This window comes from Archocentrus centrarchus, chromosome 2 (assembly GCF_007364275.1).
Source record: "Archocentrus centrarchus isolate MPI-CPG fArcCen1 chromosome 2, fArcCen1, whole genome shotgun sequence".
In the NCBI taxonomy this organism is placed as follows: Eukaryota; Metazoa; Chordata; class Actinopteri; order Cichliformes; family Cichlidae; genus Archocentrus; species Archocentrus centrarchus.
This window is the reverse complement of record NC_044347.1, coordinates 1-71799: the sequence shown is the minus strand read 5'-3', so window position 1 is coordinate 71799 and position 71799 is coordinate 1. Positions and strand designations below refer to the sequence as shown.

General features: G+C 42.5%; 1 protein-coding gene across 1 annotated transcript; it reads right to left on the bottom strand.

The window, feature by feature from the left end:
- Nucleotides 1-11659: 11659 nt before the first annotated feature.
- Nucleotides 11660-70393, bottom strand: kif19 (kinesin family member 19). The gene is made up of 19 exons (XM_030744882.1): nt 70318-70393; nt 34191-34301; nt 33967-34054; nt 33129-33265; nt 28753-28878; nt 28464-28658; nt 26437-26583; nt 26213-26335; nt 25868-26024; nt 25602-25776; nt 25033-25231; nt 22978-23248; nt 22594-22718; nt 22328-22491; nt 22112-22217; nt 21572-21695; nt 16601-16989; nt 12598-12766; nt 11660-12503 (listed from the first exon to the last, which is right to left on the bottom strand). The coding sequence occupies exons 2-19, from the start codon at nt 34299-34301 to the stop codon at nt 12382-12384; spliced, it is 2928 nt and encodes a 975-aa protein (XP_030600742.1). The 5' UTR covers nt 70318-70393; the 3' UTR covers nt 11660-12381.
- Between the last annotated feature and the right edge of the window lie 1406 nt (nt 70394-71799).

Here is a 71799-nt window from a genome sequence, read left to right as displayed (position 1 = left end):
AAAAGTTCCGAAAAAACAGAACGGAAAAAAAACAGAACGAAAAAAACATAAGAAGGGAGAGTATATAAACCCAAGAAATGGGAACAGACCTTGAGTCCGAGCCTGAAGAAGGCCAAGAGAGGCCGAAACGTCGCGACGGGCTCAAGGAAATCACAATGGCCATATTACAACCCAAGAATGGGCAATTTTTTGACTAGGGGGCACTAGCCACCTGTCCCACGATGGCCCGTGCATATTAGGGGACCCGGCAAGGCTGGGACCCCTAGTTCTATCACAAAACCTAACCAGCCAGTGCCTCGTGGGATGGGTGGTGCCCCCAAACACTTAAAACCAAAAAAAAGGAAGAATAAAGACAAAGAAAAGAGCACAGAAACAGAGAAAAGAAAGGGGAAATGGAGGATAATTTTTCTTTTAAAGAAAAAAACCAAAAAAGGAGCGAATAAAGACAAAGAAAGGAGCACAGAAACAGAGGAAAGAAAGGGAAAATGGGGGACAATTTTTGAGGGGGTCACAAGGTGAAGGGACAGACCTGCCGGTTAGATAACCCTAACCCTAACCACTCTCTCCCTGGGCCCTAACCCTAACCCCAACCCTAACCCTAACCCTAGATTGGGCACATCTAAACTACCCCTACCCCTATCCTACCCCTAATCCAACCCTAACCCTAGATTGGGACATCTCTAAAAAAAACAGGAACATCAAAACCAAAAGTGGGAAATGGAAAAGACAAACAGAAAGTCAAAGAAAAATAGGAAAATACAAACACAAAAGACAAGTAGGGGAGCCCAAGTCGGGCAGACACTGGGGGTGCCATAAAGAAAAAGATAAGAAAGGCCAAGCAACAAAAAAAGTAAAGTAACAAAGGCCAAAATAAAAAACAAAGGAACAGGAAGTTAGTGAGCCAAAAGGGCAGACAAAGGGGGTGCCAGAAAAGAAGAGAATAAGAAAAAGAGAAAAAAAGAGTAAAGAAAAACAACAGAGGAATAGAAAGGGAATACAAGCAAAAGTTTACGAAAAAAACAGAACGGAAAAAAAACAGAACGAAAAAAACATAAGAAGGGAGAGTATATAAACCCAAGAACTGGGAACAGACCTTGAGTCCGAGCCTGAAGAAGGCCAAGAGAGGCCGAAACGTCGCGACGGGCTCAAGGAAATCACAATGGCCATATTACAACCCAAGAATGGGCAATTTTTTGACTAGGGGGCACTAGCCACCTGTCCCACGATGGCCCGTGCATATTAGGGGACCCGGCAAGGCTGGGACCCCTAATTCTATCACAAAACCTAACCCTAACCCTAACCCCCTACCCTAACCCTAACCCTAACCCTAACCCTAACCCTACCCTAACCCTAACCCTAACCCTAACCCCCTAACCCTCTTACCCCTAACCCTGGGCCCTAAGCCCTAACCCTAACCCTGGGCCCTAAGCCCTAACCCTAACCCCCTGACCTTGGTCCCAACCATGGGCCTTTAGCCCTAACCCTAACCTAAATGTTGATCAACAACCTAAAAAAACCGGATACTTACCATGATTCCGATCTATTCAAATACCAAAAAGGAAAACTCAAAAACACAACTCAATTGTGTAACTCCGAACCGAGGATCCTTTGAAAACCGGCAAAACAATGACCCTGCCTGGTCTACAACACCAAAAAACCCCGATTGGATTCGGAACCGGATACTTGAAATCAGAACTGATACCTATCATAAACCCGACTAAACTTAATACCAGATTGGTAAAAACTAAAAGACAGAGATCACATGGACCTAACGAATCCACCAAATAACACCAGATTGGCTAGGAGACACACACCGGGTCTTGATCACGCCCGGCTGGGCCTCCCTTGGGTGAGGGTGTCTAGTGATAATGGCCGAAACGCCCGATGATCCCAGGGTCCACTACTGATGATGTGTCTCCAAATTTCGATTAAGATTATCCTTTAGCTTAACACCACTATCTGGATACATAAAAAACTAACTAGCTAATTAAAACAGACAAAATAGGGAAATAAAACAGATGGACGGAAAGGTGGAAACCCCCTCTAGAATACTGAACTCAGGAAAATAGAATGGGTGACAAACCCTCAATTGAAACCACAGTAACAGATGGAAGTGGAGAAGTCGGGCTGGACATAGCAGTGAATGGGGTTCAACGATGACGTGCGACGGCCCGTGCATGCCGCTGGCTCTCCATTCAACTACCGAGTCGTCGGACCAGGTGGGGAGAGCCTTTGAGATATATTTCACAAACCTAACCTAGCCTGAGCCTTTCGGATAAGCGTGTTCCCCGAAAATCCAGAGTCCCCCCAGACTTACTCCAAACCCAAACCAAATCAAGATTGAGATTGAGAACTGCACCTATTTGGATTTCCGGACACTCCGAGACAAGGTACATGTTGATAACGATGGCCCCTGCTCAGAGTCTGGTCCGGAACCTGTGGTTGTCTCAGGGCCTCCTGGGGACCGGGCAACCGGACTGGACCTGGGCGGGGCTACACTTTAAAACCAGGACCATAAGGGATAACCCCACCACCTGGAATATAAGGGACACAGGAAATTACTCTCTGCAAATAGTGATAGGGACTATTCTTGCTCTCCTTCCCCTCCTTTTAACGGGGTGAGTAGGGGGAGGCAGAGCGACAGCCCGGTCCGGCGGGGGTGGACGTTAACCCATTCGGGTGGCCCCACCTTGGCTCTGCCTCCTTTCTACCTTCCTCCCAACTCCTCTGCACTAATGATAGGGACTATTTTTGCTCTCCTTCCTCTCCTTTCTCCCCCCGGATGACGGGGTGAGTAGAGGGGGGCAGAGCGACAGCCCGGTCCGGCGGGGGTGGACGCTCACCCGTTCAGGTGGCCCCACCCTGGCTCTGCCTCCCCTCTCCCCTCTCTCTTTTTCTCAGCCTAATTCTTACCCCTAACCCTGGGCCCTAAGCCCTAACCCTAACCCTGGGCCCTAAGCCCTAACCCTAACCCCCTGACCTTGGTCCCAACCATGGGCCTTTAGCCCTAACCCTAACCTAAATGTTGATCAACAACCTAAAAAAACCGGATACTTACCAGGATTCCGATCTATTCAAATACCAAAAAGGAAAACTCAAAAACACAACTCAATTGTGTAACTCCGAACCGAGGATCCTTTGAAAACCGGCAAAACAATGACCCTGCCTGGTCTACAAAAACTAAACCCAGATTGGATTCAAGACCGGATACTTGAAATCAGAACTGATACCTATCATAAACCCGACTAAACTTAATACCAGATGGGTAAAAACTAAAAGACAGAGATCACATGGACCTAACGAATCCACCAAATAACACCAGATTGGCTAGGAGACACACACCGGGTCTTGATCACGCCCGGCTGGGCCTCCCTTGGGTGAGGGTGTCTAGTGATAATGGCCGAAACGCCCGATGATCCCAGGGTCCACTACTGACGATGTGCCTCCAAATTTCGATCAAGATTATCCTTTAGCTTAACACCAATATCTGGATACATAAAAAACTAACTAGCTAATTAAAACAGATAAAATAGGGAAATAAAACAGATGGACGGAAAGGTGGAAAACCCCTCTAGAATACTGAACTCAGGAAAATAGAATGGGTGACAAACCCTCAATTGAAACCACAGTAACAGATGGAAGTGGAGAAGTCGGGCTGGACATAGCAGTGACTGGGGTGCAACGTGACGTGCGACGGCCCGTGCATGCCGCTGGCTCTCCATTCAACTACCGAGTCGTCGGACCAGGTGGGGAGAGCCTTTGAGATATATTTCACAAACCTAACCTAGCCTGAGCCTTTCGGATAAGCGTGTTCCCCGAAAATCCAGAGTCCCCCCAGACTTACTCCAAACCCAAACCAAATCAAGATTGAGATTGAGAACTGCACCTATTTGGATTTCCGGACACTCCGAGACAAGGTACATGTTGATAACGATGGCCCCTGCTCAGAGTCTGGTCCGGAACCTGTGGTTGTCTCAGGGCCTCCTGGGGACCGGGCAACCGGACTGGACCTGGGCGGGGCTACACTTTAAAACCAGGACCATAAGGGATAACCCCACCACCTGGAATATAAGGGACACAGGAAACTACTCTCTTCTGCAAATAGTGATAGGGACTATTCTTGCTCTCCTTCCCCTCCTTTTAACGGGGTGAGTAGGGGGAGGCAGAGCGACAGCCCGGTCCGGCGGGGGTGGACGTTAACCCATTCGGGTGGCCCCACCTTGGCTCTGCCTCCTTTCTACCTTCTTCCCAACTCCTCTGCACTAATGATAGGACCTATTCTTGCTCTCCTTCCTCTCCTATCCCCCCGGCTAATGGGGTGAGTAGAGGGAGGCAGAGCGTCAGCCCGGTCCGGCGGGGGTGGACGTACACCAGATCAGGTGGCCCCACCCTGGCTCTGTCTCCCTTCTGCCCTCTCTCTTTTTCTCAGCCTAATTCTTACCCCTAACCCTGGGCCCTAAGCCCTAACCCTAACCCTGGGCCCTAAGCCCTAAGCCCTAACCCCCTGACCTTGGTCCCAACCATGGGCCTTTAGCCCTAACCCTAACCTAAATGTTGATCAACAACCTAAAAAAACCGGATACTTACCATGATTCCGATCTATTCAAATACCAGAAAGGAAAACTCAAAAACACAACTCAATTGTGTAACTCCGAACCGAGGATCCTTTGAAAACCGGCAAAACAATGACCCTGCCTGGTCTACAACACCAAAAAACCCCGATTGGATTCGGAACCGGATACTTGAAATCAGAACTGATACCTATCATAAACCCGACTAAACCTAATACCAGATGGGTAAAAACTAAAAAAGAGAGATCAAATGGACCTAACGAATCAACCAAATAACACCAGATTGGCTAGGAGACACACACCGGGTCTTGATCACGCCCGGCTGGGCCTCCCTTGGGTGAGGGTGTCTAGTGATAATGGCCGAAACGCCCGATGATCCCAGGGTCCACTACTGACGATGTGCCTCCAAATTTCGATCAAGATTATCCTTTAGCTTAACACCAATATCTGGATACATAAAAAACTAACTAGCTAATTAAAACAGATAAAATAGGGAAATAAAACAGATGGACGGAAAGGTGGAAAACCCCTCTAGAATACTGAACTCAGGAAAATAGAATGGGTGACAAACCCTCAATTGAAACCACAGTAACAGATGGAAGTGGAGAAGTCGGGCTGGACATAGCAGTGACTGGGGTGCAACGTGACGTGCGACGGCCCGTGCATGCCGCTGGCTCTCCATTCAACTGCCGAGTCGTCGGACGAGGTGGGGAGAGCCTTTGAGATATATTTTACAAACCTAACCCCTAACCCTAACCCAAGCCATCCGTCTGCTCAACTCTGAGCCCTAACTGGACCATTATTGCACAGTGTAAATATTATAATTTAAAAAGTGTGTATAGTGTATAGTATATAGAGTATAGTGTATAGTGTGAATTACCTTTTTTTTATTTTTATTCTTCTTATTTATATGTGTGTGTATATATGGTTGCAGGTACAAAATACATTTCATTGTGCATTGTACTGTGTATAACTGTGCATGTGACAAATAAACACTATCTTAATCTTAAAAAAAACCCTTATATGGTGAGAAATTATGGAAGAGAGTGCAAAAATATGCACCCAGTAATACCCCAGACCAACTGTAAAGCCACACATGGGAGCATGTCCCATACAGGTAAGTCCAGGAGTAAAAGTAAGTATTGATTATACAGACATGGGGGAAAGAGTGCAAGGGTACCGGTATTTACTGGCGCTAGCTTGGCCAGCTAAGAAGAAAGACAGTAAGACGGTTGTGAAGTGCCTGATAAACCACTACATCCCCCGATATGGCTTTCCTAGAAAGATTAGATCTGATAATGGCACTCATTTCCGTAATCAAGATTTGCAACATGTTGAGCAGGCACTAGGAATTAAATATGCATTTGGGTCAGTGTACCACCCGCAGTCCTAGGGTAAGGTTGAAAGGATGAATCAAAACCTCAAAACTAAATTGGCCAAGGTATGTGCACATACAAATTTGAACTGGGTAGAAGCACTCCTGCTAGCATTAATGGCAGTGAGTAGCTCTATAAACCAAGCCACTGGCTTCACGGCTTATGAGTTATTAACAGGATGACAGTTTCCTGCTCCCAGTGGTGTCCCAAGGTTACCAAGGAATGTTGACAGATATCAGTATCAGCCATATTATGATGAACTTAAAGCTTTGGTGTCAGCTTTTGCGTTGCAGGTGAAGGAGAGAAACCTACCAAGAGACCAAGTAGACTCACACACAGCAGATTGGGTCTTGCTGAAAGTCATAAAGAGGAAGTCGTCGGCTCCAAGGTGGACAGGGCTGTACAAGGTGGTAGAAAGGACGTCACTTGCTGTCCGGCTGGACGGAAAAGGAGACACGTGGTACCACTGGAGCCAGTGTGACCCTGAATTATCATTATGGCCCAGAAAACAAAGCTGGTCAGATTAAATTTCAAAGAAACCAGCTACAGGAATCAGGATAAGATAAGATAGTGTTTATTTGTCACATGCACAGTTATACACAGTACAATGCACAGTGAAATGTATTTTGTACCTGCAACCTTATATACACACACATATAAATAAGAAGAATAAAAATTAAAAAAAAGTAATTCACACTATACACTATACTCTATATACTATACACTATACACACTTTTTAAATTATAATATTTACACTGTGCAATAATGGTCCAGTTAGGGCTCAGAGTTGAGCAGACGGATGGCTTGTGGGTAAAAACTCTTCTTCAACCTTTCAGTCTTAGTCCTCAGGCAGCGGTAACGCCGGCCTGATGGGAGCAGGGAGAAGAGAGAGTGTCCGGGGTGGCTGGGCTGTTTTAGGATCTTCATGGCCCTCAGCCTGCACTGCTTGGTGTAAATGTCCTGCAGGTTGGGGAGGGTGGTTCTGATGGTCCGTTCAGCTGAACGAACCACCCTTTTTAGGGCCATGAAGTCCTGCTTGGTGCAGTTTCCCATCCAGGTGGTGATGCTCCCACGCATGATGCGCTCAATGGTGCAGGTGTAAAAGTTCCTGAGCACCTTGAGTGGGAGCTTGAAGTCTCTCAGCCGCCTGAGGAGGTAGAGACGCTGTCTGGCCTTCTTCACAGTGATGTTTATGTGATGAGTCCAGGACAGGTCCTGTGAGATGGTCACTCCCAGGTATTTGAAGGTGTCCACTCTTTCCACCTCAGCACCACTGATGACAAGTGGATGGTAGTCCCTCTGCTGCTTCCTGCTGAAGTCCATGATCAGTTCCTTTGTTTTGCTGACGTTGAGCAGGAGGTGGTTCTCCTGGCACCAGTTCTCCAGGCGGGAGACCTCTCTCCTGTAGGCTGTCTCCTCATTGTGAGAGATTAGTCCCACAACAGCAGTGTCGTCAGCAAACTTGATGATGACGTTGGACTCTGACGTGGCCTCGCAGTCATGGGTGTACAGTGAGTACAGCAGAGGGCTGAGCACACAGCCTTGGGGGGATCCAGTGTTGAGGGTGAGGGAGGATGAGGTGAGGTGACCCACTCGTACCACCTGTGGTCTGCTGGTCAGGAAGCTGTGAACCCACCTGCACAGGGATGGGCCCAGGCCCAGGTCCAGCAGCTTAGAGACCAGCCTGGAGGGAACTATGGTGTTGAATGCTGAGCTGTAATCTACAAACAGCACTCTCACATAGTTCCCCTTACCAGTGTCTATGTGTGAAAGGGTCTTGTGGAGGAGGAAGGATATGGCGTCATCTGTGGATCTGTCTGGCCGGTATGCAAACTGTAGTGGGTCGAGGGTGGTGGGCAGTGAGGAGGTGATGAATGTCTTGATGAGTCTCTCAAAACACTTCATCACCACAGAGGTGAGTGCTATGGGCCTGAAGTCATTGGGGCTGCTGGGGTGTGGTTTCTTTGGGACAGGGACTATGATGGACTTTTTAAAGCAGGTGGGAATCACACACAGTTTCAGTGAGAGGTTGAATATCAGTGTAAACACGGGTGCCAGCTGGTCAGCGCAGGTCTTAAGGACACGTCCACTAATACCGTCTGGTCCAGCCGCTTTCCTGGTGTTTACACGTCTAAACGCCCTCCTCACGTCGCGCTCCGTCACAGTGAGTGTCTCCGCCCCTCCGGCCGGGAGCGCAGCGGGCTGTCGGCTTCCCGACTCAAAGCGCGCAAAGAAGATGTTGAGTTCATCAGCCAGAGAAGCGTCGGCACTCACCGGGTGTGTGTGTGGTGCTTTGTAGTCCGTGATGGTGCGTAGTCCCTGCCACAGTCCCCTGGGGTCAGACTGTTGTAGTTGCTGTTCCAGTCTGCGGCCGTAGCGATGTTTAGCCTCTTTCACCGCTCTGCGGACGTTGTATGATGCAACCTTGTAGTCCTCCATGTTCCCAGAGGCGAGGCCGGAGTTGTAGGCAACGGTGCGGGACCTCAGGGCGTCGCGGACAGATTTATCCACCCACGGCTTCTGGTTGGGAAAAGTCCTGATGGTCCTCCTAAGTGAAGTGTCTTCAACAACTTTCCCAATAAATCCCACAACAGTTTCCGTAAACTCCTCGATGTCTCCGCCCGCGCTGCTGCGAAACATGTCCCAGTCGGTTGAATCCAACGCACCCTGCAGAGCGGCCTCTGTTTGATCAGACCACCGTGTCACTTCTCTCACAGCAGGGGGTTCCTGCCTGAGCCGTTGTTTGTATTTCGGCATGAGAAAGACAGAGGTGTGGTCAGACTTCCCAAAAGGCGGAAGAGGCTTTGCTTTGTAGCCATCTTTGAATGGAGAATAGCAGTGGTCTAGGGTCCTCTCTCCTCTGGTGGGGCAGTCGATGTGTTGAATCAATTCCGGTATCAGCTTTTTCAAGTTTGCACTGTTAAAGTCCCCGGCTACGATGAGAGCCGCATCACGCTGGTTAGCCTGATAGGTGGAAATAGCCTCATGTAGCTCGGATAGTGCAGTGTTTGTGTCCGCCTGAGGTGGAATATAGACGGCGCTGAAGATGACCGAAGTAAACTCGCGGGGCAGGTAGTGGGGACGGCATTTCAGGGTTAGGAGCTCCAGGTTAGGTGAACATGATTGTTTCAGAAGGACAACATTCCTACTGTCACACCAGTTGTTATTAATCATTAGGCACACACCTCCTCCTCTTGATTTTCCAGACTCACTCGTTCTGTCCGTGCGATGAACACTGAAGAACTCCGACGGCTGTACGGCGTGGTCCGGTATGAGGGGAGTCAGCCATGTCTCCGTGAGACAGATGATGTTGCAGTCCCTTATGTCCCTCTGAAACTGTATCCTGGCCCTGAGTTCGTCCAGCTTGTTATCCAGTGACTGGACATTAGCCAACAGGATGCTCGGCAGTGGCGTTTGGTGCGCTCTGCGCCTCAGCCTCTCTCTTACGCCGGCTCTTTTCCCTCGGGGCCTTGTCCGTGACCTGGTCCGTCCTTTGTTTGAGCTGGCCCACTGGAAACGCAGTATCTCCCGAGGCCAAGTCGGGTCGGGAGAAAAAGGTGTCAGAATACAGCCAGAGTGCTGTATTCTGATATTAAAAAGAGTCTGTCTGTCATACGTGATATGACACAGAGCAGGCGGAATTATAAAGTCCAAAATTAGAGCTAAACCTAATATATACAAACAAAGCGTAGGAGCAGGTACGACGGCTGCTGACCTCACCAGCGCCATCTTGGAATAACAGGACAGCAGGGAGTTAACCCCGTTGTGCTAAGTATTGATAGTATGGCTGGAGGGTTTTTTTTTCCTAGCACACATTCCAGTCCAAAGGTATTGTATCTAACTCTAGGTGTGGATCATTCAAGAGAAACATACTCAGGGCCTTGATAATCCCCTAGATGAATGGATGTTTTGGATGTTTGGTCAATGGAAAGGCCTTATACTGTCTATAATGCTATTGGTCGCCACATTTATTGCCATATTAGTAATTTGTGGCTGTTGCTGCATACCATGTGTCCATTCTTTATGTAATCGGCTCATCATTTCGGCTGTAGAAGAGAAACATCAATCACCTTATATGATGTCCCTGTTAAAACAGGATGGCCAAGAGGATCCTGATCTCATTGAGATGCAGAGGTTTTTGGTATGATCCCTTAATTGGGATCAAAAGGGGGATTGTAGGGAGACAAACTGTTTAGCATTATGTGTATTAGTTGTGTTTGCTAGCAATTACTTGTATGATTTATATTAGTTTATAAATTAGTGGAGGATGGGGCATGTAATCAGAGGACGGGCAGTGAGAAGTTCAGACTAGGTGAGGCAGAGAGATATAGAGGTAAGGCCTGATCCAGTCTCTCAGATATATCTGATTAAAACATGTTTTATGTCATAAACTCTGTTAATTAATGCTTGAATAAATGTTCATATTATGACGTGAGTATTTGCATGACCTGTGTGTTTCTTTTCACCATCAACGAACCTGGGTGGGATCACTGTATTGGAAGTTTTAAACAAAGTAAAGATTTTTAAAGTAGGATTGGAAAACAGATCCCAACACTCTACACAGTTAATTTATCATTTTTCAGTACATCTCCTCCTCTAACCATATAAAAGATGCCTGGTCTTCTGACGTACTCGGTGAAATCTCAGATGAGCTGTGGGACGGGTCTGTCGAAAATCAAAACCTGTTCCATCAATTCTAGACTGAAACTATTTCCTTGTGTCTCTCCAATTTGTGACAAATGTAAATTAGATGATGGGACTCTGGGCCACCTTTTCTGCTCCTGTCCTAAACTTATGGACTTCTGGTGCAAGATATTTGAATTTTACAGTAACGTTTATGGCAGACACTTCATTCCTAACAACCATTTGATTATTCTGGGTTGCTCTAATTTTTCTCTTACACTTCCCATGCCTGTCCAGCAGGCTCTTGTTTGGTTTGGTGGTCGTTAGGGGGTTATTCTGAGGGAATGGAAATCCACCACCCCACCCCTTTCAAAACATGGCTTAATGATATGGTCTCCTGTATTTATCTCGAAGAGATTTGAATCTTCTCTGTCAGACACTCAGCATAAGTTCCTTGATGTGTGGGGTCCTTTCAGTAGGTACATAGAACATAATGGGCCAAAAGGATTACTCTGACCATTCAGAACTGTTTTTATTTTTTTTAATGGTGCACTGTCTGTACCACATTGTTCTTTGAACTGTTGTCCCTTAGGTCTCTGTCTCGCGCTTAATTTCCCACTTTGGACTGACACACATTTTGTATCCTCTTGTCAATATACTCACAGGCTGACACTGTTTTCACAATTTTTTTGTTTTGCTTTTAATGTTTTTTCTTTTTTATCTCCTTCATTTGTTTGATTCTGAGAAATTATAAATAAAGTATTTTTAAAAAATCACCTGCATTTTCCAAGGTGCACATGCAAAGATTAGCTTAACAATGGGGTATAAAAATACCATTACAGAAGAAACCAGCTGTGGCCATCGTGCTGCCTCCATTGGACATATTACACAAGAGATCACAAGACAGTGTTGAGGATTGAAAAAATTGTATTCTCATGATGTTATAGTGTTTTCTGGGAAAGAAAAAAGTTAATAACATGACAATGACAAAACACAGCAAACAGAAGACTTTCTTAAAAAATATTTTATTTAAATTCATTTTGGTACAAATAAAAAAAAAGTACAAAATAAAGAATAGAAAGTTACAATTATGAAAAATGTGAATGAAAAAGTAAAAGGCAACAGTTAAATATTTCACTGAAACCACAACTAGCTAATCTGAAAAACAAAAAAAATCTTTTACTATCTGCACAAACATGACACTTAAAGAGTGTATTGTGGGTAAGAAAAGGCAGACCTGGGGTATACAACTTGAAGTCTGACGAGCACAATAATCAAGATTTCTTTTTTCTCATAAATCAGTGTGTCATGTTGAAATAAACTCACTACTAAAATATTGCTGTTGAAACACTTTAGCTGCAGGCCATGGCTCATTTTACGTTTTAAACATCAGCATTTGTGTAATATTGTCAATTTTAATATATCCATACTTTTCCTTGGACTGTTATTCACATCACTGCTGTGAGGCCCATTAACACCAATCATTCACTGTTCATAACAAGCACTGAACCTTTACACTCATAAGAAACATGAACACACTTGATATGTTCCTGACTTGATTCAGAATGACAGCGAGCTAAAGGAAACACTTGACCCTCAGTGGCCACAGCAACAGGCACAAAGGAGACTTGTGTGAAGATATCCAGCGCCATACTGTCACAATTTTGCGTAATGTCACTCACTGAGGGACTAAGTCTTCATTTTATTGAGGTTACGTGCTCTCAGATCTCTGATAAGGAGGGGGCTCCCCCTCCAGGCTCAGTTGTGTTTGGTGTTAGTGCTGGTGTTGGGAGTCATGGCCAGTGCCAGCTCAGTGTCTGCGTGTGCGTTGGGCACCCATGCCTGTGGTGGTGATGTAGAGGAGGGGCTGGGGCTGCCGTAGCTGGGGCCCTCGCTTCAGGTTATTGGCCGTGCAGGACTCCGCATTTGAGCCTATCAAGAGAGAGAACAGAATGAATAGTGCAATGATCATGAGGGATGAAAGAGGAATACCACCATCTCCACGAGGGCAGTGGCAGTAGTTTACCTGTTTGCAGGCTGCTGTGAGGAGGCCTGACTTTGGCGAGAGGAGGGACCCCTCGGTACTGGGGACGTAGCATGGAGGCCTGGGGCTGACCGTTAATGTGGAGATGAGGGTCTGATATGCTGTCCAGAGGGCGAAACCTCTGAGCTGTGCTCGTCTTGGTTTGAGGGACCTGCAAGTAAGATGGAAAAATAATCAATCAACTGATTTTCCAAACAAAATTCTCACAATATCCACCCATAAGTGACCGCATATATACCAACACAGTACACAGAAAGGAGAATAGGCCTAAGCTGCTGGGGGGTTCCCATGATGCACTGAGTGTTTCTTTTCAATCCCCTCTTTTTACTCTGTTTATAATCATTAGTTATTATTAATCTCTGTCTCTCTCCCCTCAGCCCCCCCTCAGCAGATGACCCCCCCTCCCTGAGCCTGGTTCTGCTGGAGGTTTCTTCCTGTTAAAGGGAGTTTTTCCTTCCCACTGTCACCAAGTGCTGCTCATAGGGGGTCGTTTTGACTGTTGGGTTTTCTCTGTATTATTGTAGGGTCTTTACCCACAATACAAAGCACCTTGAGGCGACTGTTTGTTGTGATTTGGCGCTATATAAATAAAATTTAATTGAATCGACAGAATGGTTTTAAATCATAAGAAACATTAATACTACAAAGAACCCAACCCGAACCAGTTAGTTTAGAAGACTGATCATACCTATCAAAATCAGTAAAGACATTTCAATTGCTTGTCAAAACCTATTCTTTTCTACTCTTTCATACCCATTAGTGACTACTTTGTGTCTACCAACCATAGAAGTCAGCCACCACCCTTATTGTTTCAATACGCTACTCCTCTCAGATATAAAATTTAGCACGTAATCAAACCCCAGGAATGTCCTTTACAGTCTGGGAGTCAATGAAGCATACCTAAGGGGTCAGATTATATTATATAATGCTCAGATTGAAAAACTCAAAATGAATACCTCAAAAAATTTACACAAGATATTCTACAACTTGACCATAATATTCCAAAATGGCTGCAATTAGAGACGTCATCGTGTGAACCTGCTTCATTGCATGCCCTGCTTAGCTCTTCATTTCCACCAAGTGAACCCTTAGCTAGACAACAAACCCAGTGGTTAGACATGCCAAAGTGTGGTCACAATACAGAAGAAAATTTTTGTTAAACAACCCATCATTGACTGCCCCGTGGCAAACAATATCATGTTTAAGCCCTGCCTTGTAGATCCTTCTTTTAACTCCTGGGCCAAGACTGGATTAGTCCTCTTAAAAGATTTGTATATCAAAAAAATTTTGCATTGTTCAACCACTTGAGCAGTGTTCTAGCTAGCGGTTGATCGCCAGGCGCTGTGTCGGGCTGAGGATTTCACAGCTTCACTTTTGGCGCCCCGCGGACTCCGCCCTGGCTAGATCACTGCTTTTATCGCTGCTTGTGCCTCTCACTGCAATTTCCAATTTACCACAGAGCACGGACAGTTCACAATGTACACGTTTGATCTCCCTACGGTCGTGCGCGCGCTTGATTTCCTGGGTTGCAGAAATCTAAATGACAACTGGCATGAATGGGAGGAGAAGTAAGAGGAAAAACAAAGATCAAATGAAAATTTCAGACATGATTTAACACGAGTGGATCATCGCTGACAAGTTTTTCCACGCCTCCATTGTTCTGTGCTGTGAGTATGTATGTTGCTGCGCGCGTGCGTTATGCTCGCTGTGCAGAGAATGTCAGCTGTTATTTTTTCTTTCCTTGAGCTGTAGCCACCAGAACGATCACTATAACCACAGTTTGCTAGCGGGGGCTGCCATTAGCGATCGTTCCTCAGCTTGTTTCTTGTAATGACAAATCCCTGCTGCAGTTAAAAAAACAATGGGAAGAAGACTTAAATTTAAAACTCCCTGAGAACATATGCAGGGTTCATACACCTTTTCCAGGATCAAATTGAAGCACTTATGAAGCACTTTCAAGGTCCACGGTCCTATTTCAAGATTTTCCAGCACATTAACACTGGGATACATATTTATACAAATACATAGTCAAAATGATTTCACATTTTTTAATCACATTAAAAAGATAGTATTGTGCCATAAGTCACTTGACAGGAAATAATGACTACTGATAGTTAATTCTGGAAACTTTATTCTCCAGATTGTGAGTGAATCCGGTTTAAAACAGCTCTTATGTTGCTGCTGCGGTATAACTCGGTCTAGCAGTAACCTGAACTAGCCATCAAAGTGACCAATCACATTAGATTCCATAGGCTCTGCCCAAACGGTCAAAATTCAGTTTTTTCACAGGTGAACAATTCAGCTCTGTGTGCGTAATTTTCCTCACATGACTCTGCAGCAGGGCACGCACGGCAGACGGTTGTGTGCGCGATGCTTCTTTGTGCGCGTGGCTGCTGAGTTCTACGCACGTGAGTTGTTGAATTTACTCGCGAGGAATGAATACCGGCGCTCACAGAATCACGGATTATGTGTTTTCTTACGTGTGACCTTTTGACCGGGGCAGCACGGTGGCGCAGTGGTTAGCACTGCTGCCTCACAGTTAGAATACCATCTGGAAGGCCTGGGTTTGATTCCACCTTGGCTCAGGCCTCTCCCTCTCTCTGTGTGGAGTCTGCATGTTCTCCCCGTGCTTGCGTGGGTTTCCTCCGGGTACTCCGGTTTCCTCCCACATTCCAAAGGCATGCACTTACTGGGGTTAGGTTAATTCACTACTCTAAATTACCCATAGGTGTGAATGAATGTGAGTGTGAAAGGTTTCTCTGTGTTGGCCCTGTGGCAGGTTGGCGACCTGTTCAGGGTGTACCCTGCCTCTCGCCCTATGACAGCTGGGATAGGCTCCAGCCCCCCCACCCCTCCCCCATCCCCATCCCCACCCCTCCCCCATCCCCCCATTGAAATGGTGACTCTGTCTAAGGTGGGAGGGGCAGGGTCACATGCAGATGTGCAGGCCAGGCAGAGAAATTTTCATTTTAGACTTTCTGACTCATTTTTCTCTTATGAGAATAAGCAAACTATTCAGTTTTGTGTTTAATTTAAAACAACAAAAAACATCACAATTTCAAGAAGTTTCAAGCACTACATCCAAAATTCAAGCACTTTTCAAACCTTGAAAACACAACATTAAAATCCAAGTATTTTAAGGGATTTCCAGCACCCGTCCGAACCCTGCATATAGGACTCCGCAATAGAAAAGATACATTTCTCCAATCTGTCTAAAACACAGAGATATAAAATTTAAGATTCCCCACAGATTACACTGGTCCAAAGCAAGACTGGCTACATTTACACCAAACAGACCCCAACTGTGATCACTGCAGATCATCACCATCGACTCTCATATGTTTCGGCTTTGTCCAAAACTAAGCAACTTCTGGCTATTAATCTTCAATTTTTTTTTTGCCTGTTATTAGCATTAGCTATAGAATCTCTTGCCATTAAAGGGTTATTTGGAATGGTACCACTAGAACTTAATCTTAGCTTACGCAGCAAAAATATGATAGCATCTGCCACCCTCTTAGCAAGGAGACTTACAGTCCACACACGGAAAGATAAATTTCCTCCAACGTTTGCTCCATGTGTTAGAGCCCTTATGCATCATATAACTCTGGAAAAAATTTGCTATTCTGTAAGAGGTTGTGCATACAACTTTTACATCACCTGGCAACCGATTCTGAATCATGTGGAAGAAATGGCACCTTTAGACTTCTCTGATTCGTAGAACCTTTCCTTTCTGCTTTCGTTTTTTATGTATGTGTTTGTTATAAATATGGATGGTATTCATACACATTTGCACATTTATCTTGTCCATTATGTCCTTTTGTTTTTGTTGAAACTTTGAAAGAAAAAAAAGAAGCCTGATCATACAGAGACATCAGTGTTATCAGACATCGCTCACAGGACTGGTGACAGGATCAAAAGAACACCAAAGGTTTCTTCAAAATTGTGCTTTGTATTCTTAACATAGAAAACCTAAAAAAATACTCACTGCTTGACCTGTGACCTCGAAAGAGCGTGAGCGTCTTTTTTTGCGGCGACCTTCAAAGTCTGCCTCACGGGGAGTTTGGTTCTTGTGGACCACCTGACGGTTACGTGGGCGTGTCCAGGTCACCTGCAGGCCTGACCCCTCCCCGGTGCTGCTGGACAGGTTGTCGTCTGAAGTGGCATGTCTGAGCTCGGGGCTGGGCTGCCTGCCGCGCCTCATTGGCAAACCTGTAGTGGGAGCTTCGCTTAAAGAAAGGTTGCTCTTCTGCTTCTTGGGGTCCAGGGGAGATGCTGCAGGAGGTATCCGCAAGACATCCACCTCCAGCGCTTTGGAGCGCCGACGGGCTGCTTTTACTGCAATATTCTGGACCCCTCTTAGAATCTGCTGCCGTTCTGTGGAGACAGGGAGATTTTTTCTTTGTTACTTCTTTCACTCTTATTTTTATCTGCCTGCATACCATGGACAGAAAGCTACTTAACACATAAAGAGGAACACTATTTTTAGACACTGCTAACCATTCATTAGTGCTGAATTACTTATATAAACAACGTGTCTGTGTAGATTCTCAGTCATCCAGGTCATAGTAGTCTCTGGAGCTTGAAAAAGGCGACTGGACTTCTTTTTGTTTCTTGAAGATGTTTCACCTCTCATCCGAAAGGCTTCTTCAGTTCTCAACCAAATGGTGGAGAGACCCAGGTATTTAAACCCCTGTGGGCGTAGTCCCCTGGAGGTGGTTATGACCCTCTATTGATCATGTGCGTGAACACATGTGCCCAGGTGTGAAGGGGGCGTGGGTCATATTTAATCAGTGGTTTCAGTTGAAACCAATTTAGGACTCCGCTCCATTGTTTCCTGTGGCCTATTGAGGTCACTGGAACAAAGGTGTGAATGGGGGTTGAGACGTCTGGGAAGGGAGCTCAGGACAGCACTGTAAGCGGGGGAAAGTTGGTGACGTAATCCACCTCCTCTGTTCAATGATGGTTGTTCACAGTGGACATAGATGGCTTCTTTCACTCCTCTTTCAAACCATCTGTTTTCCCTGTCCAAAATGTGAACATTGGCATCCTCAAAAGAGTGCCCTTTTTCCTTCAGATGCAGATGTACTGCTGAATCTTGTCCTGTCGAGGTGGCTCTTCTATGTTGTGCCATTCGTTTGTGAAGAGGCTGTTTGGTTTCACCAATGTAGAGGTCCGAGCACTCTTCACTGCACTGAACAGCATACACTACATCGCTGATCTTGTGTTTGGCGGGTTTGTCCTTGGGATGAACCAGTTTTTGTCTTAGGGTGTGACTTGGTTTGAAGTATACTGAGATGTCATGCTTGGAGAAAATTCTTCTGAGTTTCTCTGACAAGCCTGACACATATGGGATGACAATGTTGTTCCTCTTGTCCTTCCCATTCTCTGTAGTTTGTGTTTGGCCTTCATTCCTGTGCATCTTAGCTGATTTGATGAAGGCCCAGTTGGGGTAACCGCATGTTTTGAGGGCCTTCTTAATGTGTGTGTGTTCCTTATGCTTCCCTTCTGCCTTAGAGGGAACACTTTCCGCACGGTGTTGTAGGGTCCTGATCACCCCAAGTTTGTGTTCCAGAGGGTGGTGGGAGTCAAAGAGGAGATACTGGTCTGTGTGTGTGGGCTTCCGGTAAACTTCAATGTTGAGGCTTCCATCTTCCTCGATAAGCACCGCACAGTCCAGGAATGGTAACTTGTTATCTCTGGTGTCCTCCCTGGTAAAACGTATGTATTTATCCACTGAGTTAATGTGACGAGTGAAGGCTTCTACTTCTTGGGTTTTGATTTTGACCCAGGTGTCATCTACATATCTGTACCAGTGGCTAGGTGCCATCCCTTTGAAAGAACCAAGAGCTTTACTTTCCACTTCCTCCATGTAAAGGTTGGCTACAATGGGAGACACTGGGGAGCCCATGGCACATCCATGCTTCTGTCTGTAGAATCCATCATTGTATTTAAAATATGTTGTGGTAAGGCAGAGATCTAAAAGTGCACAAATCTGATCTGGGGTGAAGCTGGTTCTGTTCAGTAAGGAATCGTCTTCCTGTAGTCGTCTTCTGACGGTCTCCACTGCCTCAGTTGTAGGAACCACTTTCGTTTCAACTTGAGATGCAGACAGTCCAGACTGGTTCCCAAGAGTTTGCACCTTGGGTCCACAGTAAAAGGACATAGAGCTGACCAAATTCTATGGAGAGCACAGAACCACCTTTTAAGTGAAAGGATAAGACAGGTCCATTTCACCATAGATGCACTCCAGAACAAAATCCACCAGACGCAGCAGAAACTCTCATCACTCTTACCTCACACCATCGCAGAAGAAGTTTCTACATTTGTGGACAAAGCCCAGCTCGCACAACACATCAAAGGCAAGGAAAGACAACTACGTAAATTTCAAACTCTGCAAACCAAGGCATACCATTCATCTGTTAACAAACAGGACGACACGATAAGCAATGGAAACCAAGGAAAGTGGGTGAAGAACCTATCAGACAGGGTCCTCACCAAACCAGAAGAAAATGTGCTAGCCAAAGGACTCAACTTTGCCATAGCCCCACAACAGCTTCCTATAGTAGACCTCATCACAGCAACAGAAACCGCTATAAGAAATAACAAACTTTCTCATCCTGTAGCAGAACAGATCAGGATGAAAGTTTCAGCCGCTCTTTCCAGTGCAAGACTTCCTCCATCCAACCTCACCATTCAGGAGAAGAAGGCCATCACAGCCCTAAGCAAGGATCAAAACATCACCATACTGCCAGCCGACAAGGGGAGGTGCACGGTTGTGCTGAATTCATCGGATTACCACAACAAAATTACTACACTCCTCAGTGACAACAATACTTATGAGGTCTTGAGACGTGATCCCACAAGCAACTACAAGAAAAAAGTTGTTTGCTGCCTGCAACAACTTGAAAAGGAAAAAGCCATTGACCGCCCCACTTACTACCGCCTGTACCCTGGAGAAGCCACTCCATGCATTTATGGACTCCCAAAGATCCACAAAGAAGGAGTCCCACTTCGACCCATTATCAGCAGTATAAACTCGGTCACCTACAACATTTCCAAACACCTCGCCACCATCTTATCACCGCTTGTTGGCATCACACCCCACCACATTGAAAACTCTACAGATTTTACTAACAAGGTCCAGAATCTTGTACTGGATCCAGATGAAACCATGGTGTCCTTTGATGTGGTTTCACTTTTCACTTGCATACCTACAACTGAGGCAGTGGAGACCGTCAGAAGACGACTACAGGAAGACGATTCCTTACTGAACAGAACCAGCTTCACCCCAGATCAGATTTGTGCACTTTTAGATCTCTGCCTTACCACAACATATTTTAAATACAATGATGGATTCTACAGACAGAAGCATGGATGTGCCATGGGCTCCCCAGTGTCTCCCATTGTAGCCAACCTTTACATGGAGGAAGTGGAAAGTAAAGCTCTTGGTTCTTTCAAAGGGATGGCACCTAGCCACTGGTACAGATATGTAGATGACACCTGGGTCAAAATCAAAACCCAAGAAGTAGAAGCCTTCACTCGTCACATTAACTCAGTGGATAAATACATACGTTTTACCAGGGAGGACACCAGAGATAACAAGTTACCATTCCTGGACTGTGCGGTGCTTATCGAGGAAGATGGAAGCCTCAACATTGAAGTTTACCGGAAGCCCACACACACAGACCAGTATCTCCTCTTTGACTCCCACCACCCTCTGGAACACAAACTTGGGGTGATCAGGACCCTACAACACCGTGCGGAAAGTGTTCCCTCTAAGGCAGAAGGGAAGCATAAGGAACACACACACATTAAGAAGGCCCTCAAAACATGCGGTTACCCCAACTGGGCCTTCATCAAATCAGCTAAGATGCACAGGAATGAAGGCCAAACACAAACTACAGAGAATGGGAAGGACAAGAGGAACAACATTGTCATCCCATATGTGTCAGGCTTGTCAGAGAAACTCAGAAGAATTTTCTCCAAGCATGACATCTCAGTATACTTCAAACCAAGTCACACCCTAAGACAAAAACTGGTTCATCCCAAGGACAAACCCGCCAAACACAAGATCAGCGATGTAGTGTATGCTGTTCAGTGCAGTGAAGAGTGCTCGGACCTCTACATTGGTGAAACCAAACAGCCTCTTCACAAACGAATGGCACAACATAGAAGAGCCACCTCGACAGGACAAGATTCAGCAGTACATCTGCATCTGAAGGAAAAAGGGCACTCTTTTGAGGATGCCAATGTTCACATTTTGGACAGGGAAAACAGATGGTTTGAAAGAGGAGTGAAAGAAGCCATCTATGTCCACTGTGAACAACCATCATTGAACAGAGGAGGTGGATTACGTCACCAACTTTCCCCCGCTTACAGTGCTGTCCTGAGCTCCCTTCCCAGACGTCTCAACCCCCATTCACACCTTTGTTCCAGTGACCTCAATAGGCCACAGGAAACAATGGAGCGGAGTCCTAAATTGGTTTCAACTGAAACCACTGATTAAATATGACCCACGCCCCCTTCACACCTGGGCACATGTGTTCACGCACATGATCAATAGAGGGTCATAACCACCTCCAGGGGACTACGCCCACAGGGGTTTAAATACCTGGGTCTCTCCACCATTTGGTTGAGAACTGAAGAAGCCTTTCGGATGAGAGGTGAAACATCTTCAAGAAACAAAAAGAAGTCCAGTCGCCTTTTTCAAGCTCCAGAGACTTATATAAACAACAAATTATCATTCATATATAAAGGATATGTGCAGAATATTTGCTGATTCCTGCTTCAAAAAATACCCAAAGGTCACAGGGCAATCTGAAGGCTTTATCCTGCGCAATGCTCCAATGAGCTTTAAAGAAATCTTACATCATAAATCTTTTTCCTGTATTTAAACTGTTATTAAAAAAAAGTTTAAGTTCCCAAAGGTTCATAGTTCTTCATTTGAATATCGTACCATGCAGTGAGAGGGGGATATCAGCCCCGGCCTCACTGCTCTCAGGGGATGAGTCCAGGTGGCTGCTGACACTGTGGCTAAGATGGCTGTAACTCAGAAAGCTTTCAGGAGCCAGAGGTTGCAGCTGCAGACAGGAGATGCAGAGTGCCATATTACAACCCGACATTAACCGCAGAGTTTACCTTCAGTTGCTTCTGGCTGAGTGCCCGTGAGGATCTGAATAGGCTCTGGTGGACTCTGGTGAACATAATTTCATTTTGTTAATGAGTCACAGCTCTCAGATGCATTTTCACAGGAACAAATGAGTCAGAGGTGACACAACAAAGATGCAATTCTGCTGGTTTGGAAATTTCATCAAGGTAAGCATAGCAGAAAGAGGCTGAACGTAAGAGTCAAAAGTGAACAAGAAAAAGGGACTAGCACAGGGAAGCATTTGAGAGTTAAAGTTAAGAGAAACATGGAACTCTTCTGCATTGTCTCACAGTATGAGGGACTGATACCAAACTGGAAAGAACAAGACTGGATTATAATTGTCCTTACCTCTCTGTTGCCCTTGCCATTGATGTGGATGGGAGGTGGGGTCATTACAGCTGAATTTTTCATTTGCCTGGCATGAGGGCTGCACTTGAAAACTCTGTTATTGTCTCTGAAGCAGAGAACAAGAGAACAAACCTGAGAACCTACATTATGGATGCAGATACAGTGAACGCTCCAGTTCTGAAGCTTTATGGAAAACATGAAAAGGTGTCCTCTTACAGCTCAGGTTCGGGTAGAATGGGAGGCAGAGTGTGTCTACGTATTCTGGTTTGACCTCGCCTGTTATCTGACGACATGTTGCGTATGCTCTCCTGGTCTGAATCTACGTCCTGCACGTTGTCACGACCCTGACCAGGCAAGGCGATCTTAGGCAGAGAGACCTCCTGGAAGTAAGAGCAGTGGAATTAGCTGCACCATTGTTCTTTTAGGCCTGCTAATATTGTAGTATCACTTAGTTTTTTAATGGACTCATCAGCTGCAGTTACCTTGACAGTCTGTCTGATGTTCACCTTTTCTAGGGCAATTGCTCTCTCCAGTTTCCTCTCATCCAGTTCCCTCATGTACATATCATAGAGCTCCTGCAGGTGTGGCGGGATGGGCAGACTGTGGTCTGGAACACAAAATAAAATGAATGTCTTTAAAGCAGAAAATAATTTCACCCAAAACAAAGCAAAAAAAAACCAGACTGGAGCAACTGATTATCTCCTTTATGATTATTCTACTGTCTGATTAATTGTTTGGTGCATCACAGTAAACTCAGTTCATTGATAGTTAATTGTTGCGGTTCTACACCTGACTTCTGTAAAGGTCCAAACAACCCAGTTTGCAGTGCTGTAAGTATTTAAATGAGGTGCTGCTAACAGACTCACCGTCAATGAACTGTCTCTGCTGCTTAATAATCTCGTCACACAGGTGTCTGTGCTGTTCAAAGCGCTGCACCACAAAGTTTTTCTGCCGGATCACATTGTCTTTGAGCAGAGCGCGGGACTGCATCTCTGCATTCTCAATCTCCAGCTCGTGGACCTTGCAGAGAAGGCTTAGGACCTCGCGCTGCTCCTCCGAGCTTACCCGCTGAGGCAGCAGTTCCTCCAAGCGTCGGGCCTGGTCTCGAAGCTCCAGAAACCTACGCTCCAGCAACACCTTTAAGCAAAAGGTACAATTATTGTTGTGTTTGGCAGTCGTTTTAGCTTTAGTCATTTGGATGAAAATGCGTCTTAGTTTTAGTCATTTCTAAATGTGATAGTTTTAGTCAAGTTTTAGTGCGAAAAAAAGAAGAAAGTCTTTACAAATTAATTTCAATAATTAGTGGTAACAGTGGAACCAATTACTCCAAAAATGCAGTAAACAAAATCATTCTCACTTTGGCAACTGGGGCTTCATTTCTCACAATTTGCCTATATATGCCAAAAATAAAACAATGGATGAGGAACACGTGCTTAACTTGACCTTGTCTGCAGGGCAATTAAGTTGCATATCATATATGAAAACAGACACCACACAACACTGGGCTATCTTTATCTAGTGCAAAATATCAGGGTGGTGCGCCTTCAGGGGCTGCTTAAGATTTGTGGTGTTTTTTCCGACAAGTTTAATCCACAGTTCCCGCCGTCTCCCTGGACAATGCATTAAGTTTTCCTTTCAAATGTGTTATATTGAAAATAAGACACGTGATTAAAGCACGTGTCAGACTCAAGGCCCGCGGGCCACATGCAGCCCGCCATATAATTTTATACATCTTTATATGATTTCATATAGTTATTATTAATGACCCGCGGTAAATAGCGCTCCCACCACTTGTACTACAAATCCCACAATGCAGTGCAACAGCTGCCCCGAAGGCAAAGACTCGTTTTCCTGTTGCCGATGACACATTGTTCAGTGATCAGCAAACAAAACATCGGTCAGCACTTTTTACAGTGACATTTAAGCTGCCTGACCCCCAAAAACGACCAAATGAAAAGTGGAAACCTGGGATTTTCCAAACAGATGGGAGGCAGAGGACCTGATCGCTGACATCGGAGGTAAACTGTGTGTCTCTTTTCCTCGCCTGCAATGTGCGGGTAAAAGAGCGGATTGTGGGACAGATATAGGAGAAGATGCAATAGGCAGACATGCATTTTGGATGGCTGACAGAACATCCATTAACCTTCTCGTCTAGTTTCATCTCGTCAACGAAAACTCACAGACGTCTCTTCATGTCATCACAGAGCCATGTTTATCTTATCATCAATGAAAATAACACTGGGTATTGAAGGAAGGAATGTAAATATGCTGCACACTAGACATACCATAAATATAACAATTTAAATAGAACTATATTATCAAGTAGCATATCACAGCATTAATCTTCACAACAGGGTGAAGGTGTTGGAATAACACTGCAGAGGAGACAGAAATAAGACTGCATAGCAGAGAAACAACAAAGTCACATGCCGATGATTTCCTGGAAAAGAATGTGTGTTTTGGTCTGATGTTTTGTGTCTACAGGACCAGATGAGGCCGTTAACAGGCGACAGTGAAGGGCACAGAAGAAGGAACTGATAAGCTGCTACATGTGCAAGGCAACATCTTGCATATTTTAATAACTGTGTAACTGTGTGACTTGTGTGAAGCTGCACCGATTGGCTACATTAGGCAGCTCCGACAATTCTGAACCAGATTAATCTGTAAACTGTTTGAAATGGCTTTATTAAATTTGATAATTGGACTCCTTATTCCATTGTTTTGTGTCATTCCTGTTCGATAAACAAACACACAGAAACCTAAAGGCTTAAGCAGCAACACTGTTATTTACATTTCTTCTGTACAAAGGGCATTTTAACAATCAGATTGTATTTCATACACTAAAAGATTATATATATGTACAGTATAGTCAAGAAAGATTGCTTTCTGTCATTTTTCTAGTTGTAGACAAACATTCCTACCTTCTCTTTCTGAATCCTTTTCTGTTCAGCCATGAGTGCAACCAGATTTTCTCGAGCCATCCCCACCTCCTGGGTCTGCGTGCTGTCTGGAGGGGACTCTGAGGAGTCAGAGTCCTTCTCACTCTCATCCTTATTGACACTTTCCTTCCTCCTCTCTGCACGCCATTTTCTCCTGCGCCGGCTTTGCTCCTGCTCCCAGCTAACAGGTGAAATTTACACGTTTTAACCGACAGAGCCAATAACATATTATCTGGTTTTTGAAGCTACTTTTGAAAGGACACTATTCAGATGGTCTTTTTTTTAAAGAATATTTGTAGTCAACAAAATTCATAATTACATCTGCTTATCAATGAAATTCAATAAAATGTAGCACATAGAAAGTTTGATTACCTGCTGTTCAATCAATACACCTTGTACTCTAATGTAAATGTTATTTGACCAGATTTATACTGATTTACACTTAAACTGATCCATAAGCAGTGACCTTCTCAGGGAAGGTCAAGAGGATTACTACATAAACATTGGAGTATCAAGAAGGGAGCAATAAGACATAAATGCTTGACACCGACTCTGTAATGGTGAGAACGTGTTTGGAGGTGGCAATCTGGATCTCCATGTTGCTGTTTTCCAGCTCCATCAGGCTCTTCCTGATATCCATCTGTTGGCGGAAGGCATCCAGAAGCTGCTCCCTCAACAGGTCCATCTCCCCCCGACTCTGCTGGCTGGAGTGAGCTTGGACCTCTGCTACAAGTGGGAGGAGGGACAGAGATTAGATTCAAAGAGTCGGACAGGTATTCTTCATATATTAAAGGAAGCAGTGAGTGCAAGACTTTACCCTGAACATGGCGAATGTCAGCACGGTCCGAGCTGACCTGGCGACTTGCCTGTTCGGCAATCTTCTTTTTGAGCCGCTCGATCTCACAGCGCAGGTCTGAGATGATGTTGGTGTACTGAGCAATGTGGTATGACACATTAATCATGTTCTTCTTCACCTGAAGCACACAGATGAAAAAGAATACTGAAGAGATGTATTGTGCATGGAAATTATAGGATAAAAGTTGGATTTTCTAATTGCAGCAAGTTGAATTGAAGCTACGGTAATTTATGTTTACTGCCAAATGAACATCTATTAGATACTGAAGCAATATTAAGAAATATTATGAAATAACACTGAACTCACCCGTGTTCGAATGCTTTTGGCACGGTCTGCGTACGTCAGCGTGTTACGAGACTCCTCAAAAGCCACGGAGGCGGGGCTAATATGGGCTATCATGACAGTTCGGCTGTTTCCACCCAACGAGTCCTGTTGTTCAAAGAAAGAGAATGATGAATGCACACAAAACTCACACAAACAGGCAAATCACCAATACAGCCGGTCCCCTAAAAACCTTTAGACAACTGTACCTTCAACAGACGAGTCAACTTGCTGTCTCGATAGTTGACATACTTGTTGCCATTTTTGTCACTCAGGGCGTTAATGCAGTTGCCCAAAGCCAGGAGGGAACGGTTGATGTGGGCCCCTTCTTTCAAACGCTGACCCCTATTTTGAGTCTGATAGATAAAAAATAAAAATAGATGCATGAGAAAACCTTAAATATGCCTTCAATGCAGAAAAAAAAAATTGAACTGATTTTCCCTTGTTACCTTTACTGTTCTGAGGGTGATATCACACTGGTAAGGAACCAATCCAAAAGAACCCAGTCACATCATAGTCACACTGATAATAGTTGATAATAAAACTGAATCGGAACGACATAATTTAAACCTACGAATAAATTAAACTAAATAAAGGCTTTAATAACAAAAATGATATTTAAACTGTTTCCAGGGGCTCCCCAGATCCGAACATAAAGCCTTTCTATTTCTTTAATTTTGTACTTGGCATAGTTCCACTGTTGACCAGCAGATGGCGTAAGCTCCTATCTTTGGTCCATCGGCATCAAACTAAGTCAACCTCATCTTTCACCATACATGTCTCTTCTTTATAGGCAGAGAACTAACAGCTATGAGGTGTTGTAATGTGCTACTCATCAATATTATGCCAGTGAATCATTCAAGCAGTCTCCATGGCAAATAAGTGCTCTCACAGGCTGACCGCATGATTGCATGATGAGCCTGTGGTGACATGAGCATCAATAACGAGCTATTCATATGAAGGATTAAAGCAGCCTCAACCTGAATACCTGCCAACAACAAACTGAACGAATACTTGAGTTTTTCTCACTAACTGCTCACAAACAGAGGGTCAAAGTAATAATGGCTCACAGATTCTCTTCATCGTGTGATGATGCAGCTCTGCTTGTATCGACATACCAGTGTGACAATATTCCTCACAAATTCCATGGGCTTCACTTTTCAATCCATTTTATTCTTAGATTCTATGTAAAGATTGCGTTTCATTTTGATACCTTACACGTCTTAATTTCGTGTTATTGTTCTGTAGAAACATGTTGAACATTTTGGGAGAACGAACTCCCTGGAAGACAGAACAATGTGGCCCAAAATAAATGTATGAAATCATCAAATATTTTCACAGGGGAAAAAGACATGTCATACTGAAAGAAGCATCATTAGTTTAAACTTGCAATATCTCATTTGTTTGGTCCACCTGGAAGCAGCAGAAATGAGTTGTGACACAATTTAGGCAAACGTACGTAGCAATAATAATAATAATAATAATAATAATAATAATAATGATGTTAATAAGTCTTTCATTTTGAAACTTTCCATCGGCTCCCCTCACTCTTCAGCACGCGGTGAAGGACTGGCTACAATTTCCAAGAGCAGCTTTATGAGTGAGCTCGGAAACCGTTTCATTGTTTGAGTCGCAGTTCTTAAAAGTTAAAAGTGATAATAATTAATTTTATTGTGTTGTAATCTACCGTCCACCTGGCTCATGCACCACATTCTTGAAGAAACATAGTGACTTTTTGTTTTCCACAATAAAACCGGAAAGACTCCTTATTATTGGAGAGTTTAACTTTCACGTTGATGATACATCAGGTAAACATGCATCAAAATGTATCAATCTGATGGAATCTTTAATCTGACCCTACACATAACAAAGGACATGTTTTTACTCTTGGTTTAAATATTGATTCATTTTATTCTGAGGATATTTTTTATTTCTGATCATGTTTGTATTCTTTTCAAATTTGTCTCTTAATTTTGATAGTCTATCGTTTTTTTAATCATCTTTCTGTAGATATATTTACTACTGCTTTCAATTATGATGTTTTTACTTCAAATGATGTCAGTATTTTAGTAGACTCTTTTAACCATCAGTGTCTCTATTATAGAGTAGCTCCTTTTAAAGTGAGGAAAGGCTACGTCTAACAATTCCTTCCCTTGGATACACACACACACACACACACACACACACACACACACGAGAGAGAGCGAGAGAGAGAGAGAGAGAGAGAGAGAGACACCTGTGCTGCTCGTTCGGAGCCGGCAAGGTCGATCATGAAGAGGCGTGCAAAGCGGACCTCCTGCAGGACGTCACGACAGCGGCTCTGCTGTTTGACAGCTACTTGCAGCACAGCATGGGAGCGAGACGAGGTCTGATTGGCGGCTGTCGGCTCCTGGGTGCGCTGCTTGTTGCCCTTCATGAGCAGTTCCATGATCTGGAAACACACAGGTGCGAGTTATTTCTGTAGTTTGAGTGTTTTGATTGAAATAAATGGGTCATGCAGTGCTTAGAAAGGTAAACTGACTCACCTCTTGAGCATTGATGGTAGATACCTCTGTGATGCCAGCAACCTGAATAACCCCTTTAGAATCTTCTCTTAGGTCTAAGAAGCCTGAGGATGGGTTCAGGAGATCACGGATCATCTCATTGTAGATCTAATAAGTGGCAGAAAATGTATGTAGAAATATATTTGAATAGACCTGCAATAAATATCAAAAAGCTAGGTCATAGACACACATTGACTGGGCAAATGTTTACCTACATGGAAAAGGCTCCATTCAGCCTCTCGGGCCTCCTACATTGACTCAAACCTGGTACAAAAACATCAATGCTCCATTTTCAGCAACTTGTCATTAAGTAACCTCAACTTGTTGGGTGGCAGACTGTCATCAAATAAGTGTCAGAACTTCTTTTTCATGAAAACAGAATTCAAGTGACTTCTCTGAACTGACAGTAATGCGTAAGCATGAAAGCCCTCCAGCCACATAAAAACCCAGTGCAGGAAGTTACATCCTGGAAACTGACCACTGGACGACAATCTGCCAGCAGGTTGGAAATGTTAAAAATGGTTGTTATTTGTTGAGCAGACCCTCCACACAAACACTGACAAAAGGATGCTCTTACTGCCCCTGACAGCTGGGTGGTTCTCTTATTTTTTCCATCAGCACTGTGATTGCTGGTGATGTGTAAACAAGGCTGAGTGTACAGCAGCTGTGAGAGGCGCTGCTGAGGCATAATGGCACTTTGAGCCAACAGTCATGGTAAACATGCTAGCATTAGTATTAGCACTGTGCACAAGATACAGCACATATTTGTTCACAATACAAACTCTGGGGAAAGTAGTCAGAAGTGCACAGGAGGAATCTGCGGTGATCAACGGGCCAATCAGAATGTGCAGGCAAGGTTACGCCAAAAAATCCCCCCAAAAAACAAACAAACAAACAAAGTGAGGCCATGCCGTGGGTCACTGCATCAAATTCAGAGGGGTTTCCAGTTATGGCTTAAGAACCGATGCGGAAGCATAATTCCGGCTTAAGAGTTTACTTGCAGAGCGTAATGTGACATCATTTTAATAATAATCTTTTTTTTTTTTTTTGCAGATTTCACTGTTTTTGTGATCGTTTGGAGCCAAAATCAAAATCAAAATTTGATTAATTGCACAGTCCTAATACCATAAAAAAAATTATTCCATGTACTTCAATATAAATTTCTTGATTAAAAAGTACTTCCATACCAAACTGTTTCTGCCTGTTTTATCAACAAGTCGGGGCAGAGCTATTGCATTTTTACAATTTTGGTATTGAAAGCAATCCTAAGTATTTGTTCTGGTGACATCCCTAAAACAGCCCTCAGTCTAAGTCATATGTCTGGAGATGTTGTCTAATGCTAACATGGTGCCAAGTAAGCTGAAAAGGCTCACGGAAACATCTTTCATAAAGATACTGATTTTAAAATAGAACTGGCTTCATGCTCTGAGAACCTTTAGATGGACAAAACAGTTATTCAGAGAAAAGCAACTGCCAGAAACCAGGATGCAGAGTTTGCCATCCTTACAGGCTCACTAATGTAGCTAAAAAGGTTTCTCTTTCCATTAAGGTTTCTAAATCTGCCAAAACCCACAAACCAGAATAACCATGAACAAAAAAGGAGGAACACTATGTGCATGTAAATGGTAGAGAACGGCTGAAGGTGTCCTTTTATCAGTACAGGGTATATTTATGTGCTTCTGTGCACACGTGAAAGAGATTGTGATCTGAACAAGAAAAGGAACAGATGTGTGCACACTGCTCAGTAAAGCTATAAAATGGTGTTTAAACTCTTTGTGGTGAGACAGCAGTGGTAACAGATTGCTCCCTGGAAACAGCAAACACATCTCACGCACACACTTATGAGTTTAGGTCAGAGACCAACCAGACTGAGTGACTGGGTGCCTTTATAGAAACATTTTTACTTCCACCCACTGAGAGCGCTACTAAAAGCTAGGCTTCAATAACATTGTCAATCATTGACTCTAATGACAGAGCCTGGAACTGAAAACACAAAATGTAATTTGATGTCAGATGCAAAGCCCAGTACGAGGGGTTACATTTGTATCCAACAAGCACGTCTATTGTGCCATTTTTGTTTTCTGTTAAAGCTTCAATGTTATTTTCATATTTATTAATTTTATTTGTCATCTGGCTCATTCTGTTTGCCCTCCTCTTTTTGTTTTCTTTCTCGCTGAGCTTTTCCTTTTTCTCTCAGTTTCTTTCCTTTTGTGACAGCCTGAACATTTATGAATAAATCTGACTCATTTGCTTTTATATTTGTGCTGCCATCTCTTCCAGATTTGGTTGCAAAACTACTACAGACAAATTGTTCACTTAAAATCATAGAAAAGACCTTCAGTGAGCCAGTCAAAGATTTTTATATCCTTGTACTTAAAAACGCTTACATGACGTGAAAAGTTTAATGAGAGCCCCTGAATGATGCTTCTGGTAAGGTTACATGGATTTCACATTTCAAAAAGAAGAAAAGCCTAAACGACTTCTATAATCTCAGTTCTACCAATTTCCACCAGTCAGCCTTAGTTTCTTCTGTCAGACAGTGAATCAGCCACACAGTACCCAGTGCTATTAGGAACTTTGTTACTGAACACACAGCGTGAGCTGTACCTGCTCATCAGTGATGAGGTGTGCAACCACAGCCAGCAGGCACACCACCTTCCTCAGCCTGTGGTTTTATAGTTCATTTATAATTTACAGTGTCGTGTTGAAGTAATGCATGCATTAGTTTGAGACTTTAAGTGATGGTTTAACAATATAATCACTGTTATTTTCATGTAATGTGTTCAGCAAATCTCACTTCAGTCCATCTTCAAAATCAAATTTAAACTGACCTGAAAAAGTTTAATTAATCTGATTAATCATTTGCATCACTTGACTTCACCTAAATGTTATAAATTAAACCCCACAGCTGATAAGGAGGTAATCAATGGCACAAATACACATTCTGTATGTTCTGTATCGCTATAGGATAAATAATTAGTGTGATGTCATCAGTGTTACCAAAACCGTTGAGTTACTCAGAAACAAACCATCAGATTTTAATAACACTGAATTGATAATCTGATTTTTAATGAAATATCTACATTTTCAGTAAACTATCCATATTGTGTTCCAGTGCCAAATTGTGCTCTCTAATGCAGTTTTTTAATGTTAAAATTTCAATTTTTCATTCAAAAAATATTTTCCAAATAAGTTAGCACAGCTGAAAACCAAAGAACCTGCCATTTGCCTAGTTGAGAGACTGATGCATTAGCATTTGTGGGTTTTATTATAGTTCAAAAATGTCCCAAAAAAGAAAAAAACTAAAACTATTCTTCTAAGAAACGTCCAAGAAATGAAGACTAATTCATTTGGAAGAACTGCCACAAAATTGTGGCTGCAATGGTGTGTATTACTCCTTTCACAGAACAGCACAGACTACCTCGAACTAAAACAGAAAGAGAACTGGGAGTTTCCGGTGCCCGACTGAGCAACACAAGCACATCAAAGTCTCTAGTTTGAGAAACAGATGCTTCATGAGTCCTCAATCAACAGCTTCATGAAGAGATACCCGCAAAACACATTAACAGAGAAGAGGCAACTCGTGGATGCTGGCCTTCTGGGGGAACTGCAAATAAATATCTGAGACTGAAAATGTATGCTGCATATCTGAGACTAAGTAATCTAAGGAAAATACTAAGATGTGACATAAAACACTGAACAGAGGAGGATTTAAAAAACAAAACAAAACATAGAGATAGGTTAATTCAATTGAATCTGTTTGGGGGAAAAAAAGAAGAATTTGTGAACAGCAAAACAAAAAGACCCAAAGCACAATTCTACCTCTGAAAAAGAGTGAAATGCCTGCAGGTTAACTGAACAAACTGAATGCTAAAAACGTCTGCGAGGCCACGGTTTCTGAAAATGGAAGACTGTTTGACAAAAGCAGCTGCAGGTTAATAATAAAATCTAACCTTGCTAATATCCTAATGATAATTTCTATTCAGTTTGCAGCTCATTTGGTGAAGTATGAGTTTTTATGAATGAAATTATCTGGGTGATCCATTGAATGGAAGAAATTAGTTTTGTTGAACAACATTTGAGACACCTCTCAGCCATTTACTGCCTTCAACGACAACACAAAAAGCCAAATTTCCATCAATAAGGTCCATTCGTAGATGCTCTTAGTGGAAATCTAACTGGAGAGCGGTACCGAGATAGGTAGAGCCCAAGCAATATATGTGCAGGGCTAATATCACTGGGGCTGATATATCCTCCAGCATTAGCTATTTGATGATATATCAGAATCAGCTGTGAGAATAATAATAATAATAATAATAATCTAGAGAAAAATTCTTGTATAAAACTAAAAGACTTACTTCCAGATAGGACATAGAGACGCTGTACTGCATGTCATCACTGGTCTCCTCGATGGCACGGAACAGGTCATTCAGAGTTCGAACGTAGATGCCTGGCTCCTTGTCTGTCCCCAACATCGTGTACGTCTTCCCACAACCTGAAAACAAAATACAACCAAACAGACCTCTGTTTTCACTGCATTCAGTGACAGACAAAATTAGCTATAGAGGTGAAGAATTTTAGTCAGGATTTGTGGAAATGAAAAAGAGATTTAAAGTCTAAGTAAATATCAACCCCTATGCCCCCCCCCAAAAAAAACAAAAACAATTTTAGGTGCTAACATTTGTAGCTCCAAGGACATAAAAGTATCATACTCAAGCACATACGCAATTCTAAAGCTAAACTGTTTGCTATAGTGAAGCATGACTGACTACAGTTTTACACATGCATACAGGTGAGCTGCTACAACCTCTGCTTACTTTCCACAAGAGGAGACAAAGAGTAGAGAATGTCAAAAAAGTGAATGAAAGCAGGAGAAAGGTTGGAAACCTGATGCAGCAATGGCTCTGTCCTAGTCTTTGACAGACTGTGACGACTCACTGGACATATGGGATGTAGAGCATGACTCATTTTCTAATCAGACCTTTGCTAAAATCAAAAGTGAAGCAGGTGTTAATAAGATGTCTCCCTTTTCCCAGAAAGATGTTGAATAGCTCTCTGACTCAGGCTGCTAACAGATTAAGGATCAGCAAGGTTACACGTGTAATTGGTGGATGATACACCTCTAAGCACTGAGAGTGAGTATTAAGAAATATACCTCAGTCTTGTACAATGCACACACACTCACACAAAACAAACCTGTGGGTCCATAGGCAAACACAGTGGCATTGTAGCCTGATATAAGGCCCTCAATTAGCCCTTTTGTTGTTGCTCGGTACACCTCCTCCTGTACAGGGTGGAAAAAATAAAGGGTTCAAGTCATATAAACAGCTTTACATTAACATGAATAAAGAACAAAATTTGCTTACATTTTATTTAGTTTGACTTTGATTTTTTAAATTTTACTCTAACTTTTGACAGACCTGACTGGCTGAGAAGTCAAATGCCACATCAAACATGTAAGTCTTCTCCCTCGAGCGATTGGCACGGAGAACGTCGTCTGGGTCCTCCATGGGATCCATCAGAACCACCATCTAATGACGAAGGAGAAAAGGGTAAAGATACAGGGAAACAAGACTGAAGGAAGGAGGCGGAACAGTGTTGACATCAGAGTGGCCATTTAATAATGTGTTTGTGGCATATACAGTATGGTTTACTGTTAATAACTGTGGAAAGCTGAGCTAATGAGCAAATGTGCTCTCAATTCAATGATATAACATTCAGGCTGAAAGTGTGTCAAAGTGGCCAAAAGGTCAGCTGAAAGGCAAAATTCTGCTAGGACTAGATAGATGACTGTTCAATAATCATTACAGTCTGCCATTCAGTTCAATCACAAAATCAGTCACCTCAAGGCACCTTATATTGTAAAGTGAAGACTCTACAATAATATAAAGAAAATCCCAACAATCACTATGAGCAGCACTTGGTGACAGTGGGAAGGAAAAACTCCCTTTTAACAGGAAGAAACCTCCAGCAGAACCAGGCTCAGGGAGGGGGGGTCATCTGCTGAGACCGGCTGGGGGTGAGGGGAGAGAGACAGGACAAAAGACACACTGTGGAAGAGAGCCAGAGATTAATAATAACTAATGATTAAATGCAGAGTGGGGTATAAACAGAGCAAGTGAAAAGTGATGAATAAAGAAGACTCAGTGCATCATGGGAAGCCTAGACCTACTGCAGCATAACTAAGGCCTCATTTATAGGAGAATGATTTCAGTGTTAACTGTGTCGTTTTACCATTTTTGTTTTTGAAAAATAACGCGTACAGATGGAAATGTTTCAAAAATGATCTCCGTTTACATGGAAACGCAAGACGTTTAAGAAGAGGGGCCTAAAAGCTGAAGGTTCTGCCAGCACAGGGTTCTAGCCAGAAAATATTCACAGCCCAGCGATTGGACCACCCCACCCTGTGGGGTGATAAGGGGTGTCACTACTTGGTATCAGACGATCGCTTCCTTGTGCTAATAGTGGTGCCCACTTGCTAACTGTGGTGACAGTGATCAGTTCTGGTAGCAAACCAATGAAATTCTCAGACTGGCACAACAATACCTCGGCCCAGCACAGTGCCACATGATTAACCATTGGCTAGAACCCTGCGGCAGTCTGAGTGAAGTGCTCCATTAGGGTGAATTAGACTGATATGGTACTATGAGGCCTTTAAGTTAACATGAAATTGTTTATTTAAGGCCTTGTATGTGAGGAGGATTTTAAGTTTGATTATGGATTTAAACGGCATTTCGTTGCTCTGGATTTGTACTGAGATGACAATAAAGTTTAATCTGTCTAAAAAAAGGAGCCAATATGGGAGAAATATGTTCTTTCTTTCAAGCCCCTGTCAGTACTTTAGCTGTGCATTTTGGATCCGTTTTCAAGGAGTTTTTAGGAAAACCTGAGAATAATAAACTATAATAGTCCAGCCTAGAAGTAATACATGTTTTTAGCATCAGTCTGAGAAAGGATGTTTCTAATTTTAGAGATATTGCACAAATGCAAAAAAGCGGTCCTACATATTTGTTTAATATGTGCATTGAAGGACATATCCTGGTCAAAAATGACTCCAAGATTTCTCACAGTGTTACTGGAGGCCAAAGTAATGCCATCCAGAGTAAGTATCTGGTTAGACACCATGTTTCTAAGATTTGTGGGGCCGAGAACAAGAATTTCAGTTTTATCTGAATTTAGAAGCAGGAAAATAGGTCATCCAGGCCTTTATGTCTGGATGACCTCTAATTTCCTGCTTCTAAGACATTCCTGCAATTTAATTGATGTGTGTCATCTGGCTTCATGGATAGATAAAGCTGATTATCATCTGCATAACAATTATGGTATGCCATTTAATAATACTGCCTAAAGGAAGCATGTGTAATGTAAACACAATGGTTCCAGCACAGAACCCTGTGAAACTCCATAATTACACTTAGTGTCTGAAGAAGACTTGGATTGAATGTTTTTGTGTGTTTTTGTGTGGACCTAAAATCTTAGGTCCAACGTGTTAATACAGTATGTCAAAATTAAAGAATAACACAAAAGTAGTCAAAAATGGCCAATTAGACCGCAGAGGGTTAAGTTTGAAGGACTTCTTTTAGGAATGGGGGCTAATAGACACATTGATTGTTTGGAGGAAGTAACTAATGAAATTAACTCAAAGATCAATGAGAGAAGTAGTATTGAAAGTAGCTGTACACAAAGATATGTCTGTGAGATGGTTATGAATAACTTTCATGAAGTTAGCAGTTAAAGGAATACTCGGCTCTACAGAGCTCTGACTCTTTGTCAGCATCTTTGTCAGTGCTGAAAAGAAACCTGGGGTTGTTCTTATTTTCTTCAGTCAGTGAAGAAAAGCAATATGTCTTGGCTTTATGAAGCTTATGTTTTTTTTTTTTTTTTAAATACAGCAATAACCTCTTTTACCAGGCTAAATGAGCATCTTCTAAGTTAGTGAGATGCATTTCCTCTCCAGCTTACGGTGAAGGTGGGCGTTTGTGAATTATCCCAGGGAGTCAAGCACTTCTGATTTAAGGCTCTCTTTTTTCAGAGCAGCCACAGTATCCAGAGACATAATGAGGATGTAAAACTATTAAAAAGATAAATAACCTCTGTGGGAGTCTATGCACTGTGGTGGCACATGGCAATGAAGAAGATAATAGTGGAGGAATTATATCTTTAAACTAAGTTACAGCACTTTCAGAAAGACTTCTACTGCAATGAAATTTATTCCCCACTACTGTGTAATCCATTATTATAAATTTAAATGTTATTAAGGACCTATCAGAAAAAAGGATTTTCAGGGAATACTGTTAAATGTTCAGTTTCTGCGTCTTATGTCAGAACAAGAGCTTGAATAAAGCATTGGGTGGGCTCCTTTATATTTTGAGAGTACCCAGTTGAATCTAGTAATAGATTAAATGCTGTTTTGTCATTTTCAGCATCTACATGGATGTTACTGTGACTCGGGGGTGTTGATTCATTTAAACTAACATATTCATCCTGCTGTAACCAGGTTTCTGTAACACAGAATAAATCAATATGTTGATCAATTATTAAATCATTTACTAACAGGGATTTGGAAGAGAGAGACCTGATGTTTAATAATCCACATTTAACTGTTTCACTGATTGGTGCAGTTGAGGATGATCAACTGTTCTTTCTTTGTGAACACGCAGCTAAACATGTAAAGTCTGGGGAGGGGCCCAGAGAAAACTACAGTCTGACATTGTTTTGGCAAAGTTACACACGATTCAATATTAACTTTATTGACCTCTGACTGATGTAACTGGGTGTCATTACTACTAACATGAATTATTATTTTAAGAAATCCATGTTTATCCTTAGCCAGCAGTTTCAGGCTTCCTTCGATGTCACCTGCTCTGGCCCCAGAAAGACAATCAACAAAGGTCGCTGGTGTCTCTAGCGTCACGTTTCTCAAACAGAGTTGTCAATAACCAGTTTGTTCCTCAGACAGGTTTTTTTGACTGGCTGAGACTCGTGGAGTAGAGAATAGAAAATTAGACAAAGAACAAACACATTTTGATACCCAAATGTGAGGCAGCACACTTCACTGAGAATTCAGAAATTAATCAAGCATAACACTGAAGCATGAAAACTAAATTTTCTGTTCAGGCATGCAAGTAAACAACTTTACTGTTTCTGCTCTTTAGTAAAGTAAGTGAAGATTATTTATTATAAAATAAGCAAGAAAATTAAGTGCACTGTTGTAGCCACTTTTTGAAATAGTATACATTTGGAAATACAAATTTGGTAGTTACAAATAATTCTGTTTGCAATGGGATTGTTAATCAGTGACTAATTTGTAGAATAATTTGTTGGTTATGATGTTATGAGGTTTCGTATACTGGTAGGAAATGAGGAAAGGGCACCGGAAGTCACTGGACCCTAGAGCAACACTGTATTATGCGGTAAATTAAGTTAAATTAGAAAGGTCAAGATTTCCTTTATGCTTTGTACTTTGCTTTCTTCAGTAAAGATACAACAGAAGATTCTTTGGACTCAAGACCTCTGTTTTACTAACGCGTGTGTGTTGAGTACGAAACACTTGAGGGTCCAGGCTAGGGAGGCAGCCGTGCCGCTGCAGCCATATATGTAATAGCCAGTAAAATAAATTACAATCAACACAATAACATAAACAGGTAGTTTAAAAACACTAAATTCATGTGTAACAACAATTATATTTTAGCAATAAACATGTAATTTTAATTAAAGAGCTTGTACACAGTGGTGGATTAAGCATTACAGAAAAAAATACAATCACTTTGGTAATTACCAATACTGTTAATTTAGGGCACCTGTGGCCTAAACCTTATATTTGGTGCTCTAATAAATTTGTTATTTAAAAAGAATTTTTTATATTTAGGTCTTTTTTATAAGCTTTAGTATTCAGCCATCCCTTGTAGTTTCAGAAGCTGGATGTTTTCATGCTAAGGACCTACTCCACCTTCTGCTCATGCTTTATTATTTTCACATTTGCTAAAAAACAGCTGCTGGTGTTAAATAACTGAACTGATTAGGGTTGGTGGTGGTGGGGGGGTTGTTCTGTATAGTATCAGCTTCACACCCATTTCTAACAGCCACTCTTGCATCAAAGGTTAATTAGTTGAGCTACCCAGAATTTGTTCATGTACCCACAGGGGTAAACATAATCCTGTTTATGAATCTCTTATCAACTTCACAGTTTAAAAAAACTGAACACAGATGGTGTTTTAATGTACTCAGATTCAAATGAAAGTACAAAAGAAAAAAAAAAGGAACATCTTTCTAACAGAGAAAAAAAGCAGTGTGATATAAAAGCAAAGACAGGGAGAAAGAAGCAACTCTGCATATTATAAAAATTAATAGTAAGAAATTGGATCTGAAAGATGAAATCTGAACGATGGCAGTGGAAGCGGTTTCCTCCAGGAAATAACAGACGCTACAGTCCCCTCATTTCACAGCTTATATGTAAAAGACGCATTTATGCAAATAGTATCAACTCATATCATCTGTCTGAATCCTGGTTATAGAACATAATGACCCAAAAATCATGGCAAAAACATGCATGGAGTAAGGAGACCAACTTCAGTTTATTTAGGGAGAAAATTGGAAATACTGTTTGATAAAAATACAGTTCTGTGTATGTGACAGTGTCAGCAGGAGAAATCATGCTGAATGAGAATAAACACAGATGCTGAACGTTCACATTCTTCCACAGCACATTCATTGTGCTGTTTGGCAACAATAGTCCATAATCATTACTAAGCCACATCTCTCAAAAAGAACATTTCAGAGACGATGCAGAAACAACACATCATGACATCAGGAAAAAGATGATACAATAAGGATGACAAATCTCTGAATCAGAGTGGGTCCAACTGACTTTGGGTGATTGTACTGCTGAAGGCAAATGAGTTTTCTTACAGTATTGTAGGCTTGACTCCTGTGCAACCCAACAAGGAGAAAAAACAGAAAGCACTTAAGTTTATTTTAGACAGGACAATGGGGCAGCGAGGGGTTAGCTGCATATGTCACCTTACCAGCTTCATTCAGCAGGGCCTTGAGAGTGCTCCGAGGCCTGAAGCACCCAGGTTGTTTGATGACCCCCCCCCCCACACACACACACACACACACACACACACACCATCTACCACTGAGCCGCTCACTTTGAAGCCTCTCAATTGAAATTCAAGAGGGAGGGATTTCACTTTTAATAAACTGGCAACAACAGATGAAGGCAGGGAGTATAGCAAGCTCACACAGGTTGCAATCAGCAAAGAGGGGGACATGAGAAGGGGGTAAAGTAACAAGAAAAAGAAAGAAAAACAAACTATTCTTCTAATTTATTCCTTTGCCTTTTCAGTCAGTATTTTTCTATGGTGTGCAGATGAAGAAGATCGTGGCCTGATGTGCTGTAGACACAAGGCTAGCACGTGAAAAGAAGAGGGCAGCACGTGCAGCAACTGATGCCCATTCTTCCTCTTTCTCATCCTCCTAATGTCCTGTTTCTCCTGTAGCACCCAGATACAACGACTTTCATAGCAAAGACGCTGTGAACAACATAGAACTTCTCTTAGTATCCAAGGGCAGATGCTCTTAAGCCACTTAGTCAAAATGATGACCTTTGCTGTGAGTATAGTCAGAAGAATTAGTTTGTCAAAAAGAGGCAAAGTCACAAAAAGTGTGTAATTGAAAATCTAATAATAAAATGAATGTAATCAAAGTGGTGGAAGGGAGAAGGGGCCATCCAGTCCTGAGTGAAGTACAGTGCCTTGCAAAAGTATTCGGCCCCCCTTGAACTTTTCAACCTTTTGCCACATTTCAGGCTTCAAAGATAAAGATATAACATTTTAATTTTTTGTGAAGAATCAACAACAAGTGGGACACAATCGTGAAGTGGAATGAAATTTATTGGATGTGTCAAACTTTTTTAACAAAAAAAAAACCGAAAAGTGGGGTGTGCGATATTATTCGGCCCCTTTACTTTCAGTGCAGCAAACTCACTCCAGAAGTTCAGTGAGGATCTCTGAATGATCCAACGTTGTCCCAAATGACTGATGATGATAAATAGAATCCACCTGTGTGTAATCAAGTTTCCGTATAAATGCACCTGCTCTGTGATAGTCTCAGGGTTCTGTTCAAAGCGCAGAGAGCATCATGAAGACCAAGGAACACACCAGGCAGGTCCGAGATACTGTTGTGGAGAAGTTCAAAGCCAGATTTGGATACAAAAAGATTTCCCAAGCTTTAAACATCTCAAGGAGCACTGTGCAAGCAATCATATTGAAATGGAAGGAGTATCAGACCACTGCAAATCTACCAAGACCCGGCTGTCCCTCTAAACTTTCATCTCAAACAAGGAGAAGACTGATCAGAGATGCAGCCAAGAGGCCCATGATCACTCTGGATGAACTGCAGAGATCTACAGCTGAGGTGGGAGAGTCTGTCCATAAGACAACAATCAGTCGTACACTGCACAAATCTGGTCTTTATGGAAGAGCGGCAAGAAGAAAGCCATTTCTCAAAGATATCCATAAAAAGTCTCGTATAAAGTTTGCCACAAGCCACCTGGGAGACACAGCAAACCTGTGGAAGAAGGTGCTCTGGTCAGATGAAACCAAAATCCAACTGTTTGGCCACAATGCAAAATGATATGTTTGGCGTAAAAGCAACACAGCTCATCACCCTGAACACACCATCCCCACTGTCAAACATGGTGGTGGCAGCATCATGGTTTGGGCCTGCTTTTCATCAGCAGGGACAGGGAAGATGGTCAAAATTGATGGGAAGATGGATGGGGCCAAATACAGGACCATTCTGGAAGAGACCTGAGACTGGGACGGAGATTTATCTTCCAACAAGACAATGATCCAAAACATAAAGCCAAATCTACAGTGGAATGGTTCACAAATAAACGTATCCAGGTGTTGGAACGGTCAAGTCAAAGTCCAGACCTGAATCCAATCGAGAATCTGTGGAAAGAGCTGAAGACTGCTGTTCACAAACGCTCTCCATCCAACCTCACTGAGCTCGAGCTGTTTTGCAAAGAAGAATGGGCAAGAATTTCAGTCTCTCGATGTGCAAAACTGATAGAGACATACCCCAAGCGACTTGCAGCTGTAATTGCAGCAAAAGGTGGCGCTACAAAGTATTAACGCAAGGGGGCCGAATAATATTGCACGCCCCACTTTTCAGTTTTTTATTTGTTAAAAAAGTTTGACACATCCAATAAATTTCATTCCACTTCACAATTGTGTCCCACTTTTTGTTGATTCTTCACAAAAAATTTAAATTTTATATCTTTATGTTTGAAGCCTGAAATGTGGCAAAAGGTTGAAAAGTTCAAGGGGGCCGAATACTTTCGCAAGGCACTGTACAAATGAGGGAGTGTTTCTGACTGTGAAGCCACCTCTTAAGGGAAAACAGGTTGGATCCAGGTCCCAGAATGGGTAATCAGGCAAAATATAGAAAATATATTTCTATATTTTCACCATTCACCTATTGTGACTTTGGGAAATCTTTTAACTTCATTTAGATAGATCTTGTTAACCAAATTTCCTCGGTCATCTTGCCATGAACTGAACTAAACTTGCCACAAACTAGTGGGGAGTGAGTTTGAGTTTTAGAGAGAGATGAAAGAAACGCCGAAAATTTTAATTCAATTCAGATTTATTTATACAATGGTCATCTGAAGGCATGTAATCTTGTAAGAAAAAGACTACATTAACATTAAACATATTTAAGATACATCTGCAATGGTGAAACGATCCTTTATGAGCAAACACTTGGCGACACTGGGGAAAAAAATCTTTGAACACACTAAATGTCATTAGTTTTTTGCACCCAATATTTTTTGGAGAATAGGAATAAAAAGTACTGGTTCTATGTAATAAAGGGCTATAATGGAGTAAAATGTACACCTTTTAATAGCCAGCTTTATGTTAAAAAGGCCTGTTAATATATACATGGCATGCTTGTGTAATTTTTTTGCTTGAGAAAGCTGATGAGCACACAGTGATCTTACATAATCACGAGTATAGTGGGTATCAGATGTGTGCTTTCATGCACAGTTTTCTCTCTGTGCATGCACTTGGGAAATCATTATGGGCCAAGGGTGTTGATAACACCTCTAGTCCCATCTGTCATCTGTGTTTCTTGAGTTACAGTATAGGCTGCCTCCCCACAGCTCCACCCAGAAACATCCACACACAGCAGCTGCTGCCTGGAAAGATTCTATAACATTCATTTTCTTAAGTCTTCTGATAAGACACTAAGTTGCTGGCTCTAATGACAGTACACTGTGTGCAACATAAGACAGGATGTCTGGACCTGTGCCTAACCTTCCTGGGTTTAGAAGGTCTCAGCACAGACAGCCTTTACATAGACTGTCCTCTGCATTCAATTAAGAGCCTTCTGAGAAGTCTCTGAGGTTAGGTACAGGTCACTTTAGCCCCCTAGCACAGTCTAGTGTACAGAACAGGTTAAGAAACACTTAGAAATGTGGCAGTCTTGACATTAGCTCCCCTACATAACCTCGTTCTTGATCATAGTTACCTGGAAACATACTCACACACTCATAGATATGAAAGAAGCATTTCATGTCTGCTATAACAGGGAGCCACGACTGACCGCAAGAGAGGAGGTTAGTGCACGTTTACACAAGTCTGTGTGTATAAGATGAAATGTGTGACACCTGCTGTGTACTTCTTTTAACACTCTTAGGATCCACAGTATGTTTAAGCACAGAGAAACTTACCTGTACGAAATGCCTGCAATTTATTTACCACAAGGACCGAAAAATAAAAAAAAATTAACCACACTCATCTTTCTTGAATTGAGCAGATTTAAAACGAGGCCATGAGTCAGTGAACAGCTGCACAGCAACCATCCTCCAAACACTGCAATACAGCAAACACACAGGCTGTTATAAGGGCCTGTGTGTTTGCTGTTAACGGGCAAAGTACAGGACAAGTCAAAACTGTGATACTGTGCAAAGACTCATTTATTAACAGTTTGTCAAACTGCTATAGCATTAGGGGTGTGCAATATTGACAAAAAAATAACATCTCAATATTTTCTGTAATTTTTTTATAACGATAAACTATATTTTGCATTATTTAAAAATGTGTTCGTACAAGAAGTGCAAGCTGGTAAAATATGATACTTAAATCAGTGTTTTTGAGACATTAACTTATTTTTATTTTATCTAACTTTTATTTACCCAGGAAAAACACATTGAGATTAAAATCTCTTTTTCAAGAGTGTCCTGGGCATCATGACAAATGTAAATAGAAAAACTTTGGCGAGCTTTTCAAAAGCAATCGCTCAATACGGAAGACTTGACAGAATGAAAAACAAAAAAAAGAGGCTGTCCAGGGGGATTCCCATTACATTATAGCAAAATAAATCACAGAAATACACACCCTCATCTGATCAGAAAGACGCTTTTTTGCAAGACCGCTTCAGCGAATTATCCGACGCTCCAAACAGGTGAGCTCCCAGAACGTTGCTAGGTTATGACGCACTGATTGTTACATACCTTACTTGACATCCAGCCAGCCATTATCTTCCTCTGTATTCCGCTAGTCGTGGTCGGGGCTAAAGTTTGCTGAGTGTGTGTTTTGCCACACCTTAGCTGATTTAGGTTTATCTTGGACAGCGGGTTCCCGAAACTTTTCATATTCCTCATGCTCGTTGATGATGGAACAGGTTAGTTGTCGAGCTTTCCGCTTTCTTACAAAGTCCACAAACTGCAAACCACCTCCTCGCCTAAGAATTAAGGCAGTAGACTGCCAGGACGGTGATGTCTGAATTTCTTCCCCTGGCGCAGTGTGTTCACTCATTTCCAGCTTTAGGTGTGTTGTTCAGGCAGCTATGCTAGCGCACAGTATGGGCACTCTCAATGCACACACGCAGCAGCCTATACTAAAGCATAAAGTAGTGAACACGCAGAGCAGAGGCGTTTTGATTGTTATTTTTTTCCTCATTAGCATACTCAATAACGTCAGCATGCACATCGTTAACATGGCAATTACGATATCGTAGACGATATATATCGCACACCCCTACATAGCATCCATTAATTGTTTAACATTCTGATGTCAGTAACCTATCGATGCAGATAGTGTGCGAGTTCTAAACCTCTGCAAAAGTGGTTAGAGTGAGCAGTTAAGGTTCATGACCTTTCAAAGATCATGGTTTAAAAGTGGCAAGATCATAACTTTAGATGTTTGATGTCAAAGCGAGACTTTCCACTGGGTTCTAAACTGGCTCTTGCTGTTATTTCTACTAGGACCAATCATCCCTTTTCATTGTCTGCTGACTTATTCATGGGCGCCTCTGAAGGAGACATCAGTTTTGACACAAGTGGGCTAGAAGCCCGACACGCCTGAGAAAAGCACAAAGTGAAAAGGAAAGCAATTTCCTGGTTGACAGCCTCCGTAAACGTGGTGTCATTTTTAGCAGTTTTAATCATGCTCTCCTGTCACAATGGACATCACGTGCTACAGCCACTCTTTATTTGGATGCAGGGCGTGACTCATTTTAACTTGACCTTGGAGGCTGACAAAAAGAAAATGTTCAGAGCGTGAATTTATACACAGTGGCTAAGAAACAAGAGACTAAAATATTTATATTATCTCAAGGATCAGCCAAACTCAGACAACAGCTTGCTTATGGAGCGGCATTAACCCAATTAACATGATGGCATTATCTACACACTGCAATAAACAGAGACAGAGCACTGCCGCCTATTGGCTGATGGGGATGATGATCAACAAGACCTGCTGCTGGGGTCATTGAAGCAGCAGGATTGACTTGGTTGGCCATCCTGCTGACTATAGCACAGCTAGCCCCCACCGCAGATCTATAATTCAAAGCCTGGATGTGGTGTGGTTTCACAAGCCAGCCAGCCCTGGTTGCTTCTCCCTGACTCCCTCCACTATCATGTGCCAAATGGAAAATGCTGCCAAGGCAGACAACAAAAGTCAGCAGTGTAGACATCAACCGGCTGTATAAGCACTGTTTTATTACACATAGATAATGACTCACCAATAACATGACAAAGCAAAATCTGAAATCTATATCATTTTAATGTCAGCACACTAGAAGCAAAACTTTTCCTGTCTTGTACTAGTCGTGAATTTATTCTCCAGGATCATCATAATCAGGCTTTGATGAGATACACTGCCAGCAGGTATAACTGAGGACGACCTTAAGGCTAATCAACAAAACGACTGTCACACATAAACGAGGCAGCAACAATTAAATCTGACACAATAACCTCGGAAGACAGATGAGAATTTTAAAGAACACCAAAGTTATAGCTAATGACAATTTTTTAAAAAAAGTTAAGACGCTGTCTGAATCAGAGTGACTTGGCTTCAGCTGTGATGAGGTAACATCCTTGAACAGTTTGTGATGTGTGTTTTGGAAAGATGCTTTTGTGAGAGTGTGATTTCCCTGAAAGAACATTCCCACTTTAAGAAGCTCCAGCTGGATTCAGATCTGGACACACCAGGTTATTGGAAGGTTAGAAAAAATGGCAAAAATACTATCTTCTTCTCAAACACATTCAGTTTTATTTATTCATGGCTACAGTGTAACTATATGTGAGTTGTATGACAGTGTATGCAGCTGGACTGATTAAAATATGAGGGTTTTTGTTCTGTCAGGTCTGTATGAGGCAGATAAGTTAAAAGTGCAGTTGAAATGTCTTCTAACACAGAGCTGCTGGCATGTTTGAAGACTCTCAGTCCTTCCTGCTGACTTGAACTGAACCACTAGCACAAAAAGAAGCACCGCCCACATCAGGTCTACTATACGCTCCTTTTAATCTCATGCTGTATTTCTGTCTAATTTAATGACCTGCACCCATCATAATATGATAAATGTATAGATCTCTGTGTCTGCTCGCTCTCTGTGCTTTTCACTAGTCCCTTCCATTATCTCCTGGTTGCACAATTACATAACAGCAGATTTACTGAACAATGCCACCTGTGAGCTAAGTCAAGAATACTGAGGAAGAACAAAAGGATCAAGATCACAAAAAGATCAGGTCTACCCAGTGACCTTTATGGGGCAACCTTTCAAGCTGCTCTTTCAGCAACGCAACCAAAGCTTTGGAAAATCCAATGGGCACAATTGCAGCTGGTTATCTGATAGAAACCCTTGGTGCTGCCCTTTGCATCCCAACAATGCTGCTGTAGATCCCATTTCAGAGGCTCTCCATGATTGGAGGTGTGTGCAGGATCACAGTATACCTGATACAGCGAGCCTGATAGCAAGGTCTGCTCTCCATCTGAGGTTATATAAGACGTCTGGCTGTGGCTAACGAAGGCCAAATCAGTACAGTCAGATGTAATTCCGACTCAGATGCTCAATAATACACGCAACGGTACGCTCAGCCTCTTGCACAAAGCAGCAAGATATCTTTTAAGCTCAAGAATTGGATGGCTTCATTTTGTCCCTTTCAAACTTCAGATTTTCCTAGCTTTGATCATCACTCCCACCATTTCTGTTTCACCTAGCACAGATGCATTATTAAATGGCCTAAGTACAGATTGTTATAAAGGATAGGGAGAACAATACAGCAAAAATTCACACAATTATGTGTTAAGTGCCCGGATGTTGCCATGAATAAAATAATCAAAGATATTAAGTATTCAAACCACAAGCCAACTACACTTTCTTCGTTTCTTGTGTTAAAAATGTCACTCATATCTAACAAACTGTGAAAGTCATGTTTTCAAGATATTATGCAGGCTAACAAAAGACAATACCACGAGAGCAACCTCACTGCCAAGACGTAATTAGGCTGATTATCAGAGCAGCTGTTACTTAATGATGTGGTACCATCACAAACATCCAATAACAGCAGCTTTATGCCAGAGGCTGGCGTGGGTTGGTGGCCAGTAGTAAACAGAAGGTCAGGGGTCGGAGGTTTGGCATAACCCACAAACTAGGGCAATCACCAATTACTCAACAAAACACAGACTCATACACATAATACATACTACTACAGCTCTGTGGTGACAGTGGCAGAGAAGAGGACTATGGACAAACTACTGGATGATGCCAGTCACCCTCTGCACACTGCCATCAGCGCCCAGAGGAGCCTGTTCAGTGACAGGCTGCTCCTTCCCAAGTCTAGGACCAGCAGACTGGAAAACTCCTTTGTCCCCCATCAGACTGTACAACTCCTCTTTTTTTTTTTTTTTTTTCTGTTTTATAATTTATTTATTTATTCATATGTTTGTTTATTGTGATTTCTGCTGTTTGTGTGCCTTTGTTACCTGTAAAAGCTGCTACTGGAACTTTAATTTCCCTGACAGAACCTTCCTATTAATAAAGTTTTATCTAATCTACAGCCCCAAGGCTCTAGCTGCAGACTTATTTAAGTGCCAGAAAAATGACTTAGGAGTCAGCTGTTTTTTTTCAGGATAAAAGGGGAATGTCTGAATCAAAATAAAGTTCAATTGAAAACTTAAAAGAAAAGAAGACCTCTACCCAGACTCCTCTTTTTATTTTTTTCAAAATTTTTTATAATTAATGGCAAAAAAATTTCTATATGGCATCTGAATGAGCTCTCTTGCTAGGCAACTGTCACAAAAATGGACAGTGCTTAAGATGACTTTTTTATTGCCTTTTCACATTACTGTGCCAGAATTTTTCCATTTACACTTTTGATGTTCTTTTTTTAACAAAGATGAATATGAATCATCCATATCAGATTGACAGCTAATTAAAACACCACACCAAATAACTTCATTTTATGTGTGTAAACCCACATCTGTTTGTTTTTTATTCTTCATTTATTTCATTGTAAGGATTGTTACAATTATCAATACACTCTAAAAGGTAATACCTATTCTTACTTAAATTACGTTTGTGTGCTTTACTTAAGTCTCACTATACTGTTGAGTTAACTCAAGCAATGTGAGTAATGTACACGTTTAGCCTGAGAAAGGTACAAGACTAAGTTCTAGTGTGTAAACTGGACTTGAATATTTTTGTTACTGGAGTGAATGCTGGGGTGAGTTCAGCAGTGCACATGCGCAGTACAGAAGTGCGGGAAGCTTCCAGAAACCCTGTGGACTTACACACTGGAAGAAGCTGATCTTCTCTAACGGTGAGCTGTTCATCTTCATTATATTTTTATGTGTCATGTATGACTTTATTATTCAATGTATTGTTACAGGCTAGTTTTGCATGATGATGCATAAACGTATTTGCAGACTAATGCTAATGTTAATGTTAGCATGGGCTTATGGGGCCAATATTAGCTAAAACTGCCATGTACTGTATTTTACTTGAGAGCCTTTAATGTTTTGTCCATGATAAGAGCTCTTAACATTGATTTACCTGTATTTCAAATGCAGCACGTTAGCATGTTTGTAAGCGTAAACCAGGCCTGCTAACATTCGTGTAGCCTTAATTTCACTCGGTCATGCGGAGGGTAATGTCACGTTCAGGAACAAGCCTCGAGTGGAAAAACTGCTGAACGGTTCAAATACTGGCACCAGAACCCCGTCGGTGGAAAAGCGGCCAGTGGGAGCCGTTCTTTGTTTTTTTTACGACTTTGCTTGCTTATAATGCTCTGGACATGGAAGCATGGAAGAAAAAAATACAATGCATTCCACTAAATAAGTGCTCTCAACGAGCTGAACAATTATTTTGTATCACTTATTGTGAAGAATGTGATTCATTTTCTTCAGAAGATGCTTTTGCTTACTTTTATTGTTTTTCCCTTCTTGTAGACCAGTGATGTTGTTGCCATGAGGACTGCTGTCCTGCGATGTGTCTTGGTTTTCCTCGGGGGTGATGAAAGAGACTTCTACAATGCCTCTTTTGTATGTATTGCAATTTGGTTTGTTAGAGGTTCTGCACTTGGAAATCAAGATTTTCACCCCATTCTTTTTTCTCTTTTTTTTTTCTTAATATCCACAGGATTCAGATGCCGTGGCAGACTTCACCCAGGTTCCTGTGGGATTATTGCCTGTTATTCCTGAAGTCAGTCAGCAACCAGGTCCGAATGCTCTTCACCTTGAACCATCCAGCATGTTATCATTCTGGAAGGTACAATTGTCATGGTTGACACTGAACGCCACCATCAAGCTGTTTGTCTCATATTTGGGCTGATCTATGCCCTTCATATTTGGACTGATCTATGCCCTTCATATTTGGGCTGATCTATGCCCTTCATATTTGGGCTGATCTATGCCCTTCATATTTGGACTGATCTATGCCCTCCATCCTGACAGTCCTAAAAAGCACCTTTGACTTCATTCAGAGACTGATGCTCAGTCTGGTTTCTTTTTTTATGCCATTACTTGTATTTCTATGTTTTTTCATATTGTGTATTCATTTAATATATTTTTTTAACTTACTATCATATTTTAATTAGATTTTTTTTTCGCAATGTATTATCAAATAAGTTGGTAAAGTTCTTATTTTGTATTTGTTGGATGCAATGTTTGGCACATGAATTACTTCATCAAGCTATTTATTTATTTCTGTTTATTGCCAAGGTTGTCAGAATCTGTCCTCCATATATAACTACTTAAATCACTTTTTTAAAAAATGTTACAGTGCTAGAGTGCCTACTTGTTACAGTTCAAAATAAACTGTTTCAGTTGCTGCTCATTCAGCCTGTAAGCTTACTTAAGCATCTTTCTGGTATTACTGTTATTGAGCCCTGTGGAAGGGTAAAAACGTGATTAGTTTTGTATTTGTGCATGTGTGGCCACATTGGCCTTTTGTTAAGAAGCTAAGGATAGTATTTTGTTAAAAATAAAACATTGAACCTTGTGAACTTATCATGTTTTGTTGTAGTTACTTCATTCATTTAAGGCAATCGGTTTCCTAGAGTCTACTAAGTAAACTGTACTGTTCATGACTGCAGTCCGGCCCACAATAACAACCTCATCGTCAAATTTGCTGACGACACCACAGTGGTCGGACTCATCTCGAAGGGAGATGAGGCAGCTTACAGAGAGGAGGTCTTGAAGTTGACAGCCTGGTGTTCAGAGAACAACCTGGTACTGAACACCATGAAAACCAAAGAGATCATCATCGACTTCAGGAAGCACAGGACTGACCCAGCTCCCCTCTACATCAACGGCGAGCATGTGGAGAGGGTCCACACCTTCAGGTTTCTTGGTGTCCTCATCTCTGCTGATCTCTCTTGGTCAGATAACATCACAGCTGTTATCAAGAAGGCTCAGCAGCAACTTCACTTCCTGAGGGTCCTCAGGAAGAACAACTTGGACTCAAACCTGCTGCTGACCTTCTACCGCTCATCCATTGAGAGCCTGCTGACGTACTGTATCACAGTATGGTACGGCAGCTGCACTGAGGCAGACAGGGTCAGGCTTCAGAGGGTAGTCAAGACAGCACAAAGAATCGTTGGCTGCCCTCTCCCCTCCCTGATGGACATCCACACCTCCCGCTGCATCAGCAGAGCCAGGAACATCATCAAGGACAGCTCACACCCTGGCTTTGACCTGTTTGACCTGCTGCCCTCTGGCAGGCGCTACAGGTGCATCAAAGCCAGAACAAACAGACTCAAGAACAGTTTCTTCGCCAGAGCAATCACCACCCTGAACTCACACACTCACCCACTGTAACTGTGCAATATTATATTATTCATACTGAACAATATCTGACATTCCTATATTGTGTAATATCCAGTATTCATTCACTAGTGCAATATTCATTCACCAAGTGCAATATTCATCATCTTCATTATTATATGTATACACATATTTACTTTTCTTACAATGTATAGATGCACCAATGTATGTATATATTTTTATACATTCTATTTTTTGTATATTTTACACATTGTTTATTTCTGTATATCTCTTGATTATATTGATCATACTAGATTATAATATTTTTATAATATTTTTATTTTAGAGAGTTTGATTTTCTGTTACATGGCACTGAACAGGAGTGGCCCTCCAATCTCATTGTACATCCTGTATAATGACAATAAAGGCATTCTATTCTATGTAAGTTGGACTAACTTGATGTAGCTAAGTTAAGAACAGGTCAATTTACTTGCTATTTCTGAGTTGAAACAACTTCACTAAACTAAGTTAATTTAACTTAACACGATTAAGTTGACACAACAGGGGTGGCTGTAGCTCAGTAGGTAGAGCAGGTCACCTACTGATCGGAAGGTCAGTGGTTCGATTCCTGGCTACTCCGGGCTACATGCCAATGTATCCTTGGGCAAGATACTTAACCCCAAGTTGCTCTCCGACCGTCCCGTCGGAGTATGAATGTGTGTGAATGTTAGCTAATTAAAAGCACTTAGCTTAGTAAACATGGAAGTGCTTGTATGAATGGGAGTGCATGGGTGAATGTAAAACGTGTTGTATAAGCGCTTTGAGTGCTCATACTGAGTAGAAAAGCGCTATATAAGAACTAGTCCATTTACCATTTACCATTTACAACAAGGTCTTAAGTACACCGAACAAGTATATGTTAAGTAAAAAAACATAAGACTTAATAGTTATACTTACTTACATTTTTCAGGGCAATCGGTTTCCAAGATTTTCTTAAGTAAGGTCAACTTGTCAAATTTTACAGTGTATCAATAGGATTTATCAGAGTTAGATGATCTTTCTTCTTCCTGGTATAACAGAACAAAAACTGAAAAACATGATAAATCTTTAGTGAGTCATGGCCTTCGGAGGACCCTTTCAGATAAAGGCAGCAGCAAGCTGTGCAAGGGTCCATTTGATCCAGAGCCAAGTTAACTTCACACCCATGTTCACACATAATGACACTAATACCAAAACGGTGCTCCAAAGGATGCTATTTTTGGCCTTTCACTGAATTTTGCTTCCATGATGACAGAAGGAGATACGATCCATGTAAAACACAAAAGCAGCCATTACTTTTTTCCAAGTCCTTTTTGGAGCTGTGGCACATAATCAACTTTCAACAAGGTTTCAAAAATACACTGCACTCTGTTTTGTTAAGCTGACTGTCAGCTTGCATGTAATCATACTCTGGATCTTGTCCTGACATATGGCATAGAAACTGAAGACTTAACAGTATTCCCTGAAAGCCCCCTCCTGTCTGATCATTTCTTAGTAACATTTACATTTACTTTAATGGATTACACAGCAGTGGGGAATAAGTTTTATTACAGTAGAAGTCTTTCTGAAAGTGCTGTAACTAAGTTTAAGGATCTAATTCCTTCATTATTATGCTCTTCAGTGCCAACACAGTACAGAGCAGCTACCTAAACTCTGCTCCCAGTGAGGACGATTATCTCCTCAATAGTTTTACATCCTCACTGCATACGACTTTGGATACTGTGGCTCCTCTGAAAAGGAAAGCTTCAAATCAGAAGTGCCTGACTCCGTGGTATAATTCACAAACGCACAGCTTAAAGCAGATAACCCGAAAGCTGGAGAGGGAATGGCGTCTCACTAAATTAGAAGATGCTCATTTAGCCTGGAAAAAGAGTTTGTTGCTCTATAAAAAAGCCCTCCGTAAAGCTAGGACATCTTACTATTTATCATTAATTGAAGAAAATAAGAACAACCCCAGGTTTGTTTTCAGCACTGTAGCCAGGCTGACAAAGAGTCAGAGCTCTGTAGAGCCGAGTATTCCTTTCACTTTAACTAGTAGTGACTTCATGGATTTCTTTACAAATACAATTTTAGACATTAGAGAAAAAAATTATTCATAACCATCTCAAACATTATTCTTCATGCTCGGCTGCTTTCAGCACTGCTGGTATTTGTTTAGACTCTTTTGCTCCAGTTGATCTTTCAGAGTTAACTTCAATAGTTACTTCCTCCAAACCAGCAACATGTTTATTAGATCCCATTCCTACTAGACTGTTTAAAGAAGTCTTTCCATTTATTTATGCTTCTATCTTAAAAATGATCAATCAGTCTTTATTAGTTGGCTATGTACCACAGACCTTCAAGGTGGCTGTAATTAAACCTCTACTTAAAAAGCCATCACTGACCCAGCTGTCTTAGCTAATTATAGGCCAATCTCCAACCTTCCTTTTCTCTCAAAGATTCTTGAAAGAGTAGTTGTAAAACAGCTAACTGATCATCTGCAGAGGAACGGTTTATTTGAAGAGTTTCAGTCAGGTTTCAGAATTCATCACAGTACAGAAACAGCATTAGTGAAGGTTACCAATGATCTTCTCACAGCCTCTGACAGTGGACTCATCTCTGTTCTTGTCCTGTTGGACCTCAGTGCAGCTTTGATACTGTTGACCATAACATTTTATTACAGAGATTAGAGCATACTATAGGTATTAAAGGTACTGCACTGCAGTGGTTTGAATCATATTTATCTCATAGACTCCAGTTTGTTCATGTAAATGGGGAGTCTTCTTCACACACTAAGGTTAATTATGGAGTTCCACAGGGTTCTGTGCTAGGACCAATTTTATTTACATTATACATGCTTCCCTTAGGCAGTATTATTAGAAAGCACTGCATCAATTTTCATTGTTATGCAGATGATACTCAGCTTTACCTATCAATGAAGCCAGATGACACACATCAATTAGTTAAACTGCAGGAATGTCTTAAAGATATTAAGGACTGGATGACCTTTAATTTCCTGCTTCTAAATTCAGATAAAACTGAAATTCTTGTACTCGGCCCCACAAATCTTAGAAACATGGTGTCTAACCAGATACTTACTCTGGATGGCATTACTTTGGCCTCCAGTAACACTGTGAGAAATCTTGGAGTTATTTTTGACCAGGATATGTCCTTCAATGCACATATTAAACAAATATGTAGGACCGCTTTTTTGCATTTGCGCAATATTTCTAAAATTAGAAACATCCTTTCTCAGAGTGATGCTGAAAAGCTAATTCATGCATTTATTACTTCTAGGCTGGACTATTGTAATTCGTTATTATCAGGCTGTCCTAAAAGCTCCCTGAAAAGCCTTCAGCTGATCCAAAATGCTGCAGCTAGAGTACTGACAGGGACTAGAAAGAGAGAGCAGATTTCTCCCATATTGGCTTCTCTTCATTGGCTCCCCGTTAAATCTAGAATAGAATTTAAAATCCTTCTCCTCACATACAAGGTCTTGAATAATCAGGCCCCATCTTATCTCAAAGACCTCATAGTACCATATCACCCCAACAGAGCACTTCACTCTCAGACTGCTGGCTTACTTGTGGTTCCTAGGATACTTAAGAGTAGAATGGGAGGCAGAGCCTTCAGCTTTCAGGCCCCTCTTCTGTGGAACCAGCTTCCAGCTTGGATTCAGGAGACAGACACCCTCTCTATTTTTAAGATTAGGCTTAAAACTTTCCTTTATGATAAAGCTTATAGTTAGGGCTGGATCAGGTGACCCTGAACCATCCCTTAGTTATGCTGCTATAGGCCTAGTCTGCTGGGGGGTTCACATAATGCACTGTCTCTTTTCATTCACCTTATTCACTTTGTTTATACTCCACTCTGCATTTAATCATTAATTGATATTAATCTCTGGCTCTCTTCCACATCTCAGTCTTTCTCTCCCCTCAGCCCAACAGATGACTGCCCCTCCCTGAGCCTGGTTCTGCTGGAGGTTTCTTCCTGTTAAAAGGGAGTTTTTCCTTCCCACTGTCACCAAGTGCTGCTCATAGGGGGTCGTTTTGACTGTTGGGTTTTCTCTGTATTATTGTAGGGTCTTTACCCACAATACAAAGCGCCTTGAGGTGACTGTTTGTTGTGATTTGGCGCTATATAAATAAAATTGAATTGAATTAATTAGAGTAAAGAGGTAGAAGAAAAAAAGCTGTAAGCAGTTCCATGAAAGTGTTAAGCTCGTTAAACAAACAAAAAAATAAAGCTGAGCTCGGAACTGGAAAACTGAGCGTCCATTAAAAATGTCAGTATGCAAATTAGATGGTGAAGAGCTTCTGGGTGAGTTCAAAAAGCACAACACACTGTACTAAACCCACCAGGGCTTTTTTTTAGCTTTAGTTACTGTGTTACTGTGTATTGTTGTTGTTTGATTTTCAGTTGTCTACCTAAAAGGAAAGATGGTGATTTCACCATATATAATTAATTCTTGATGCAACTCTTAAAGCTACACAAGAAATGAGGACATGACTCACTTACATCAGCTTTTTCTAATCTTCCACCCCTGTGGAATAGGTAGGGTTGGGTCATGCTACTTTATGCTTCAATGCTGTGAGTCAACATTTCCCCTGCTTCTCACTTTAGCTGCCCGATGCAGCCAGTTTTTGGGAAAGGCAGTCTCATAGATGGTCCCTAACAGAGAGACAACATGTTGTTATGACTGGCGCCATACACTAAACACCCCTGTAGAGACTGATTCCCACTGGATCATTAATAGTCAAGGCATACAATTCTGTGTAAACACCCTGCAATCATTAGCTGAAAATCAGTGCATCTCAAGTGCAATCTGTTCTCTTCCCGTTTTTATTTCCCTCAATCTTTGTTTATTCAGTGTGTAAAGGCTTTTTTCTGCCCTAATAGCTATGCCACAATGGACGAATTCTTGCCCATCACCTATTAAAAAAAGCACGTCTATGGCCATGTGGCTGCCGTGTACTTCCTGCTTGTGTAAGAAGTATTAGGGAGAGGTGGAGGAAGCAGGGGAAGATTGAGGACAGACTGTGGACACAGAGAGAGAGAGAGTTTTTCCTCACAATTTTATCTCTTCATAATACAACACATGCTTTGCTTGCATGATATGTAACATTACAAGTTGCTGTGATAACAGTACTTCAAAAACTCCCTGAGGACTGAAGAAGGACTCACAAGATGCCTGAAGACAGAACGGTTTGAATGATGATATACTGTCTGAATTATGTAACAGCCAGCATGTGTGATATAGTCTGTACTCCATAATGAACTCTTTAAATTTGTCAGTCTCCTGATGCATAAAACAAAAGCTTTGCTGTAATGCACCCAGGAGTTGAGTCTCCTTCAAAGGGTGCATGTGCTGAGAGGGTACTGAGAGGGATCACTTACAGCACACCCAAACATCCACAAACCAAGCAACAACAGCCTAGGCTGTAAAGGAGGGTGCAGCGTAATCAATGAGAAAGCCAACTGGAGGTCAGCTGGGAGAATAAGGAAAGCAAAGATTATCCACTTTGTGGGAACAGACCGTCTCTTTAGATTGACACATTAACCCACATTTGCAAAAAAGAAGTAGGACTACTTTCCATCTGTGACCAAAACAGCCTTCTGCAGCTTTCTGTGGTGTCACTGTTGTCATTTTGGGTTTAGCTCCTGTGCCTGGCACTTTCTCTGTATGTTATTTGCATTTCCTTTCCCTCTCTTGTCCAGCTCTAAAACTATTTAAACAGTCTGACTCGTAAAAAGACTCCACATAGACAAAGTGTGCCCATTTTTTCCCAGTCTTCTCCAGAAATAGGCTAATATAGCAATTGGCTGTTGGGGAGGACATCTACATGAGCAGAGGGGGGTGTAATATTGAGGCACCAAGTAAATTAGGTATATTTCTTGAGTGTATCTTATGCATGGAACCAAATCTCCTGAGCGCGCTATAAAAAGAATCTGGTTCTGCAGTCTGCCGTTGATCAATGTCAGCACAGCTACCTGAACTTTACAATTTTATTAGTCACTGAGAATCCTATGTAACATACTGATGTTTGCTGGCACTTCTGTTTTCTGCAGTGCAAAGATGTCTAATTTACAAGGGGAGCTGCTTTTGCTGAATCAGGCTAATTACAGTGCAGCCTCTAATGTGAAGGCAATGTGAATCTCCTTTCACTGACAGGTCTGCATAGAAGATGTTGGAAACTCTACACTGAGCACTTGAGGTGAGGTGATTCCCAGGTCACAAAGGCAGAAAATTTGCCAATTATTGGGCATATTGTAATCAAGTCGATCTGTGCTTGGATCTTTGTTTCAAAGGACATGATATTTACAAAGCAAAATGGTACATTTATGTTTGCCTGCTGGCTGATATTCTCTCCAGGATCAGGATGAACCTGAGACAGAGAACCTGTCACTGAGCATTTTCTTTCAGATCACCACATCAGTCCCTTCTTGCTGTTATAAAAGATAGTTTTTAAGTCCCCTTTTATGTGTACATAACAGAATTCTTACTCTTAAAATTTGTCCATGAAATGCCATTAACAATATGCAGTGTGATGTTTCTATTCACTTACAGCACAGACAAGACAAACTGCACAGATGTCCCATTAAAGAATACATTTGATGCAGACAATTTACCTGCTGACACGCAAAAGCAACAAGGAAAAATCCACACCTTTTGTTGCCCAACACTGTTTTCCTTATTCTCACGTATGTGGGACTGTAATACTGAGGAACAAGAATAAAAACAAACAATGGCCCTGACCTTGTCTAGGTGTCTCTATGGAGACAAGGCCTCAACATAAAGCATTCCCCACTGTGTAGTGACGGATCAGCCCGGCCAAAGATGTGCTTCACAACTCCAGAGCTGAAACACAGCCTGCATGATGCAAACACACAATTCTACTAAGAGATATTTTTACAGACATGAATAAATGGATTTGTTAGTTTTTTCTGCTGGGTTTTTGAAGTTGATTATTTACTCTGTAAATAATCAACTTGTAAAGCTAAATTGATGAATAGAGTCACAGGATGGTGACTCCTTTGCAGACCTAGAGTTAAGACAGTACATAGACAGAAATACTGCTGACTGAGATTCTCATTTTGTATGACAAGTGAGTGTAGTTTTCTGGAGACCTAGCATGGTATGGGCGATGCTTGGTACTGTTGTGTGAATATCTCCACTCCCGCGTCTGACAAATGCCTACGCTATCTCAGGCCCTGGTTACATGAGAACGTTTTTAGTGGAAACGCTGTCGTTTGCCTTTATTGTTTTCAAAAAGTAGCAAGTTCAGACAGAAACTTTTTAGAAATGATCTCTGTTTACATGGAAACACAAGACACTAGTGGTGGGCGGACTGAGCCAAAAATATTGACAGCATCAACGCAATGCTGGTATTGGTATCGGAACAATAGTGAATAGAAACATCACAGTGCGTGTTCTTAATGGCATTTCATACTAACGTGATAGGATCGATACTTTAGTTCATTCGTGTCCTGTGAGTTCGCTGCCTTGCTCCTGTTCATTAGAAAGAAAACACCGCTCCTCTCACGCAGGAACTCTTTGCTACGCTCCCTCCTCCCTGCACTGCTGTGATTAGTTGTCTGTGGTCACGTCATTCTGCGGCACTGAGCAGTCGTATCGGCTACAGTGAGTGCAGATGAAAACAAGTGGTTAGCACTACTGCCTCACAGTTGGTATACCATCTGGAAGGCCTGGGTTCGATTCCACCATGGCGCAGGCCCCTCCCTCCCTATGTGGAGTTTGCATGTTCTCCCCATGTCTGCGTGGGCTTTCTCTGGGTACTCCGGTTTCCTCTCACAGTCCAATGACATGTACTTACTGGGGTTAGATTAATTGGAAACCATAGGTGTGAATATGAGTGTGGATAGTTGCGTGTCTCTCTGTGTTGGCCCTGCGACAGGCTGGCGACCTGTACAGGGTGTACCCTGCCTATGTCAGCTTCTGCCGATTTCGTCACTGGTTCGAGACCAGCTAGCTTGCGGGCCTGAGTTGAACCCATTTTTCGGCCGAGCACCGAGTGCGTTCACAGTGGGAAAACCACTGAACGGTTCAAATACTGGCACCGGCACGGCGTTGGTGGAAAAAGGGCCTAAGAGGTGAAGAATAACCAGGTAGCTCATATAGTGGTTAAAGTGATGTTTCAGTCATCACTAATTTCTTCAGGATTAGTTCATGTTAAAGTGTAACTGGTCATCTTACCTGTTACTTCAACAGACTGATTCCTTATAGACAATATTCAGGCAGTCAAATAATATATTCAGCCCATTAAACTGTGTTAAATTATTTTATTGAAACTAACCCTTTGTGCAGACTTATTAAATCTGTAGCAGACTGTCTATGATTGAATTGTTTTTGGATTTAATCTTTAATCTTGATCACGTCTGCAGTGAGAGAATAAAAACTCAAACTGTCGGGAGCAGGTTATGTTCAGAGTTTCAGTTTCTAATTTCTGGATTTCACAGGTTTTTTTCTTTTTTATGTCGTTTTTTAAGCATGTCTAAAGCACAGTATAGATTCTCTGCTGGGGAACACGTTTATATGTGCAGCTTGTTAATCCGTACCTACTAAAACCCTGAATGAAGCACAAACTGTGTGTGGTCTTGTCACAGGAATGTGTGTATTTATTTGGTGATTTAGCAAATTTATAAAATGTTATTCTACTTGATTCTGATCTGCTGCTGAGCCTGTTTGACACTGATGGAAAGACAAACACCAAGAACAGCTGTTAATCACATTAATGCCACTTTGATCTCCCAAGAAACTGAAGCGATTTCTATGTCTCATTTATCAGGCTGTGGGACAGTAACCTTAAATGTTTAACTGTATGCAGTTTAAAGTTTTGGAGCTCTAATATTCGGCAGCACTGAGAGTGTACTCAGCAATAAAATGATTTAGTGGAATAAAAATGATTTAGTGATTTGCTCCGACATTAATTTTTACAACAGTGTTGCCTTTTACTGGTATATATTTAATTTTTTTTTTTTTATGTGATAATATATCAGTAGTAGGTTTTTTAGATTAGATTAGATTAGATTCAACCTCTCCTCCGTGAATCGCCACCTTATCGTGGTGGAGGGGTTTGTGTGTCCCAGTGATCCCAGGAGCTATGTTGCCCGGGGGCTTGTCCCCCTGGTAGGGTCTCCCATGGCAAATTGGTCCTGGGTGAGGGTCCAGACAAAGAGCGGTTCAGAAGACCCCTATGTCTATAAAAGCAAGGGAACAGTTTACCCTGCCTGGGTTAGGGTTACCGGGGCCCCACCCTGGAGCCAGGCCTGGGGAGGGAGCTCGAGGGAGAGCGTCTGGTGGCTGGGCATTAGCCTGTGGTGCTCGGCCAGGCGCAGCCCAAAGAGGTTACATGGGCCCGCCCTCCTGTAGGCTCACCACCCGCAGGAGGTGTCGTAGGGGTCGGGTGCAGTGTGTGTCGGGTGGTGGCTGAGGGCGGAGGCCCTGGCGGACCCATCCCCGGCTATCGAGACTGGCTATTGGGACATGGAATGTCACCTCTCTGGTGGGGAAGGAGCCTGAGCTAGTGCATGAGGTTGAGAGATACCAGCTAGATATAGTTGGGCTCACCTCAACGCATGGCCTGGGCTCTGGAACCAGTCTCCTGGAGAGGGGTTGGACTCTGTTCCAGTCTGGAGCTGTCCTCAGTGAGAGGCGGCGAGCTGGGGTGGGTATTCTTGTATCCCCCCGGCTTGCTGCCTGTACGTCAGGGTTTTCACCGGTGGACGAGAGGGTAGTTTCCCTGCACTTTCGGGCCGGGGAACGGGTCCTGACTGTTGTTTGCGCTTATGCGCCGAATGAGAGTTCAGAGTACCCACCCTTTTTGGAGTCGCTGGGCGGGGTGCTGGAGAGTGCTCCATCTGGTGACTCCATAGTCTTGCTGGGAGACTTCAACACTCACGTGGGCAATGACAGTGAGACCTGGAGGGGCGTGATTGGGAGGAACGGCCTGGCCGATCTGAACCCGAATGGTGTCTTGCTATTGGACTTCTGTGCAAACCACTGTTTGTCTATAACAAACACCATGTTCGAACATAAGGATGTCCATAAGTGCACATGGCACCAGGACACCCTAGGTCACAGGTCGATGATCGAATTTGTAATTGTATCATCAGATCTGCGGCCGTATGTTTTGGACACTCGGGTGAAGAGAGGAGCTGAGCGGTCAACTGATCACCACCTGGTGGTGAGTTGGATCAGGTGGTGGGGGAAGATGCTGGACAGACCTGTCGCACCTAAACGTATTGTGAGGGTGCCCTGGGAACATCTGGCAGAAGCCCCAGTCCAGCAGAACTTCGACAGCATTCCGAGGGAGGCTGAGGACATTGAGTCTGAATGGACCATGTTCCACACCTCCATTGTTGAGGCTGCTGCTCAGAGCTGTGGCTGCAAGGTGGTTGGTGCCTGTCGTGGTGGTAACCCCCGAACCAGATGGTGGTCACCGGAGGTGAAGGGAGCCATCAAGCTGAAGAAAGAGTCCTATCGGGCTTGGTTAGCCTGTGGGACTCTGGAGGCAGCTGACAGGTATCAACAGGCCAATCGGAACGCAGCTCGGGCAGTGGCCAACGCAAAAACTTGGGTGTGGGAGGAGTTCGGTGAGGCTATGGAAAAAGACTTTTGGACGGCATCGAAGCGATTCTGGCAAACCGTCAGTCGACTCAGGAGGGGAAAGCAGTGCTCCACTCACACGGTTTATAGTGCGAGTGGGGTGCTGCTGACTTCAACTGAGGCTATAGTCGGACGGTGGAAGGAATACTTCGAGGACCTTCTGAATCCCACTGACACGCCTTCTGTAGTGGAAGCAGAGTCTGGGGACGAGGGGGATGACCTGGCCACCACTGGGGGTGAGGTCACTGAGGCAGTTAAACAACTCCTTGGTGGCAGGGCCCCTGGGGTGGATGAGATTCGCCCTGAGTTCCTGAAGGCTCTGGATGTTGTAGGGCTGTCTTGGTTGACACGCCGCTGCAATATCGCATGGAGATCTGGGGCAGTGCCATTGGATTGGCGGACTGGGGTGGTGGTCCCCATCTTTAAGAAGGGAGACCGGAGGGTGTGCTCCAACTTTTGAGGGATCACACTCCTCAGCCTCCCCGGTAAGGTCTATGCCAGGGTGCTGGAAAGGAGGGTCCGTCTGTTAGTTGAACCTGGGATCTAGGAGGAACAATGCAGTTTTCGTCCTGGTCGTGGAACGCTGGACCAGCTCTTTAGCCTCTCAAGGATATTTGAGTGCGCATGGGAGTTTGCCCAACCAGTCTACATGTGCTTTGTGGACTTGGAGAAGGCATTCGACCGTGTCCCTCGGGGTATCCTCTGGGAGGTCCTGCGGGAGTATGGAGTGTCTGGCCCGTTGTTGCGGGCCATTCAGTCACTGTACACCCGCAGTGAGAGCTTGGTCTGTATAGCCGGTAATCAGTCAGATTCATTTCCTGTGGGTGCTGGACTCCATCAGGGCTGCCCTTTGTCACCGATTCTGTTCATAACTTTTATGGACAGAATTTCTAGGCGTAGCCAGGTGGTGGAAGGCTTCTTCCTTGGTAGTCTTAGAGTCTCATCTCTGCTCTTTGCAGATGATGCGGTCCTGTTGGCTTCATCAGGGGGCGGCCTCCAGCTCGCAGTGGAATGGTTCGCAGCCGAGTGTGAAGCGGCTGGCATGAGAATCAGCACCTCTAAGTCTGAGGCCATGGTCCTCAGCCGGAAAAGGGTGGAATGCCCTCTCCAGCTCAGGAACGAGTTCTTGCCCCAAGTGGAGGAGTTCAAGTATCTCGGGGTCTTGTTCATGAGTGACGGGAGAAGGGAGCGGGAGATCAACAGATGGATCGGGGCTGCTTCTGCAGTGATGCGGACGCTGCACCGGTCTGTCGTGGTGAAGAGGGAGCTTAGTGTAAAAGCGAAGCTCTTGATTTACCGGTCGATCTACGTTCCTACCCTCACCTATGGTCACGAGCTTTGGGTAGTTACCGAAAGAATAAGATCGCAAATACAAGCGGCAGAAATGAGTTTCCTTCGAAGGATGGCTGGTCTCTCCCTTAGAGATAGGGTGAGGAGTGCAGCTATCCGGGAGGGGCTCAGAGTAGAGCCGCTGCTCCTCCACATTGAAAGGAGCCAGTTGAGGTGTCTCGGGCATCTGATTAGGATGCCTCCTGGCCGCCTCTTGGGTGAGGTGTTCCGGGCATGTCCCACCGGGAGGAGGCCCCGCGGCAGACCCAGGACACGCTGGAGAGATTATATCTCTTGGCTGGCCTGGGAACGTCTTGGGGTCCCCCCGGATGAGCTAGAGGAGGTGGCTGGGGAGAGGGAAGCCTGGGCTTCTCTGCTTAGGCTCCTGCCCCCGCGACCCGGCCCCGGATAAGCAGGAAAAAATGGATGGATGGATGGATGGACAGATTTAACCTTATCATTATGCACAATGAAAGGTACGTTTTTAGATTGGTTAGATGCTGCCAACCCCACCCTTTCATGTTAACCTGCAGGACAAACCAGCAATTAACTAACTTAACCAGTTAACTTACGTCGAAAACCATTGTTTATCCTGATCACCAGTGTTAGGGTATGTGAATCCAGATAACAAAGATACCCTGGGTATGCTGAACTTGCTTCTTAGTGCAGGTCCCTGGTTTCCAAAGAAAATCCAATTTCAAAATACATGAAAAGCTGAGTTTTATTGTGTTAAATAATTATTGTGGAAAGTAAAAATCACAGTGATTTAGCGGTCATTAAAATGTGTTCAGATTTGGCACATAAATCATGACACACTGCTCTCCCTACATAAGCAGCCTTTTTAAGTTAACAGTATCGGTATCTGTATTGGTATTAGCAGTACTGGCCCTGTATTTACTTGTTATCGGATCAATACCAAAATTTGCCGTATCACACACCACTACAAGACACTGAAAACACTGCAGTTCCTATTGGCAGGCCATAAGTTGGCAGTGTGGATATAGGAGCCGCAACCATAGTGCGCATGTGCGAGTGCCTCCCTTTCCAAAAAGTAGCGTTTTCATCTGTTTACACAGAAACTGAGGCTGGAGTGTTTCAAAAACGCTCCACTCTGCAGCCCGGTTTCAAAAAGGTTTGTTTTCACGCTGTTCTTGTGTAAACGGGGTCAAGGCTAGGTAATCTTGCTGAGTGCCAGTATTTCTTCTCTGACAAGGGCACACATTGTAGGTTGTTATTCCGGATATTTAAACAACATATGTTATCCCACCTGTGCATTTAGAGGCAGCAAGGCAACCTTCATCTGATTACCTGAGTTAGATCCCTTGGCTTGCTGTTTATATTTGTTTTGTTTTTATTTTTGTTTTTTTGCAGATTAACAAAAAAAATACATTTTTAATTCCCTTTAGCAATAAGCAAATATTTAACATAGTTTGTTGTAGTGACAGGGCCATGGCAGGTGTAAAGTTTTAAACTATTACCCATCCCTAGAAGATAAAACCCCTTTTAAAAGATTAAATGTAGGGCTGCAACAATTCCTCAAGTAACTCAAATAATTCAATTATAAAAAAATCTTTGACACAAATTTGTTGCATAGTGCTTCGTTTAAGCACTCAGGTGTCTCCATGTAAGCAGGGCATTTCTTCATCGCTGCGACAGATTTCGGTTATTTTGAAAAACCAACCCTTTAACACCGAGTGGATCATTGCTGACATGTTTTTCCACACCTCCACTGCTCTCTACACCTGTGTGTGTGTGCGTGTGTGTGTGCGCACGCGTGTGTGTGTGTGTGCGCGTGTTGTGCTTGCTGTGCTGAACAGATCGCTATCATCATCACAATTTGCTAGCAGGTGAAAAGTTTTTCTAGCATTCAAAGCAGCAGCGCTCCTGTAACCATTAAACCTTTCCTACACGCAGATAAAAACTGCAGTGTGGAAGTTAAAAAATGCAGATGAACTGTTAATAAGAAAAGTATTTCTCATCCGAGTACTCAATTAATCGATGGAATACAGTAATCCCTCACGTATCGCGGGTGTTACATACGATAAGTGAAAATCCGCAAAGTAGGGACGCTATATTTATTTTAATACTTATACATTATTTGAGTATTTATACACTATTTTAAGTTTTTATAAACCCCCCCCCCACACAGTTATACACCAAATATATACATTACTGTACAACACGTACTAAGCATGTGAAGAACGAGTACCGCAAAAACCTGCGAAACAGCGAAAATACTGCAATAAATATTTTACACTAATATTGATTGAAAACCTGCGAAACAGCGAGTCCGCTAAAAGCGAACCGCGAAGTAGCAAGGGATTACTGTAATCGATAGAATCGACTGTTAAAACAATCAATAGTTGCAGCCCTAATTAAATGTATTCTGCAGCTGCTTTTGATCAGTTTCAATTGCTCTACCAATTACCATTTTAATTACCCTAGCTCCACCTACTGCTTTAGGTCTATCGTGCAATGTCACAACAGTCTGTAGTAGGCTGAATGAAAACTGTAATGAGGGATAATGGTATCCTCAGTCATCTTGTACACAAGGCTGAGTGAACATCTTTAACCTCCATGGCCTAAACATAGCCTTAGTGTTAGCCTCTTAAGGTAAGACCTCTCACCCCTCTTGGTGCATTACATTATGGTGGGAATCAGAACGCTGTCTGACTGAGGGTCAGTTTGTTCAGGCATGTTCATTTCAGAAATGTAAACACAAATAACTTGTTTACTGGACTACTAATTGTTAATTAGGAGACAATGTGAAGCAAATTCTAAAAGCTTGATAGAAATCTGAAGCTAAACCATTATTTAAATCAGAGTTCAGTCTATTCCAGATTGCATGGCATATAACGACACTCTGAAAGCTGGTTTTCAACAGTATTCCAACCTTGCTTTTTTTACATGATGGTGCTTTACATTTTTGCTACTCACCACAACCTGTCTGAAAAATAAAACTGTGACTGATCAAACGGCCACATCGTGAGCTAGATTTTCTACATGTGAAAACAGTCACTAAATGCTACTTGAATTAGAATATTATACATTCAGCGATCGACCTCCTTTTCTTTGGCTTATCTTTTTCAGGTTGACCGGGGGGCTAGCTGTCATAGGGCGAGAAGCGGGGTACACCCTGGACAGGTTGCCGGTCTGTCACAGGGCTAACACAGAGAGACAGACAACCATTCACACTCACGTTCATGGCTCTGGGCAACTTAAAATCACCAATTAACCTAACCTCACTAACTGCATGTCTGGACTGTGGGAGGAAACCGAAGTACCCAGAAAGAACCCACGCAGACACGAGAAGAACCTGGAAACTCCACACAGAAAGGCCCAGGCCAGATGGTGTATTTGAATACAGGACCTTCTTGCTGTGAGACAACCACCACCCCACCGTGCTGTCCTCTTTTAAAATCGTTTCTCATTTTCTTTAGAACTAACAAATTTGCCCAATCTTCAGTTGCTGTTTTTAATTTGAAACAAGCTTTTTAGGTTTCTTCGATCCTCAATGGGCAGCCACCCAGAGGCAACACCAGGTGCAGAGTGCAGTGCCTCCATAGTGCAGTGTAGTGTAGTGGTTTACACATTTACCTAATAAGATAAGATAAGATAAGATAAAACTTTAATAATCCCACGACGGGGAAATTTGTGCATTACAGCAGCTCAATACAGAGAAAAAATGAAAAGGATGAGTAAGAACAAATAACTAAACTAAAAACTAAAATTCAATAGAATAAAATAAAATAGCAAATAGCAAAAAACTATACACATATACATAAGCACTATATACTAAAGATATAATAATATAATAAGATCCCTGGTTCAGTGCCAGGAGGGAAACAAATTCCTTTGGGTTTGTGTCAGGAAGGACACCCAGTGTAAAGAAATCTGTCAAATCAAACATGTGGAGCAGCCTGCTGTATTGACCCCTTCTGAAAAAGTAGCCAGCCTTAACAGTTCAAGGTTTCTTTGATTCTCAAAGGGTGTGATGGCGCCTTATTGCACTGGAATCTACAGGACAATAAGGTAAAACTGTCCTGTATATATCCTGAATGAAAGCCTCTCTTCTATGCTGGTAAATCACTGGATTATTATGATCTTGAGTGACTAAAACCTGCAAAATTTAAGATCACATTCACACTTCACTTATGGCTAGTTTACTGCTCACTCAAGGACAAGAAAAGCCCATTGAGTGTAATGGGCAACAGGTGGTCCATGAAGATGCCTACAGGCTGTCCCTAGGGGAAGAGTAAGCCTGAGAGAGAAAAAGAGCAGGTGGCACAAGGCTTAACCTGAGCTAAAACTCATCCAATGAGCTCATCTCCACAGGCTTAGCAGCTTCAAGTTGTCTGCTTTCTGCCTGGACAGCCAGATCTGGGCACTCTGACCCAGTCAGCCAAGTCAGCTACCAGCAACCTGCTAATCTGTCTGAGTACTACCTTTGGGCCATATGTTTACTGTCTCCCCAAGAAAGTAATAAATACACTGTCTTGTTTACTTGCAAAAAGATGCTGTGTATAAAGCATTTAAAGTGTAATGTAGCTCTCTCTCTGTATGTCCCTGTATGAGATGACTACGGCAGAAGTGACAGCTCCAGGTAAACAGAATCAGCCCTGCTGTGCATCACAATCCCACCACATCCACTGTGATGATGTGACCTTATCTCACAATATCCCCTCCATTCATGTCAAGGCTACCCAGGTAAGCCCACAGGTAAAAAACAGATTCCCACAATCCCACTGTCTCAATAACAAGTGTGTAGTGTAAGCTCCACTAATCCTTTGTTGTGAACGTGTAGAAGTGAACCTGACATAGCCTCATAGAGGCCATACATCATAACTCTCAGATGTAATAAACTATGTGCTGTGGTATTTGTATTTGGGAGTAAAATCAACACACTGAGAAAAAGTTGAAGAGGAAACATGTTTTTTTTTTTTTTTTATAGTTGAGGTTTGCTTGAGCTTTATTATGTTGGCGGTGTCAGCGCCATCTCTACTCTACCTTCCTGGCATTACGCTCTAATCCCCTGAGTCCAAGCCTATTTTAATGATGTCATGTCAGACTGAAGTGCTGATGTTGTCTTTAAGACTTGGTGTGATTAAATTACTCACGTTAAGACAAACAAGTCATATTCCAGCACCGTGGATAAACACTTTCTAGCAAATTCCCTCAACAGCATGAAAAAACACTAATTATAACTTTTATTAAATATAATATTCCCCACCAACACTTGTCACTGTTGTACCGAGGCAATTCTGCGTCACTGTGTCAGCTGTTGCTACTGTTAATTTTCTGCCTTTGTCTTGATTCACAGACGCTTCCCACCACCAGACCCATAAATGCCTCGATCAACCTACACTGCATGAGGAGACACCTCAGCGGGTTCCCAGTCACGATGTTCATTATCATTTGCACCATCATCATCATCATTGCACAGTCTGCTAAATGGTCTCAAAGAGGGACTTGTTCCAACATGGGGCCTAATGGTAAACACGGTCCTCAAGGGACGTGTACACGCAGTCTGTCCTCCTCATATGAGAGGTCACATGATAGCAACCTCATTAAATATCATGCTCATAGTGAAGAGCCCATCTGCTCTACAACAACAATCCCAGAGCAGTTATACAAATTACAACACAATAAAAATTCAGGCATTGGTTTGGAGTTTAATAAAATATGCTTTGCACTCATTTGCTATTGGGACCTATGCTGTGGCCATGACAGCCAACCCACACTGTGTTTACTCTAATGGAAAATACAATTAATATAACAGGTCCACCCGAAGCCCACTCCTTTATGGAAAGCCATGTCAAACAGGTTAGTGGAAAAAAAAAAGACCACAGCTGGAACAGAGTAAACTGAGCCAAGCATGAGGCTGTGAGTACTTGCACTGTTTCTGTCTGACCAAGCGGCTGAAGGAGTGCACTGCTAAATGATGGACTACTCACTTCGAATGACGAGGTGGCAGAAAATGACTTCATAAGTTTAGACAGATTCAGAATAGAAATAATTACTACTTGCTGCCCTAGCTGTCTCTCTCTGTTGCCATTCATGTCACAAAGAAGCAGTGAGATTTCTGCACATTAGGAAAATCTAAATCAATGTTTTTTAATGACCTTTTCAGGACCTCATATTGCAGTGTCATAGTCTTTGTGTTATAACTGTGTGGGTAACCTATAAAATACCCAGAGATGAATAACAGCATATTTCTACTGAAACATTTGTGCATGCCTATATATTTAGGGGAAAGCAGATTAATTCACTGACATTTTGTTTTTATCTACAAGATGAATTGGGGGTGTTTTTTGTTGATTATTCTCTTCAGCCTTGCACTTCGCACTAAGTTCAATATCCATGCCCACTGTTACCATTACCATTTTATGCATATATAAAAACAAGTCACATCCCAGTCATTTGCATACACGTATATTCAATAATTACTTCAGGCTAAACCATTCATTAACAACTTTAACAGTGATTTGTGGTATGTGGCTTTCTTAAACTAACCCCAGTCTTCTCCAACAAACAAAGGTCTACATCTACAATTGTGTGACTTACTAGAAGCTCCTTTGAAGTTGCTAATGGACCAGTACAAGTACTGCCATTATGTTTATTCAGGTTAGTGCCTGCTGGTGTCACAGCTCACATAACTCTTAAAATGGTGGAAAAGAAAATCACAGCAGTGTAATAAGACTCCAAAATGAATCTAACCATCTATTATGTTATTCTGCCATCTGCAAATTTAATAAAGGAAGCACATATAAACTTTTTAAGACCTTTTTATTCTTTGAGTTTGAATCTTCCAGCATTCAGTTACAAATGCAATGTGATAGGTATGCTTTACAGATGAGGTGTTTTTTTAAAGGAGATGCTGACATTACCCCCAGGTCCTGTAGGCGACTCATCTGTGCAGCCTCATGACAGGCAGACAGGAAGTCAGCAGCTCCCTTTCACGCAAGGTTACCCCATCACTCACAGGTACAGGGAAAAATTAAAAGACCAACATCTCACCTGGTCATCCACTCTGTGGGCCACAATTGTGGCCCCCTCTTCCTGCTCAGCATCGCTGAGGGGCCGGATCCTCAAGGCAACCTGTGGCACACAGAGCAAACTCAGTTATCTATGAATTTATTCAGTCTAGAAATTTTCAATTTTATGACATAATAAGAAAATCACACTGACAGCACACAAGAATACTCTATTTTCAGTGATACATAACAGGAAGGTGAAGGGCATGTCAGAGTCTTATTTCTGTGGTTTTATCTGCATTTTAAACACAAGCTGTAAAAGCTTTGAGATCACATGGTTGAGTTACTCTGTTTCAAGTGAAAGCATTTTACGATAAAATGGCTTAAACATAAACACATGCTGTGCTGCTTTTGAACATTATGATGTTTGTGGAATGAAAGAAGCAGGTGAGAGATGTTCAGGGTGGCTCTGGAGTGGCTTTGTGAAGGCTAAAAAAGATTCCCTGAAGATGAAATGTGATGTCGAATATAAGCTGGATGGGGAACTATATTACACTGCTGCATTGCATTAGGGCAGGTGTAAAACACATGCTTTTATTAATCATTCAACTGAACAATCAGGCACATTCACCCTTAGAAGATCCTGGGTTCTTTCCCTTTTTTACAAGTAACCTTTCTCCAACCCAGTCAAGGCAGGGAAGCTGGAAACTCAAAATCACCATTAAATGTACAACTGTAGTTTCAGAGGCCAAAATTATGAGTATACTGTACTGTAGCATTTGGCAGATACAACTTAATGAGTGGAGCATTGCACTACCACACACATTAAACACATTCAGATTCTTCCTGCTGTTAGTCTCAATTTGCATGATTTATTGGTCAGCAGAAAAGGTTTGTGTAAAACAGGATGAAAATAGACAGTAGCAATAACAGCAGTGTGTGAGACCCACAGGGCTGACACATGAGCAGCATACAGCATTCAGACAAATGTGCTGCGGTGTTTGAGTATATAAGGGCTTTTATAACAATGCAGATCCACCTTAAATTCACCTACACAGCAAATGGCAATAATAAGGTCCTCTCTCAGTCAGCACCCTGTAGAAGGTGTATTACAATACTGGACAAGAGAGGCCAGGCAACTGAAACAGCCACTTCAATAATTCAGGTATGGGCTGCAGTGCAGGTGGTGTAAAAGAAAACTGAACATACAGTATAAACACCAACAACTTAAGTGGTTAGAAATTAAAGAAGAAACTACTAAAAAGAAGAACGGCCTAAAAATAAACGATGCTTATCACATCTATATGATGCCTTTAATGTGTTTTAGCCGTTTCAGTACTGATGTCATTCAGGGGAGTTTGACATCCAGTGTAGAACCATCTATTATGAATCAAAAATATATGTATATTTTCTGTGCATATTACAAAGTCAACCAAAATATAGGCAGTTATGCAATTTGTACTGGCCTGCAGCCGACAGGTGTGCCCGAGTGAAGTGAGCAGTGAGTGTTCAAATACTTGGCAGC

What these genes read in the sequence shown, in the direction of transcription:
- kif19 (XM_030744882.1), bottom strand. Translation starts at nt 34,301, where the DNA reads ATGGTGGTTCTGATGGATCCCATGGAGGACCCAGACGACGTTCTCCGT. An exon ending in TCTCTATGTCCTATCTGGAA is followed by an intron (nt 28,879 to 33,128) that starts GTAAGTCTTTTA and finishes GCCACTTATTAG; the next exon opens with ATCTACAATGAGATGATCCG. An exon ending in GCTCCGAACGAGCAGCACAG is followed by an intron (nt 26,584 to 28,463) that starts GTGTCTCTCTCT and finishes TTTATCTATCAG; the next exon opens with ACTCAAAATAGGGGTCAGCG.